Below are 72,089 nucleotides of genomic sequence, written 5' to 3' on the forward strand. Positions count from 1 at the left end.
CAACAGTGGATGGAGAATTGTTGAGTAGATTAAATCATATGTTATATATGCATCTTATACATCTAGGTGTTCTCAAATTGATTTATTTACTAATATAAGGAATAAGTTGCTTTTCTTTTCTAATGAAACAAAATAGTACATAGATATTTGGAAATGTGCTATAAAAAAATTCTTTTTTTTCTTCTCAATCAAATAATAAATCGAAAAAGCTACGCTCAAATTATAAAAGTTATAGTCCAATACTTGAGACTTTTTTTCATAACTATTTTGGTTCCGGTTGATTATAATTTCATTTTTAACTTTTAGTTTTTATTTTATTTATTTTATTTTTGAAAACTAGCTAGCTTTATGTTTCTATGTTTTTTATTTTCTTTTTTTTATCTTTAGTTATTTAAAAACAAAAGCAATAGAATCTTGTTTGATAGTGACATTGTTTTTAGTTTTTTTTTGTTCTTTTTTAAATTTATTGTTTTCTCTAAAATTCACTATTATAGTTCTCATATTTATTTTTAATAAACACTCACATTCGTAGTTCAATTTTAAAAACAACAGCAAGTCTTTTATATTTTTTTTTTCCAAAATTTAGCTTTGATTTTTTTTTTTTTTTAAGAGTTAGTTGAAAACAGACAACAAAAGAGAAACCTTATTGGTAATGTATAAATTAATTGTATAGATTTTTTAGTTCAAAGTTTGTAGAATTAAAAAAATGACAATAGAATTTTAGTTGAAAAATATTCACCGTATACCCACACATACTTTATATGAAGTATTTATACCATTGATGTATCACTAAAAATGTATTATTGTGGAAAAATTGTTTTGTTTTTGTTGGATTATTCAATCTTCACTAGGCCTAAATACTCAAGATCAACACTCGAATGATGAAGAAAAGGTTAAGAAATATTCTTTCAAATCTTCGATTCTGGATACTCGATGGTTGACGTCTTCCTACTCGAAGCTCGATACGAATTTCCTTCTTTGTCTGACGAGTTTCTATTCAATCCTCGATGGAACTCGATGAGAATTGAATTGATACTCGATCCTAGTCGATGAGTCTTGATCTTTATTCGGTGCAACTCAAAGGTGAAAACAAACAACTCGATAGCGAAGATCGATGCACAATTCAACTCGATACTCTGTATTCGATACGATCTAAAATGAGATTGTATGGTGCGCGATTTGCAGAAAGATGACAGTCGAATGAACAAGAAAATAAAAATAAGAAAAAGAAACACAAATGTTTACGTGGTTCGACAAGATTGCCTATGTCCACGGGAAGATTCAAGTTCTTTCACTATAGAAGATTGTGTACAACTTTTTGTTTATTTATAGAAAATTAGGAAAATGATGAACTCGAACTCTCTGATTTTGTTTTTCTGATTAGAAGTATTTATAATGCATACCAACTAACCGTTACAACACAAAGTTAGTTATAAACAAATAATAAGTTGAAGTATTTGAGTCACAACGTCTTCAGTTTTGTTTTCATATATCATGACTATATATATATAGTCTTTCATATACCAGTTAATTGATATGTTTAATTTAGAGAAAATAAAAATTATATCAATAATATTTTTGAAATACCAAATATGAAGTATATCATTAGAATGATATTTAAAGTATACCACTGATATTGCAATTTTTTTAAAAAAAGATACGAGTTGGGTCAATAGGTGCACCGAATTATCCTAACTAAGTTGGCACAATCTTAGCCCTCTCATCATATTCTATTCCTTTCATTAATATTCAATACGCATTGGAAAATATAAAGTGCTAGAGAAAAGCCCAAAAATTACATGAAAGCACCTATGTTTAGAGCAATAGTTGTAGGACTTTAGCTTTTAAAAAAGTTTGAACGGTGTGACCAGCAGCTGGTATGCATACAGATATCATTTCATAATTTTGTTATTGCAATTGTATATTGTACCAACTAAAAATGAATTTAAAGTAAATCAATAGTGTATATAGTATATTGTATTTAATATTGCTTTTTGAACGAGTTATCAGAAAAATATCACCATAAAAAACAATACTAAGTATTAACCTTGATGAACGACAACTAAGGAAGGAGGAACGAGCTGAAGCACAAGATGCAAGAGGCCCAATATTTTTTAATATTTCGATTTTACTCTCATTGTTGTATCAATATATAATACATCCTAATTTAGGAAATATAAACTATATCAATTTTACAATTGATAAGTAAATATCGATATACCAAATTTATTTGCCAACATGTTGTCATACATATATTACTTGTAGATTTAAATTTAAACTTTTATTCATATTTATCATCCACCATACATATATCAATGAATTTTGAGAGAGTATATCAGTTCTCTATGTAGTATGCAAATATCTGATTTTATAAAAATTTTCCCGTTTTCTCTTCTATGAAAAACATATGCACAGTTTCGATATTCTTTGATTCTAATATTAAAGTTTTTTACATCTTTCATTGGTGGTAAATGCTACATAAATTGTGCTAGAAGAGGTTGGATCAATGTAGATATGGATACTATTGCCTTGGAATTGTGTGGAGCACGTCTCCTTTTCTTTGCTCTATCTTCTTGGAATCAATAAGGTACGATTTTCTACGCACATACATGTAGTACTAAAAGAATGTGATATATTTGACCCTAGTTTCTTTCTTTCCATGGTTCTTTTTCATTGTAGATGAGTTGTTTTATATGTTTTTTCCCCTCTCAATTGAGAAGGTCACTTTTGTATTTATCTTAAAAGTTGGACAATGGGCACAAGTTACTCTGTCCTTGGATAGATAATGTCTGTGATGAAGCATTATTTGATTTTCCTTCTAACCCTCTTTCAATTTTTAGTTACTAAATTTAGAGAGTGTTACTCTATGTTACAACATCATTCAGCTCTCCCTATTATTTCTTCTTTATTTCTCAAATATGGATAAAAAGTTTCTAACCTCAAGCAATTTCTTGAAGAACTTACTATGAAGAAATTTGATAATGAATCTCTTAACAAATATGAAGTCAAGTACCTAGTAGTTGATGGACATGACTCAGATACTGTTGAAGCATATTATCAAGGCAGTCAATAGGATTCCCATCCAAACGAGCTAGTTGGCTTTAGAGCCTGCAATTTTTTAAATTTTAGAACTAGAAAGATGACTTTTATTCATAATTATTTGGAGGGGGAGGGGGGGTTGGAAATGCAAGATTTGAAAAGGAAAATCAGAGGTACAAAATGGGTATATTAGATGTTGAATTAGGTTATTAAAATGTGTTTTTGAGCTCGTGTTATTATACTTTAGGAGATCAGGTGAGTTTTAAAATATTATTTTGAGTGAGTAGAGATTTGCATTAGATGAGTGTTAAGATATTATTTGTAGGTTTACATTTTCCTTATAACTTTCTTTTGACGAAAATTAAAGACATCATTAACATCTTTGATCACTATTTTCATTATTTTGATTGATCAAATTACTTTATTGTCATCATCTTTAATTTTTTGCTTGTCTTCTTCACTTGTTTCAAAGCAGTGAAGTTAGATCATTTGTCTTTGTAAATAAAGGGTCACAGGCGATGAAATACATGATGGAGAAGGAAGATCTTTCTTGATTCTAGATGCAGTTATTTTTATTTATTATTATTATTATTTTTTTATGGCTTTAGTATGATGTTTTTTATAACTTATAAGGTCGACTGCTCAAACGCTGAAGGATTTCTTTTTGCTATCCTAGAATATTTAGTACTTTGGTTGTGCATCTTAGAGACATGCAACTTTTGCTTTTCATCTAATTGGGATGGGTAGGAAAACGTTCTTCATTATTGATCGAGAAAATAGACAATGTTATGCTCTTAAATCTAATTAATGGACATCTAATTAGGATGTGTAGGAAAACGTTCTTCATTATTGATCGAGAAAATGAACAATGTCATGCTCTTAAATCTAATTAATGGACAAAGTCGTTCTTCAACACCTAATTCGCTCCCACTGTTTGACTCTATTTGACTTACAATCCATCATGCATTCGATCCAACTCGACGATGTCATGCTCTTAAATCTAATTAATGAAATGATACCATGGTGTCATAATCTCACTCACTTGTGTATTTTGTATTTTGTGGACTTATATAGTTGTAAAATATATTTGGAATATTTTTTGTATTATAGGATAATTTTTTTATTTTGTAATGTGTAAGTGGATTATGAATTTTCAATTATGAAAAGTGGTCATATTATTTTATGCATTATGAAGTATTTTGTGTGTGTATCTACCTAAAAACAAGTACATGTAAGGTAAACGAATTATGAAATTTTAATATGTAAGTTGGTTGTAGTATGATTTATTATATATTAAATATATCATTAAGAAAAAGTTATTATATGGTAAAGATAACATTACGAAAAGGTTATCATATGATAAAGATAACATTAAAAACAAGCTATTATACATTAAAGATAACCTTAATAACTAATACTATAAAATGTTTTCATAGCAATGCATGTATGCTATAATATCATACTTTATTATAACATTCATTATGGCTATTCATTATAGCCATACAAAATAATGGGCCTATTTTGGTTTTTGCAGGAAAGACCCAATTTGGATAATGACCTAAAGAATGAGAAATTTTGTTTAGTTTGTGTTGTAAAATGAAGCCACGTAGCACTGATCACACTTACACGTCTTAAGATGTAAAGAAGATACAGATTTCCATCACTTAAGATTAGTTTCAATTCAGGTAAAGCTCATTCTCTCTTTCTCTCTCAGTATTCTTCTTTTTGTCTATTCGAAAGTGAAAGAAAAATAGTCAAGATTTCATTGAAGATTTCTTCGTATGAAGATGAAAATGAAGAAATAATAGAAGAAGAAGAAGATTTATAGTGGTTTGGCAACAAGGCCTACATCCACTGTGAAGGAGGGAGCAAATTTTATTCAAGGGATGAAGAATTGAAGACAATACAGCAAGCTAAGTGTTCTTTTCACTAAATCATTCTCTTAACTCATTAATTAAAATATGGAGCTTTATATATTTGATAATGAAGAGTTAGTTACAAAATTTATTATAGATGGATTCTTATAGATTGTTTTCACATCTTAATTTTGACTTATGTCTTAAAAAAAAAAAAACTATAAAAAGTCCTAGACTTTTAATAACATTGACTGTCAGGACTTTTAGAAAAAATTATCCAAAGTCTATTATAACATTTTTCGTTAGTTGGTGGATCGAAAAATTTTAAACGTGACTATACGGCATTTCTAATGTTGATTAACAAAAGACATATATGTTAGGAAGTAAATTTTTTTAAACTTACCACTAAACTATCTAAAAGTTGATCCTAACTTGGTTTAGTAACCATAGTTCTTTTTCGTTGTAGGGAGACTAGTTCATTTACACCACATTCATTTTAAATAATTTCAATAATATCGTGGTGTATAATAATAGTATTTCAACACTCTCATTCAAAATTCATTTTAATTATGACATTGGATATATCAAATAGATATCATTACTTATTAAATATGCATTTCAAGTACATCTCAAAAGTACTATTAGTAATATATCAATACATTATTCAAGATGTAATTTCAAATATGTATTAATAGTTTTTCAACAATCAATCAAAATTCAATTTTTTTTAAGTATGACATTGTTGGTGTTTTTTGTACATCAATACTTATTCAAAATATATTTCAAGTATATTATTAGTCTATCAGTCATGTTTCAACACTCATTCGATGATACAATTTCAAATATATCATAATCATCAATAACATATAATCATCCATCATGTTCGATCAATTAAAGCATCAGTAGTTCAATAGATGAAATCAATTTCTTAGATTTTCTCATCCTGGAATTGCTCGTTAATTTACTTTGTTTTTCTCTTACTGACGTTGCTTGATAATTTAATTTATTTAGTTTTACTTTCACTTCAATTTCTTTTTTTTCTTTAAACAAATTACATTATTTCTTCAAAGAAAATCCCAATAAATGATAGTACATTGAAAAGATAACACGTTGGTGGTTAAAGAATTTTACCAACTAAAAGATATCAAGACAAGTCTCACCGGCGCCTAAACTCCATCGCTAGCTTCTCCTTCCACTCCATCTCCATCTCCTCTCGTTGTATCAAATTCCACTACCAGTACTCTCACTTCAATTTCTTATACTTTCTAAAAAAAATAAGGGAGATCGTACCAATAAAACCCTAATCTAACATAAAATCTAACCTTGTATAGCCTCGTATGATTACAATAAGAAAATCATTAAAATCTAACCTTTTCACAAACACCCCTAGATAAATACAAGATAGTACTAAATAAGATTCAAAAGAAAAAATTTCTCTCAATTTACAAAAAGAGAGAGAAGAGAAGAGAGCTCTAGTTATAAAAACAAAGGAATTAACCCAAAGGGGTTTACCAAAACTTGATAAGAAGAACCTGAAAATTAGCAAACCATTGAAATTCCTTTGGTCGAATTTTCACCAACATTCTTCCAAGTCTATAATTCCAAGAACAACCAAACTGGCCATCGTATGATTCCCCTTCAAGCCTTCATCAATGTCTTGAGGCAACCCGTACTCAGAATCTTTTCAATGACATTCACTATTATGGATCATATTGCACAAAACGCCTTGCAATTTTACGACAGTTAGTATATATCTTCCCTTTAGTACTCTTGTATGAATCTTGTTTCTTGAAACCCATAATAATAATAATCCTTTTTTGAATATGCTTTCAAATTTTCCTTTTAGAGATCGGTGATCGGATAACATACAATTACCAATTCCCATTCTTGTCAAATTCGAACGAGGGGGATAATATAGGCCAAATTAATTACACAACATTTGTCTCCATTCATTCGCCAGTGTTTTGACAAATGTTGAGTAAAGTATATCACCTAAGCAATCACTAGTCTTTAAGTTCTCTAACAACTTTTTGTCTTGTCACAGTTCGTATTATTGTAATTAATTGAAAAGTGAAGTTCGTTAGTCATTATAATGTTGAGGGAATTGTTCTTATCAAAGAGGTATTGTCTTTTGATTATTATTGTTGTTATATGTTCCAGAAGTTTACTGTTGTAGAAAATGTAAAATAAGTATAAAGTTTTGAGAGTGAAATTAGGGTTTAAATATAAAAGATTAAGCTCTCATTGATAACGATTTTATTTTTGGTATATTTGAAAATTAAGCCTATAAACCCTGATTTCACTTATTGATTTACATGTTTTGTAGCCTACATTTTAAAACTGTCTTCAAAATTCAAACTATGATTTTATAATCAAGGCCTAGTTTAATAATCATTTAGATTTTAAAAATTAAGCTAGTAAAGCATTACTTCCACTCATAAGCATCTGTGTGTTGTATTATCTATCTTCTACTTAATATTTTGAAAAACTAACCCATAGTAATTCAAGTGTTCCTTTAATAAAGATGAAAATAGGATGGAACAAACATAAATTTCTAAAACACAAAAGTAAAACAAAATTGTTATCAAACGATGTCCTAAAAATTATTATTTTTTTAAAAAAATTGTATTTATTTGTTGAATTGTTAAGGTCTCGTTTGGTAAGCATTTTAGTTTTAATTTTTTGGTTTTTTTTAAATTAAGCCTATAGACACTACTTCTACCTCCAAATTTTTTCTCTTGTTATCTAGTTTTCACCAATAGCTCAAAAAACCAAACCAAATTTTTGAAAACTAAAAATGACTTTTAAACACTTGGTTTTTAAAATAATAATTTGGTTATGAATTCAACGATGGTAGTTCCGAAAAATACAAATCATTATAAGTCAACAAAGAATAATACTGATGCTTTTTCTTAGATTTTTTTTTCCTATCAATAGATAAATCTTAGTTGTGACTTGAATTCCATGACTCGGCCACTTGCCAAACTATATATATATATATACACGATGTAATTTTTATTGTATTTGGGGAATGCTATTTTGAAGTATTTTTATTTATAATAAAATGATGGATAAAGTATCATTTTAGTTTATGTATTTTGAGTTTTATTTCTTTTGCTCAATTACTTTAATTGTTTAATTTAGTACATATACTTTCAATAAATCTTTTATTTAGGTATCATTTTTGTTTTTGATTTTTCAAAATTAAGCCGATTTTTCTTCCCATTTATTACAATGATTTCATCTTTTTTAAATACAATACTTAAATTCTTATCCAAATTCCAAGAATACAAACGAGTTTTTAGAAGCTACTTTTCTTAGTTTTCAAATGTTAGCTTGGTTTTTTAAACAATTGGGAAAAAGAATATATCAAAGAAAGAAATTTGGAGGTGGAAGTAGTGTTTATAAGCTTAATTTTTGAAAACAAAAAATCAAATGCCAAATGGTTACCACTGGAGCCATAGTCTTTCAAAAGTTGATTTTTATTGGAATGAGTTCAATAATAATAATTAATTTTCATACAAGAAAAGGCACTATGTAAATGTACTTTAAAAAATTTGTAAAAGGGAATGCTCATATAGGCTGAACTTTTTGAGGAAAAGGTCACAAAAAGCAAACTATGCATAGAGTTATAGAATAGATTTAAGTTTATTAAATGTACTGGGATTAAAATTTGACAATATATAGAAAGTCCGCAGACATAAATAGAACAAAATTCAAAGTGTGAGATCAATATGACACTTGAGAACTTTTTAGGTTGTGTTGAGGGTGAAAGTGTCAATTAGACACTTTAAAGGAACTTTTTAGGTTGTGTTGAGAGAGTCAAAGTGTTACTTTTTAGGAACTTCTATAACTTCTTTGTGTTAAAGTAACACTTACAAGCATTTAGTAACTTTATAGATTTCAAAGTGAGAGTTTTGAGATTTTTAATATGTTCCGAGAGTCAAATTGTTACGTAAGCATGATTATAGGACCTTATAAAGTATCCTTAAGTTTGTGGGAAAAAAGTTTATCTAACTTTTTGCCTTAACTCCTACAGGATTAAAATTTATTCATTTGATTGAACGATGAATAATCATTGGATTAAGCTTAGAGATGATTCTCAAGAGAGTTAATTGTGCACTTTGAAGGAGCTTTGTAGATTTAAAGGGCATCTAGAAGGAACTAGGACACGTTCGTAGCTTGGAGGGAGGAGATGTATATGTTCTAATTCTTTTCTAGATTATCTTGAGACCTGATTGTGCACTTTAAAGAAACATTGTTCTTTGCTTATATGCTTTTAGGACTATCGAATGACAGGTTTACTCTCGAGGGAGGGGTTTACTTCGACAGTTTCTAATTTGTTGCTATTTTGTAGGTTTAAATGGTGTTTTGGTGGAACTAGAACACGTTCATAGTTTTGGGGGGGGTGTTACTTTGTAAGTTTAAAAGGCATTTGTTTAAGTTTGGCGTTTATATATTTGTTTAAGTGGATTTACAACATGCTCATAGCATGCGGGAGGGGTTCACGTCTTAATTATAAATATTTTTATCACTTTTTAGACAATAAAATGGTTATTTGTCGTGTCCATGTTTTAATTATGAACATTGACGACATATTTGTAACTTGAGAGGGGGATCATTCATCATAACCATTTAAAAATTTTGTTTAAGTTTTTGTCTGATTGTTAAGATCTTTATGTGCATTTTTCTTTGTTGATTTTAAGAAATATAATAATACTTTTTTTTCCTATTTAATGTTGTGCGCATAAATTCTTAAATATCATTTTTTTGGAGATTGCTAGAAGAATTTTAGATGATTACTTAATTTGGTTTAGTGTCTCACTTATATGGGCTTAGGGTAATTTGGCTTAGGGAAGATTGAACTTTTTCTGTATTAGGAGATTTGTAAGAAGCTAGAAATGCTCAAATTTATTGTGTACACTCTTTTTTGTTCTTAGAATTTTATAGCCTATGAATATTAGTCTTATTTTCAACATATAAGCTTATTTTTGTTATATTTGTCCCCAATTGATATGTTTGAAGATTAATTTTTTTTTTTGTGCATAATTAGGCATCGAGAAAATAAAATTTGGTTATTTAACTGTTACAAATTATATATAAAATTATAAACAACTTTTGCCGACGAAAATAAATGTTGGCAAAAATCTGTGTATTGAACCAAAAAAATTTGTTCTTTAGAAATATGCCTTTACCAACGCAAAGTGTATTTCGTCAGGAAAACACATATGCCGACGCAATATATTGTGTTGGAAAAAGATGTGTTGTCATAATCTCTGCCAATGTTTTAGGACTTTGCCCGACGTTTTTTTGAGTGGGGAAAGGTGAAAAGTTTAGTTGTATGACACATTCGTAGCACCCTCATCATACATCAGATCCAAAAGTGATGCATATCAAAAGAAAGAGTTATTTACAGGATGAGCAACAGGGAGGTTCATATATAAAAGAAATCAATCAAAGAGACTAGAGAAAAGTCTTCCAGTTAAGTGCAATCAAATAAGCATCATAATAACTATTAAAAAGACGTGATTTTTTAAACTAGAGGCCTGCCAATGTAATGATATATTAAAAAGAGATGATAATGTCAGTGATAACCAATGATAACTATAAGTGATAATCTTAAAGTTTATTCCATTTGATGAAAGTCTACTAGTGATAGCCACTCACAAAAGTTATTGGTGATAGTTGATAAACATTGGTAGAAGTTATCGGTTATAGCCATATATTAGTAATATGACTTAGGTACAACATTAAATGAAATAATGTTAATGATATTATGATATGCACAACAAGAATTCAAGGCTTTAATGTCTGTTTTTAGTGTTATTAAAGCCCTTTAATGTCAGTTGTCTTTGAAAAGGGTGTACAATGTCAGTTCAAAACCGACATTAAAGACAACCGACATTAAAGAACTTTAATAACACTATCTTTAACGTCAGTTGTCAACCGACATTAAAGCCCTTTAATATCGATTTTAAAGCCCAAAATTATTGTCCATTTTTTCAATTATTATCTTTTTTTGTAAATACCATATCTGTTTTTTTTCAATTATTGTCCGTGTATTCAATATAATTATTTTCAATCCATTTTTAATGTCGGTCAAAAAGTTAAAAGCGACCTGTCTCTTAAACCAAGGTAATCAACCTGTCCATGTACAAAATAAATTCTTAATTGCTTTCACAAATTCATAATAATAAGTCACAAAAGAGGAATTGAATGATAATTTAACTCTAAAACCAAGGTAATCAACAAATTATCAAAACTCAAAGGGTTACATAGCAAAGTTAAAATTTGGTTAGATCCAAAAACCTTTTATTGGTGTATCAAAAAAGAGTGAGAACTTACTTTTAAACTATAAAATACAAACTAAAATTTTTAAATACACCCCCCCCCCCCCCCCCCACTAAAAAAAAAATAACAAAAACAAAAACAAAACAAAAGTGCACACACACTTGTTGCCATTATATAGTGTTTTCCAAATAGTCTTTCAATTGCTCCTTCGTTATGTTCTCTCCACCATCCACCATAGATTTGATCCAAATTGAAAGCATGACTTCCTACTTGCACAGAAAACTAGGCAAACATATAATAAGAATTCAATAACCCCACACAAAAAATTTATGAAATTCAAGCTAGGGATCTATGCAAAGACAACATGGGAATTTATGATTTCGTGTCTTCATGGGAATTTGCAAGGAAGGCCAAGATATCATGTTCTAATATAAACAACCACACAGAAGCTCAAATCACATAATAAAAATCCAAAATATGCCAAAACATAAACATAAGCATACAAAAGAGGAAAGAAGGAAATTAGCAGCTCCAACTAAAAGTTTTATATTATCCATATAACTAAAAGGTAAAAAGCCCCCTAAAACATCATCAAAACATCAAGCAACTAAAAAGCACACCAAACGGATACAAGACTTCAATCAAATGAAACCACAAAAAACATCTCAACTAAAAGATGCTATAGAGGGTCAATCCTAGATTATCCAAACAAGATTCCAAGGAAGAATTAGATTCAAATTGACGAAGAAGCACAATAAAGGGTTAAACAAGAGATAACAAAAGATTCGACAATGATAATGAAGAATTAACCTAACCCACAATGCATGACTAACCCACAAACTATCATAGTCCAACCAGATTTATTTAGACAAATAATGCATAAATATAAACTACCAAAGGATGCCTAAGATGTTCTACTATCATAAACTACTCAATTGAAGTCATAAACAACTAAGCTATGACTACCATAACTGCAGGATAGTCATATCTTCCAACACTAAATCTAATCCAAAGTTTAGAACAAACAGACTTTTAAGATAAACATCTTATAAATATTACCTTGTACTTTTTAGTAATGTTGTTATGAAGTCCCTTTTATGTTAGATGCACCTTCTCCACTTGTCAACCTTCTTAAAACATGTCCAATGAAATCTTCTATCCTCCTTCCAAATCCTTAAGAATCAAAATTTAGCCTTACACATCAAACTTGAACCTAACAAAGTGAAAAACTTCACTCAAAGTCATTTCATTATTGCTCAAGTGAGTTAGCTCCCAAATTCTAATTCGACTAGTTTCTAAACGAACCTTACTCTAAAATAGTTTTGTATTCACTCGCAAAGGCTAAGAAGAGACTATTTTGAAAAGGAAAAAAAAAGAGTCGCCTTGTCAAGAAAGAAGAAAGAAAAAAAAAAGATAAGAAAACAAGTAACCTATCTTCTATATGGTTCAATCACCACAATATTGCTCCTTTCTCTTGTATATCATGTTCAAGTGAAAAAAAGTGTAACAATAATTAGTAACCTATCTATTATCCAGATAATTTTGATCATAAATGGAATTGATCCTCATAGATTTAGCTAGTTTATCCAGTTGCAGTTTAACGCTCAAAGCATAAGAATATTATATTTGTGAAACCCGGATTTCTATTTTCCTTACTTAAGCAAGTGATAAAATGAATTAACTAAGTAAAAGTTAAATCCTATGTTAAAGGGAAGGAATTTCTAAGTGTTAATTAGATTTTTCTTGAATAATTTAGGTTGAGCTTTAATTGGTAAAATTGTAATGAAATTTGTATAATAAGTAGGTTGATGAAAAAGCTAGTATGAAATGGTGAAGAAGGAGTGTTGATTTAAAAACGAAAATATGGAAATTGAGTTTGGGTAATTTGGGAAAAATTGGCTAAGTATGGAATTCATGTGAAATGCGTTATGGCTGAAGAAAAGATTGAGGAACTGAGAAAAATATGGAAACTTATTTTGGGAAAATCTGGAAAAAACGTGTAGAAGTTGCACGGAGAACATTGTTATTCACAGTAGCTAACAACAAGGTTAGCGAGATTGGAGAGAAAATGGGAGAGAGTGAGATTGGAGAGAATGAGATTTTGGAGAGAAAATAGGAGAGAGCGAGATTGAAGAGAAAATGGGAAAGAACGAGATGGAGAGAGCAAGACCAGCGAGAAAGCGGGAGAGAGCGAGATTGAAGAGAGCGACACCAGCGAGAGTGGAGAGAGCGAGAGTAGCCTGTGCCTGCAGCAACGCCTCATCCAGTGCTGCTTTCGAACGCCTCACCTACGCGATCGAAGGGCCTCGCCTATGCATTGAATGGTCGGGCAAGCATTTATGCGATGAATTTGGCTGCGTTCTTGTGGATTATGCATTGAAAACCCTAAATTGAACACATACGAAGGGTGAGGTCATAAGGGTAATGTCAGCCAAACCATGTGTCTTCTTAAGAGAAATTCTTAAGGGCTAAGGAATTGTGGTGGATGCATATGAAGAAGACACTTTGGGCCAAGATGATGCAAGCTTGCGTTGATAAGGGGAGAGGTAAACATTTGGCCATACAGCCAAGTAGGTGGTGTCAACACCGGGGGAAGTTTGGACGCCTATAAATGGAGCCTTTGGAACTTCATTTTCAAATCACAAAATCAGAAATTTCGTAAAAGAGAGGGAGAGCAGTGAGGGTTGAGAAGAATGCATCAATTTTAGACGAGGAGATCTCCCAATCTACTTGTGCGTTTGGAGTGATTCTAAAGCCATCTGAAAGTTCTAGAAGTCTAGTTTCCAGAGTAGGGCTTCCAGGGGAAAAAAATGTAAAGGAACCGGGCTGGAGATTGAGAAGAAGACAGAAGGGTCAGACTGTCGGATCAGTCTGGACCAGTCTTGAAGATTTTGTGATTCCAGCCAAACCACGAGGATTTCTGAGCTGAAAGTTTTGGGTAAGCTTCCTGAGACATTTTAGAATACGTTTGTAGAAGTAAGTATTTTCAAATAAGGTTTGAAACTATGAGTAATCTAAGTTCTAAGTTGAATCAGGATTCTAGGGGGTGAAAAGGAGCCCGAGGAGCTACTAGAGTGAAAAGCTCCTAAGAAATCAAGGTGAGTGGCTAAAATGTTTTGACTAAAACATTTTACTTAAACTGTTTGATTACAACGTGTTACAAAAAGCATGTTTTAAAGAAAGAATATTCTCATGCCTACTAGTTTTATGAAGTGATTTCCAAGCAAGTTTTGAATTATGTTTTGAACGCATGCATGTGTGATAAATTGTTGAAAAACTATTTATATGTGTTGATTTTATCCAGCATGCGTTACCATTTTTAAAGCCATGTTTTATATTTATATACTTTAAATGCTTTAAAGAGAAAAATCGTTTATGACTAGTTTTACTAAAATGCGATACCGATGGACATTTGAGAAGGTATCCGCCCAACTAGATACTGAAGGACATTTGAGAAGGTATCTATTAGTACTGAAGGACGTTTGAGAAGGAATCCTAGTAGCTCGATACTGAAGGACATTGAGAAGGTATTTGAGCAGAAGTACCTAATGTGTGAGGGTACTTAGTATGACCACAAGTAGATAGAGTCAGAGATTGAGCAAAAGGGTTCTCTCTGGACTAGCAGTTGGTGTTGGGATTGTTTTATCCACAGTAGTGTACGTTGGATTGAGAAATGATTTTACTATTTTATGATTAAAACAGCTTATATGTTTTACGCTTGAAAAATATTTATGCTGCAGTACAAGTACTGTAAAAGTTTATGTTTCGATTCAAACTCTTTACTAAAATTATGCATGAGAATTTACTATGTTTTCTCGGTCACTCACTGGGCGAAAGCTCACCCCGTTTTCAAATGTTTTGTCCACCCCCCCCCCCTCCACAGGTAGTAGTCAAATCCTCTGAAGATAGCTCAGTATCTGCTCTGCCACTAAAGAACTAAAAGACTTGTAACCGTTTGCTAGGTGGTTACTGTTAATATTATACACATGTTACTATTGTTCATATAGGGACTAGTGTTTGTAGGTTTTGGGGGCTAGTAAATCTAGTGTTATAATGACTCTAAACATATTATGTTCTAAGTTAATAAATTATGGGCCTAAAGACGTCCCATTGCATATAATTTATATTTGGTATCAGAGTTATTCCACAAGAGTTTTTAGGCAGTAAGTGTCAGCCCAAGGGTTGATAACTGCTACAGTCACACCCTTCTCTAGGCTAAGAGGGTAGTCTGGGGCGGGGTGTGACAATATTTTTCACAAAGGGACTTGAGTAAACAACAAAGTACTTTATTGAGTTGGTTTTAGTAACTCACTTCTTTCCCAAGCCCAGAAGAATAGAAATTGTAAGCATAACAAAGTACCTTCTTGATCTGAGACGTATGCATCCCATCTGATGCAGCACAACGACTCTCTCATGGTTGTGTTCCATGCTTAATTATGACATCCCATTCTTCCTCAAGTATATTGAAAAGTGTTAAAACAGTAACTATTTAGAGTGAAACTGACATTTTATCTTACTTTTATCTCTCAACAAAATTGTAAGCATCCTATATATAAAACATCTAAAAGAGAGAGATAAAAAAAGAGAGAAATCAATGAGTTAGATGAATTTATCTATAATATTTTTTCCTTTCTACTTCTCAAGAAATCCCAACTCTTCTCGTGGACGTAGGCACCTCTTGCCAAACCACGTCTAGTTCTCTTCCTTCTTTGTACAAAATAATTTCATTTTTCCTTAGCATTCAAACATAAGATAGAATCACCAACAAACAAATCAATTATGATCTCAACATCTTCTTTTCATTTAATAGGAAATTACACACAATATTAATAATACTTTAAAATGTAATGAGGGTGATAAAACATCAATCTGAAAGAGGCCAAAAGAACTACTGAAAAGATGGAAGCCTAAAAAATAGTTTTAAAAAAACGAGTGGTTTTTGTATTTATGGTTTCTATGGAGCTACATTAATTCCTCCCATTAAAAGAAAAAAGTATCCCATGTAAAAATTTTATGGAAAGAGAACTCCCAAGAGATGATTGTAACTGTAGTCTGGAAAAAAAAAACACTAGTAAAGAATCGTAACAAAAAAAAATGTTGTGAGGTATGCTAGATTAGGCCCAGGAACATGAGTCAAAATAATATTCATAATATGAAACGAGCAACAGAAGCAAGATTAGAATAATAGAGCCTTCTTCAACCTCAGCCGTTAAATTGGGATAACCTGTTTGACGTCATGACGTGTTAAAAACCTATTTATGAAATCAATAAAAAAAAAAAAAGAAAACATAAAGAGTAGGAAGCAAATAAACGACCTTTAAGCCTAATCCATATGCGCATCATCAAAGGTTGAAGATTCGAACCTTCATTTGAACTATACTCAGGTTGACAAATTGCAATGTCGAAAAAATGGTACAACTTATACATTCTAAAAACTATATTAAAAAATGACTCACGAATCATACCAAATTCATCCAACAGAACACCAGAAAAGTTAAACACAAAGACGTCCAAATCCCACCAACCACAAAAACACACCAACAGTCATAAAAACATTGTACTCCAACCACAATAATCACCATATAATTAGCCAAATTCTTCAAAGGAAAAAAACGGTCTCAACTTAGTTGAGGGTATTAATTTCTCCCCTATGTTGAGACTCATTTCACCAAATACAGAGCAAGAAAAGGAAAATTGAAACTATATTCCATAGTCCATACAAGCATACAATAACACAACATCAAAATTCTCGCTACACACAACGAAAAGGCACAACCCAACTCAATATTTTCACTCCAAATAGGCCACAGAAACCAATCAAAGACACCCAACAAAGATCCAAACAGAATCCATTTCAGTAAATTCCCCAAAAACCTCCCAGCAACAAAGATTGAAAACATCAAAGAACCCCCAACTCAAAACGAAAGAAGAGAAAGAAAAAGAGGGTACAACTGTAACAGAGACATTGAATGGAAGAATGAACTACAGAAAAGGTAAGGGAAAAGGGAACCCTAGAAAATGAGTTGCAGAAATTCACCTTTAGGAAGAGGAAAGAGAAAAGTGGATCACCCAATTTTCTCGAACTGAACAAACAAAGAGATGAAAAATAAGAAGAAGATAGACCGGATGGATTAGCGAGTCTCTGGAGCGAAGTAAAGCGATCAAACGACACAGGTTAATCGAGTGGATGTTTCTGGAAAAGCGTCGTCGCTACCTCCAAAACCTGTTAGTTGGATTGTGGGTTTCGCATGGAAGGATGAAAGGAGTCGCGTTTTAGAAGGGTTTCGCTGGGTTGTGAGTGAGTGGAACTCTTGGAATAAAAGGAAAAAGAAAATGGAGGGGGGAAGAAAATGGTCGGTTTAGGTATACCTACAATGTCGGTTTAAAACGGACATTAAAGATCCACTTTTTTTTAAAAAAAAAAAAAAAAAAAAAAAACTGACATTATACATTCAGTTTCACTTTTTCCAACCGAGATTAAAGCCCAAAATTCTTGTAGTGATAATTTATGTAGATATCAGTGATAGTCACCTATGGACCTTTCATTGATAGACTTCTATCACTTTTAGTTTTAAATGTTAATATTTGAAAGTTGATAGTTTCCTTTCGAAGTTGATATCTACTTATAAAAGACTATCATTTGATAGTCACTGATAGCCTTTGAAGTTAATGTTTCAAGGTTAATTTCAATTGATGAAGTGTATCAATTATAGCTACTAATAACAAATAGAAAATTGAAAGCTAATATTTCAAGTGTTAATATTGCAAGGTTGAATTAATATTTTTCAAATTTAAAGTATCACTGATAGCAGCTATTAGTGATAGCAACTAATAATAGCTATTAGTGGCTATCATTGATACCTGCTATTAGTGATAGATTTCAATTTGAGCAAATTGGTAGAAGAAACGTGCGAAATGGTGGGTTGCGCATGAGTTTTTAGTCTTTTATCAATATGACTATCATCGATAGTTTCTATCAGTCATATTTGAACCTAATTTTGTGTCATATCCTTAATATGTTTATTCTTGTGCTACATCTTTTATTATTTTGAGTCTGATTGTTATTTATGCAACCAACCTTTTCTTTTATGATGACCGGAAAGATCTCGGTCTTTATTTGATTCTTTCCAAAATTTACGAATACGACAACTAATTTTGGCATCCTAGTTCAAACACACTAAAGGGGTGTTTAGTATGTGATAGAAGTAGAGAGTTGAGTTAAGTTGGTAATTATTATCTGGAGAGTTAAATTGTCTGTATTTGTTGTGCAGAGTTAAGTTGAGTTGGTAATTATTATCTGGGTTTGTTGTGCAGAGTTGAGTTGAGTTAGAAAATATATTGATTTTTAAGGTTAGTTTTGAGGGGATAAAAAGGGGAATTTTGAGGGGGTAAAAAAGGGTTTTAATAACACATAGGTTTTCTTTATGGATTTAACAAATATGGTAATAAATACCCATCCAACTCAACTCAACTCAACTCATACCCATTTATCAAACACCCCCTAATAAATTTTGTATATTACACAGTATTCGAAAGTGACTACAGTAATTACAAATACTTCTTTGTCTTATTACATATATGTACTTCATGATTTTTTACCCAAATGTAGTGGCGGTATGAAATTCAAAATTTGATCAGTTATAAAAAGCATTTGTTTGCTTTATGAAGAACAGTAAGTTGGATTCATTTTCATTTTCACACATGACTTCCACCATCTTCTTTGTCAGCCTTGGGAACTTTTCTCCTCTTGCAGATGCAGTCGCGATTTTCATTAATCGCCTCGGACCGTTCCCGTCACTACGTCGCTGCACTGCATATTTTGGTCCCATTTTTCGTCAACTATTCTATCCATGAAGATATGAGCAGTTCAAGGATTTAATCTCCCATCTTTCCGTAGTTTTTTGCGACGAGCAACTGAAAATGATTATCCTTCAATGACCATTCATATGAAAAAAAAAATCAGAAGTTACAATCACCTGTTCCTTGTATTTCAAAATTTAAGTTACTATTATTACAACCAGGGTATTGATTAAACCAAGTAGGAGTGTATATGTTTGAATAAATTGATTAAACTTGTCTACTTTTTCACAGTTTGTGCTGCTATAACCTATTCACAAGTTCTCCTTTGCATCCAAAGAGATTATTGTTTCTAAACAGATAAAAGGTTTATTTGCTTACATCACTAATATTCATTTCTTTTTTCCCAAATGAAGCGTCTATTTGGATTAACGTTCCAACCTGTTTGATGACGTTTCTGTTTCTTGTTTTTTCTTTTTTTATAAAACTTAGAAATTAACAGAGTATGTTTGAAAACAAAAAAAATTACAATTCTTCCTCTATTTGTTCTTGATTTCGTTAATTTCATGCATAATTATATGCTACTCTAATATGTTTCTCATATATGACCGCAACGAAGTATTCATTCGGTAGAAAAAATTGCATATGAGTTATTAATTATTAAGAGTTTAGCTACAACTTTCATAGAGAAATTATAAAAGATAGTCTTTCCTCAAGTTTTCACTTTTCAAAACTTATACAGCTTTTTGAAAACTCGAAACTAATTTTTTCGGTACAATTTTAGAATTATTCGAATTGACAGATGTTGTACATAGCGTCTCGCATGATTTCAGAATCCATAATTAGCTTGAATGATTGTTTAATTTTAGCAGCATAAGAGTTGACTTAAAAATATTTACTTTATAGCAAAAAATTTCAAAAGTATAAATCATTTTTGAAACTTTTTGCTATAAAGTATAGATATTATTGGGTTTTTTCTATTTATAAGAATTTCTCTTTGGTATAGTTTAAACTAGATTATAATGTTTGGTAAATAAATACAAAACTAGATATAATAGCTAAAATAGAGTTATAAATATCTTTTTTTGTTTAATTTTAAATTTTAAGTAACCGTCTTTCCGGGTAGCAGCTTCACACGACACCTAGGAAGCTGAGCAGTTATCAGAAAGTAAACCCTCCTCCTCTGCCTCTGAGTCTCAAACTCGGACACGGTAGCTCGCTTTAATGACTTCTCTTCCAGTGCCCTAGCCAAGCTGAAACTCGAACGGACTCAATCGGAGCGGGAGCAAGAGCACCTGTGCTATCGCCGAACATTCTTAGAATGATTTATTTTATTTGTTACAGATTAATTTTTGAATATTAAGGAAAATAGATTTATTTTTTAAAAAATCAATATAGTATACTTTTCTTAATTTGATGCATTCCGCTCATGAAAATTAGCAAAGATTTGATTAGGTGTGAAATAGATAGATGCATAAAATAATCTTATTTTTAAAGTACAAAATTGAAATTAAATATTCATTAAATCTCTTTCCGATTTTAGGAAAATCGGAAAGCTAATAGAATATTGCTATTAAAATTGGTGTACAATTAACATGTTTTTAATCAAATCTGTTTTAAAAAATGTCAAAAATGTTAAGATTTTTTATATCAATTCTATCTCTCACAGTAATCCCAAACGCAGGCTAAGTGGGGTAAAATACTTGACGGATTGATTTGATTTAAGCCTAGGATTGAAATTAAAATTGGATGGGACTATCTAGCTTGAATTGGAAACCTTGGTAAGATTTTGTTTCAATCTTAACGTGTTTTATCTTTCATCTACTTTTCTTATTTAGTCTACTCCCCTTATTTTATTTATTTATTTATTACAACTATTATTCTAACTTTGAGAAACTTTAATCTTTCATTTAATTACCATAATTAATCTTCCATATGATGCATTGTCATGCTATAAATTATACCATAAGATTGTTCCATTATATATTAGTTCATCTATGTTTCAATATTATTTGAATTAGATCATTTAAGACATAATAACGAAAAAAAAAACACTTTTATTTTATATTTGAGATAAAGAATAGGAGAAAATATGGATGGAAAAACAGGCTTGTTGAATTGAGTAATTGCAAGGGTATTGGTTGAGTTTCCTATATATTGGGTTAAAAAAGAAAATTAATATAAGATATAGAATTTTATATTATAGAAAGCTAAAAAGAATATGAATGCTTTATTAACAAAATTTCATAAAAAAATAAAAAACCACCATAAAAAAATATTTAAGCAATACAATGCAATTTTGGAAAAATGTCATGGATGAGCCAATGTGCCATGAACTTGTAAGTCTTTTGTGTCAAATGGACTCCATCCCAACTAATATGTTCATTAGGATTTGGGCAAACTTGTACTCCAGGTAGACCACACATTTGCATGAGGTTAAAGTTGTAATCTCCTCCAACCCCACAACATGATTTTTGCAAAGAACCTTCATCAAATCCTATTCATATATAACAGTAGGTAGAAGCATTAAAAATTTGAGAAGTGTTTTAATCTTTTGTAAGTTAAGAAGATGATATAAGAGTAAGGAGAAAAAATTACCTAGAACAAAAGCATGACGAATAATCCATAAAAATGCATGGTAATAGTCACCATATACGATAATAGTATGTGGATTCTCTTTTTTTAGTACTTCAATAGTTTGCTTGATTTGATCATTATGATAGCTTGCCAAACTATTCAAATCCTTTAAACAATGGAATTCATCGTAAGCAGATGTGTCATTAGTTTGGAATCCAGTGAGATAGATGGGGAAGCATCCAATTGGGAAGTTTCCAGGAACAATAACTCGAGTAGCACCATAGCTTATAACTTTCTACAAATATTACAAACAAAAGAAATGTAAGTAAATAAACTTCTCATTCATATGAGTAACAAAAAAAAGATATGATCTATTGTAGACAAAAATTTACCTCAAGAGCAGTTTTTATGGTTTGAACAACATTTGGCACCATGTCTTTTGCCTCTTGAATAGTTTTGCCTTGGAATAGTGCGTAGTTATAGTCATTACCACCAATCTCACCCACCAAGAACAATGCACTCCTTAATTTCTCATTGCAATCTACACAACATATAAACATGAAATTGTCAATATCAAAATGTAAAATGTAGAAAATACTAAAACAAAGTGAGTATATGTAGAAAACTAAAGTAGAAGGGCAATTAATTACCTCTTTGATTGTGACAAAGAGAGTTGAAATGAGAGAACATCCAATCAAGTTGATGATTGAGAGAAGAGTTAGTAACTAGAGATAAAATTTTCTTCGTAGAAAGATAATCAGAAGGCAAAGCTGTAGAACCGGCCACCGCAAAGTTGACTCCATGACTCATCAAGGCATCTTTATTCAAATAAGGACTCACCAAAGGAAGTCCAGCATCTAAAGCTACATATAAATTTGACCATTAGATATTGTTATTTTTAGATATGAATTATCTTGGAGCTATAAAACGGATTAGTGAAAGAAAAATTAGAATATATAAGGTTAAAAATAATGGTTACCAAAGAAATCAAGCATAAGTAGACCGTTGGAGCATCGACCGGTGGGAATGTTGAAGAATGATTGGCCATAAGGAAGATGAGAAAATGGAGTGTTAGGATTTTCACGAATGAGATTTCCAGTGTCGGAGATTGAGTCACCGAGTTGATGTATAGCGTCGAACATGCAAGCTTTCAGTGGATGAGCTTTGGATGAACCAAAAACAAAAAGAAGAAGAAAGAAAAGAGAGAGAAATTTTGGTTAAAGCTGCCATTAGTGAAAGCTTTGTGTGTGACAAATTAGGGAAGTGGTGAAGGGTGAAACAATGAATGATTATTTATAGGTTCAGTTTTTTCTTCCCAATGCTTTTGGGGTTTTGATTCAAATTTGTTTCCTAATCCTTCGAGGATGTGGTGGAATTTCCAAGTTTCCAAATATTTATTATTAAAAAGTTAAAAAGTGTATTTTTTAAAAAAAAAATAAAATTTAAAGCTTATTCATAGATATTATTCTAAATTATAAAATATTAAATGATTAATGCTTGAGTTTATCTATCTGAGTTTATAACTTTAGTTGTTAACAATATTTTTTAGACGATTTTTTTTTTTTTATCATTTTTCGATCCGGTTTTATTTGAATAGATAAAATCTTTATTCCAATATAATTAAATCTAAAATTTTACTTTGGATCATTGATAAATTAATAGATCTACTCGATTTAGTCAAATTATATTTGTGTAGACATATTTGCAAAAGAAAATAAAATAAACTTTTGTAGATATAAATAGATTTGAATTTTCTTTTTATGTATTATCATTGAACATAGGAGATAGATAAAATAAAATACAAAACTCAATATCTTTTCGGATATATACCAAAAGAATAACAAATTTAAAAAAGAGAAGCATTTACATTAAATGAAAATTAAATATGAAACTAAAATTATCTTTTTAAGATAAGATAATGATGAAACTAATATTTATATTATTTCAAAATTAATAAATTAGTTGAAATAAAATTATTGTTTTTCCAAACCCTAAAAGAATCTGAAAATTCAAAACTTTAATTTTTGGAAACGGATTTAGAAAAAAAAAATTGAACTTATAAATAACTTTGTGGCCATTATTTTCTTATAATTTTATAATTCATATCTATTTTAAAATTTTGTGGCATCTCTATTATTTTTTTAATCAATTTTTTAATAATTTGCAATGGTATTTTTCTATTTTCAAACAAAAATATTGTTTCTTCAATAAAGATTAAAAACCCTAAAATATTACCATTTTCCTTGCAATAAATTTGAAAACTAAATGCATTAAATGACTCAATTTGTAGAGGGACTTATTATTAAAAAATATATATTTTTGAAGATTTAGAAAATGTGAAAATCAACTATATAGCATTCATTATACTTTCATGTGTAGAAATAACAAACCGCGAAATTCTCTTGAAATATAGCAAATTGCGTGATACACATGTGGATTGGTTTTTCGTTAATCATAAAATACCTTCACAAGTCTTTTTAATTCCAATGTAATTAATTCTGCATCTTTCTTAATTACATTGTAATTAGTTTATCAAATTTATAATGAGAAGATTTTCTTTGAGATTTTCACCGGAAACTAAGTGCCTCTTTCCGTGCGGAAAATCTGATATAAATTTAGTGATTTAATTTAAAAATAATTGAAATTTGTATCTCAACAATCTTCTATCTTCAACAAATATTTTAAATTTTTCTAAATCATTTATGACTTCTTATATTTATATTATACTTTCTCTTAATCCTAACTAAATCATCTATTTTTAAATTTTTTTTAATAATTATCTTAATTTGAATTTTCAAATATCATATTATATTAATTTTCCTAATTGACTTTTTATATTTATATTAGATTTTCGGTTAATCATAACTAAATCATACATTTTTGGATTGTTTTTATGATTATCTTTATTATAATTAATCATCTCATTTTTATTAATTAGTAGAATAGCAAAACAAAAACTTCATCAAATTTATAGTAAATGCACTCTCACTCATTCCACTTTCTTTAACCCTAAAATGCCCTAATCTGATTTTCAGTTCACTATATTTAATTTTGCCCTTTGCAGATTTTTTTAGCATGAATATTGATTTTCTCCTAAATTATCTCCCTACACTTTTTGAATTTTAAAAATTGAATGTAATTTTTTAAAACATATCAAATATTTTATCTATTTTTCAATTTTCAACTTTTTTTGCTGATTCTATTTTTTGTTCTCAATAGACAACAAGTCTAGTTTGGAGGCTTGACTTAATCGATCAAATCCACCGGTTCATAGATCAAAGGCTCGGCTTAATAGACTATCGACAAGAGTTCAAGTTGCAAAGTCTTTTCTACAAGAGTTCAAGTTGCAAAGTCTCTTCTACGTGAAAAGGTAGGCCAAGCATATGGAGGGTGTTGGTATTAACAAGTTTGCCTTAGAGATCTTAAACCCACCTTGACAGATTCGATCAAGGAAGGATGTACAATTTGTACATTGAAAATAAGGATGTACAATCATTGAATATTGTTTGTTTCTCTTCTGTTTATGAGATCTCCATAATTGACATCAATACCACATCATAATTGATTAGTAATTTCACTTGATGATTCTTAATTGAGATTTTCATACTCCAATCTAAATCGATTTCTTTTTTATGAATGCAATTATTTAGATTAAGTCTTTTTCAGTCCAGCCCTCATTTTCTAAAATGATATACATAATTTTTGGTAAGTTCAAGAGCAATTTTAATGGTTTGGTTAATTGATTTTCAATGGCAGTGTATTTATTTAAGGTATTTATTGGATGTAGTTTGGAGACTAATTAGAGTGCATTTTAAAGTATTTATTTGATGTAATTTGGAGACTAATTAGAGTATATTTATAGATCACGTATCATTCCCATTCGAAGTATCGCAAAAAACTTTCACAATACTATAAAAGCCTCATCCAAATTATAGTGTAACTAATTTTTTCCTTTTATTACAAATCTTTACTTTCTCCTAAAATATCTCCCATATTTTAAATAATAAAATCATATAGTTTTTTTTTTTTCAAATATCATTTTCTTTATTTGTTTTAATTTTTTAAATCTTTTTTCAATTTGATTTATGTTTTCGCGTTTTGATTTTTTGATTACTTTGAAAAATTTATACAATCAAATATGCGAGATGTATATAATAGATCTACTTGATTTAATCAAATTATATTTGTGTAGATATATTTGATAAAAAAAATAAACTAAACTTTTATAGATGTAAATAAATTTGGATTTTCTTTTTTATATATTATCATTTAACATAGGAGATGGATAAAATAAAATACAAAACTCAATATCCTTTTGGATAAATAAAAAAGGAATAACAAATTTAAAAAAGAAAAGCATTTACATTAAATGAAAATTAAATATGAAACTAAAATTATATTTTTAAGATAAGATAATGACCAACATAATTTTTATATTTTTTTCAAAGTTAATAAATTAGTTTAAATAAAATTATTGTTTTTCCAAAACCTAATGGGATGTTTGTTTCAAGGGTTGGATAAATTAGTTTAAATATCTCCCCTGTTTTAAGTCGTAGGTTTTTTTTCAAATATCATTTTCTTTATTTTTCATTTTTTAAATCTTTTTTCAACTTAATTTATGTCTTTGCATTTTGATTTTTTTATTACTTTGAAAAATTTATACAATCAAATATGCGAGATATATACATATAAAATAGATCTACTTGATTTAGTCAAATTATATTTGTGTAGACATATTTGTCAAAAAAATAATAATAATAATAAACTTTTGTAGATGTAAATAGATTTGAATTTTCTTTTTATATATTATCATTTAACATAGGAGATGGATAAAATAAAATACAAAACTCAATATATTTTTGGATATATAAAAAAGAAAAGCATTTATATTAAATGAAAATTAAATATGAAACTAAAATTATCTTTTTAAGATAAGATAATGACCAACCTAATTTTTATATTATTTCAAAGATAATAAATTAGTTTAAATGAAAATTTTTGTTTGCTTCAAGGGTTGAGATTAGATGGGTTATACATCTTAAGCCCAACCTTTGTTTGGACATGGATTCAGGAAGTCTGGCTTCCTACGTCCTTTTCCCATGGGTATTCAAATCCATGGGTTATCATCCCCTCATTTTTTTTAATTTAATCTAGGGAATACGTCGACCAACCTCTGGATACCACCTTCGGTGACCACGAGGCCAACTCTGATCGCCTCCCTTTGACGATCGCAACCAGCCAACTCCAGTTACCACCCTCTGACTACCACCGCCGGCCAACTACGATAAACGCCGCCGGCAAACTTCAACACCACCTCCGCATACCAACTCCGGCCGCCACCTCCGGCGACCGCCACCGACGAACTTCAGTTGCCACCTTCTGCAACCGTCATTGGCCATCTCCGGCCGCCACCTCGGCGAACACAATCTGCCAACTCTCCACCTTGGTGACCGTCATCAGCCAACCTTGGCGGTATGAAATTCAAAATTTGATCCGTTATAAAAAGCATTTGTTTGCTTTATGAAGAACAGTAAGTTGGATTCATTTTCATTTTCACACATGACTTCCACCATCTTCTTTGTCAACTTGTTTGATAATTATTTGTTTCACGTTTTTTATATTTTTCCCTTACATTTTTCCTTATTTTATACTTTGAATATAATTTAATTATGTGTAAAATAAAAAAAAAAAAGAAAAGTTATATGTATCCAACCATAGGGATTAATGTATGATATTTTATCAAATCATATAGACTAAATTCTAAACTTTCAAAATTATAGGAACTAAATTTTAACTTTTGACACAAAGATCCACCGCCAAGAGATGTTGAGGAGATAAACCACCAGGCCTCCATGGAACTATTAAATAGAGACATAGAAGCTACTGAAGGCCATAAGCATAAGGCAACTTATGCTGATATTATCCACGCGTGAAAATTCTTCGATGGCTTCAGAATTAGTGATACCACTTCGTCTTCAGCCAGTGTTCCTTCTGAAAGTTGCCAGCAAAATGTCCATGAAACAGAACAAGAGGAGGGTCTGAAATGGAAAAATATCATCGTGCTCAGGCGCAGATATTTCCATGAAGATTGGTCTTGCATAATGGAGGCTCTTAGAGACTCAAATGAGGCGATCAATGCTTTCGATCCCTTTCATGCAGATAAAGCGCTTTTATCTATTAGAGAGAAGGATCAAGCAGGACTTCTCTGTATGAATAAAGGGTGCGTCGCAGTTGAACGGGATCTGTTGGGCCTTCGAAGCTGAAGATAAACGAAATTTGGGCTTACTAAATAAAACTGAGGCCCAAGTAAAAGTAGAAAACCATTTGATCCTTGAGAAAAACCAGCTGAAAACAAAACAATGTGCTAAAAGCACGATCCATGTGAAAAAAGATCCCAACCCTATACGTTGACGTTTAGAATTTATTCATTGCACTTACTGAAATGAAAAGCTTGAATGACTATACTGAAGAATTTCTTTCTATTGTAGATGACTTTGAGAGAGAAAAGAAAAATGGAGAGATGCTGCTGAATTCTCTTGAGAGAGACGATGGAGATGGAGATCAAGACAAACAAGAAGAGGAAGCAGAGGAAGAGAAAGACAAGGACACAAATATTTTACATTGTCGGCCCAAAATTAGCCTACATCCACGAAGAGGAGCTGATATTAGTCTTGGAGATGATCTTGAAGATCTACAGATGAGTCACTTTGCTAGTTCTACTTATCTTTTGATTTGTATAGTACATATAAAATCTAGCTACAAGTGTATTTATAGTTTTATTTGTGTACAACGGTCCCAACAAACTTTGTAGAAGTTCATTCAATCATTTTTTTTTTAACAATCTTCACCTTGAAATTAACTTCAAGGAGTTTCTTCCAGCTACCCTTTTTGCTAACCCTTTTCTTCTTCAACCTTTGTCTCTCAACTCAAACTCTATAATATCGAGGCATTTCTGAAGTTTGAGCTGGGTGACAGTCTTGGATAACATGTTGGAGGCATAATCTGAGGTATGAACTTTAAGTACCTCTATCCGTTTATTTTATATTTGTTCTCATATAAAATGAAATTTCACATCAATGCACTAAATGAAATTCGGGCTTTAATGTCAGTTGGCAACCGACATTAATGATAGTGTTATTAAAGCCTTTTAATGTCGGTTTTAAACCGACATTAAAGGGATTTTATGTCGGTTGGAATCCGACATTAAAGATAGTGTTATTAAACCCCATTAATGTCGGTTTTAAACGGACATTAAAGGGCTTCAATAACACCATAACACAACCTTCAATGTCGATTACAACCAACCGACATTGAAGGTCTTTAATGTCGATTGTAACCAACATTAAAGGTCTTTAGTGATTAAAGCTTGTTGGTTGCAACCGACATTAAAGCCTTTTTTTTTTTTAATTCTTAACCAATATTGAATTCCAAATCTGTCCATTTTATCAATTATTGTCCGTTTTTTAAAGTTCCCTTGCCAAATCCATTTTTCAGTAAAAAAGTATAACATGATATATCATCATCGAATGTTATGGCTATGACATATTATTCGTATATGGATTGTAAATCTATTACATTTAATCCGCAAATTCTGCTATAGAATTATAATTTAAAAGGCGTACAATAATTCAGGCCTTGAAAACACAAATTACAAGTAATACAAAGATTATGATTTTACAAACATTACGAGTTTACTGTCCCTCTCCATTTGGTAAGTATTGATCCCTTCATAATTCTTCTTGAACAGACCCCCAACTTCAACAATGTCTGGTTATAGGCATCTTTATAAGACTACCACCTTGAGCACCACAAAAGGTTGAAAGAGGGCATAAAATGACAAACAACTCTTCTACTGAAACAAGGAACTTAACTATACATTTTAAAATTGGAGCACATTATTTTATATGAAATTATGAAGCTAAACAAAATCATAATGGCACGTGCAAGCACACCATTTAGTTCGTCAGATGATTCAGCAGTATCTCTGCCTAGTTGATCAAGTAGAAATAACCACGGCTAAAAATAACAGATTAGTTTATCCCACAGAAATCCCAAGAGTCTTCTGATTAAAAAGGCAAGACAATCAGATGAAGTAGAAAAGGTTCCAAATATAACATGGTCACACGAAACATCTAAATAATAATTCCTCGTTCTATATAGTGATCAATAATTAAACTCACTTCAAAAAAGAAATGGCACAGCAAAAACCCACAACTGAATTTATACTTTTGCCATTCAAGAGGAAGCGCCACTACGGATAGCTTGACCTTTCTTAGGTTTGCAAGTCGCCAGCTGAGTTTCGGGCTGTGGTATCATGAATTATGGAAAAATAAGAAATACATTAAAAGCAATCCATTCTTAACTGAACAAGTGTAATTAGGCAGTCTGATATATTACCTCCTTCTTAACAGGCTCTTCTTTCTCGGACAAAATTAGCTCAATGTGGCCAGGAGAAGACATGTAAAATCAGCTCAATGTGGCAAGGAGAAGACATGTAAGCTGCCAACCAGTCAGAAAAGAATATAGAATTGAAGGTCAGGCAATAGGTTCAATTTCCTATTTTTTTCAACTTTCTAATGATGATTGCTCCTGGGGCTGTTTATTGGCCTTTCAGGAGTAGGGCTCCTGTCAATTACAAATGTAGAAGTTTGTGAAGCAACTGCTGGTATATAAACTCAGAACAATACAACTGATGTTAAAGGAACAAACAGTAAGAAAGAAACAGAGATAAAAGGAAATAAGAATGAAGTCGAATCCTGGAGAAGTTAGAGCCATCTGAAATGGGATGTTGATTAGCAGATCTCTCAACTCCCAGAACTCCTGAAGGCAAATTATTATCAATGTCCAGTAACACACGGAAAGAATATTACAGAGGAAAGCAGAAGGCTGAAGCCCAACTAAACACGACACAAACCATTTAGCCTTGCACTTTGAACGCTTTCCTAGTCGGCCACTTTTCTCTCTTTTTCGGCCTTTTCTTTTCCGTCCACGGTGAGGCTTTGCTGTCTTCTTGAATCTCCTCTTCCTGTACTTAGTAGAAACCAAATTCGTTCAGATCTGGCGAATTGATTATCTGCGAACCTTGTCCAGATCTGGTGTATCAAACCAAACTGCAACAACAGAGGGCAAGATGTATTAAACAGAGAAATTAGAAAAAAAAAAAAAAAGGAAAAAAAAAACAGAAAGAAAAAACAAAAATCTGCAAACCTTGTCCAGATCTAGTGATCGTTCGACGACGGAACAAACGACGAACGGCGACTGAAGGAATGACAAACGACGACGGCGGCAGATATGGCAATCGTCGGCAGCAAATCTGGAGACACGCGAACGACGACGAAATGAACAATAGATCTGACGGAGACACGCGAACGACGACGAAATGAGCAGCAGATCCGGTGGAATGACCAACAAATCCACTTTGGAAGATAGAGTGAGAAACGAAATGAGCAGTAGACATGGGTTTGGAAGAGAGGAGTGAGAAAGAATAGGGTATGAAGAGGAAAGTGTGAGAATGAGAGGAAAAATAAAATAGAGGGAGAGTGAAGAGGGAAATGAAAAAAATTGGAGGAAAATAGAAAGTTGGAGGAAAAAGTGAAGTGGGTCTTTAATTTCGGTTTGAAACCGACATTAAAGATACCCTACAATGTCGGTTTTAAACCGACATTAAAGATCTGCTTTTTAAAAAAAAAAACAAAAAACAAAACCGACATCATACATCCGATTTCACTTTTTTCAACCGACATTAAAGCCCAAAATTCTTGTAGTGATGTGTTTTGTTCGATTATGATATTGTGAGTGCTTAGATAGATGTATAGTACTCTGATTATCACATAATATTTTTACTGTATCTTGCTTAATACCAAAATCACGTAGAAGTCCTTTTAGCCATAACCCCTCCTTTACTGCCTCTGAAAGGGCAATAAATTTAGCTTCAGTAGTGGAAAGGGCTACTACTAACTGTAATGTAGCCTTCCAACTTAGTACACACCGTCTAACATAGGAAGATATAACCTAATAAGGATTGCCTTTTATCTAATTCTCCAGTGTAGTCAGAGTCAACATACCCCATTCTGGTCCATTGCCTGAAGCTTGTTGATACAGTAGTTTGGCACTTAAAGTGCCCTTAAGATACTTCATAATCCACTTTGTTGCCTCCCAATGCCTCTTAACCAAATTAGCCATGTACCTACTTATTAGACTTGTAGCATAAGCAATATCTAGTCTTGTAGAAATCATTAGGTACATTAGAGTTCCCACAACGTGAGAATAGGGAATAGTTGACATTATCTTCAAATGTTCAATGTCTGACTCTTTTGGTGAGTTTTCTGCTGAAAGTTTGAAACAATGTGTGATAGAAGTACTGACTGCTTTAGCTTCTATCATGTGATATTTCTTGATTAATTTTTCACAATATTGTGTCTGATCAATGCTAAGTTTTTATGATTTTCTATCTCTGCTAATATCAATGCCAAAAAATTTGTTTGCATTACCCATATCTTTCATTTCAAGTTCTGATTTCAGTAGGTCTTTAACTTGATTTAAGTCTTTCATAATTGTTCCTGATAGCAACATAACATCTACATAGAGGAGTAGATAGATAGGATGTGTATAGGTGTTAGTGTTTATATAAACACAATTATCATAAGAACTCTTAGTAAATCCATTCTTCTGTATAAAATCATTGAATCTTTTGTTCCAATACCTAGGAGATTGTTTAAGGCCATAAATAGATCTTTTAAGTAAACAGTAATGATCTTTTCTCTCTCTTACTTCATAGCCTTTTGGTTGACTCATATAAATGAATTCATCTAAGAAGCCATGTAGAAAGGTTGTTTTGACATCAAGTTGCTCTAGCTCTAGGTCTTGTTGAGCCACAATGGACAATATAAGTTTGATAGATGTTTGTTTGACCACAAGGGAAAAATCTCATTGTAGTCAACACCTTGTCTTTGAGTGAATCCCTTTGCAACCAGCCTAGCTTTATATCTAGGTCATTAACCATTAGGGACACCTTACTTGTACTTATAAACCCATTTGGATGCAATTGGTTTGCACCCTTTAGGTAAGAGAACCAACTCCCAAGTGTCATTCTTTATAAGAGATTCAACCTCTTCATTCATTGCCTCTATCCATATTTTAGCTTTAGTGCTTACTGCCTCTCCAAAGGTAAAGCGTTCAAGTTCATTGTTGAGGCCTAAAGCATTTAAAGCTAAATTGATATAATCATCATATCTTGAGGGGGGCATTATAGTTCTTCTTTACCTATCCTTGCTAGGCTATAACCCCTTAGGTCTGGTTCCTCTTGCTCTAGATCAGAAACAACATTTTCTACATCTTCTTCATGATGAGGTAGTTGATCAATTTGTGATTCTGAGCTTGAGGGATCAGTGGTAGGATTTAGGAGCTGCTCCACCTCAATTGTATCAAACTTTCCTTGAGGTGCTGAAACATTTGAATTAGGATTTTGCATAAACATTTCAGTCTCCCTAAAGATGACATCTCTGCTTGTTATACACCTTTTTTCTGTAAGATGCCACAATCTAAAGCCTTTCACACCTTCAGCAAAACCTAAAAACATATATTTCACTGATCGGGTAACTAACTTCCCCTTGTTCTTGTTTACAAAACCTGTGCAACCAAACACCCTTAGGTTGTTTAGATTAGAAGAATGTTTAGTCCACCTTGCTTATGAGGGCATGAGGCATGAGGCATGAGGGTGTCTATTGAGAGTATAGACAGTATAATATGTTGCCTCAGCCCAAAACTTCTCAAGAAGGATGACATTTGATAAGAGACTCCTCACTCTCTCCATGATTGTTCAGTTTAATTTCTCTGCCACCTCATTTTGCTGGGGTGTGTACCTTACAGTCTTGTGTCTAATAATCCCCTGTTGCCTACAAAAGACATTAAACTCTTCTGCACAGAACTCAAGCCCATTATCAGTCCTAAGACACTTTATTTGGCTATTAGTTTGTTTTTTAACCATAGTCTTCCATTCTTTGAACTTTTCAAACACCAAATCCTTAGTTTTAAGGAAAAATATCCAGTATTTCCTAGAGTAATCATCAACAAAGGTTAAGAAATACCTGACTCCACTCAGGGATTGGAAAGGTGAAGGGCCCCAAAGGTCCGAATGCACATAATCAAGGATGGCCTTGGTTGTATGTTGAGCCTTAACAAAACTCTTCCTTGTAGCTTTACCTATCGCACAATGCTCACAGAAGGATAGGGTTTGATGAATTTCTTTAGGTAGAATTCCTTGATTGGCAAGAGCTTGTAGACCTTTGGCACTAATGTGAGAAAATCTTTTGTGCCAAAGATATCCTTCAGTAGGCTCTTTAGAAGTCACAACTAAGGCTGAATGCACTTTCTAAACTCCTTGAACAACATAGATCTCATTTATTTTAATCCCTCTGAAAATAGGCTTACTATTCTTCAATACTTCACAGTAGCCTTCCTTTGCTCTGTTTAGCAACCAATTGAATTAAGAATGCCTAGTGAAATCAAGTTCTTCTTCAACTTAGGTACATGTCTAAAATTTCTTAGTAATTTGACTGACCCATCTTCAAGCTTGAGTGAAACAAAACCAATACCAATCATTGGACATGAGTTATTATTACCCATGTATACTGAGCCTCCATCCAGATCTTTATATGTGCTGAATCAGTCCTTGTGAGGTGTCATATGAAAAGAACACCCTGAGTCTAGAACCCAATCTAGGTTCTTATCTTCTGCCTTTTGATTTGATGTAGCTCAGGCATCTGGATAGAAAATAGAGTCCTTTCTGACTAAGGCTTCTCTTGACTGACTTGGCTGGTTTTTCTGTTGAGGCTGTGATTGTGATTGTTTGTTCGTCTGTTTATTTCTCCATTTCAAGGTTCTACAATCCTTGATTAGATGGCCCAACTTTTTACAATATTTGTATCTAACCTTGGATTTTTCTTTACCTTCTTCTATAGAATTATGATTGCCTTTTTATTTGTTGCTTTGTTTAGACTTCCCCTTAATAAATAAACCCTCAGCACTGGGTTTCTCTTCTTTCCTGGTTAGAAGCTCCATTTCTCTAATTTTTAGGGCTGAAATTATTATATCGATTGATAAAGAGTCTCTACCATACTTTAATGTTGTCTCAACATCTTTGTAAGAATCTGCAAGTGAGTTAAGAAGCACAAAGGCTTCATTGACAACCCCAATCTCTTCACCTTGAGTCTTAAATTCTATTGTGATTCTCTTGAAGTCGTCAAGATTTTCAGTTAATGATTTTGAAGAGCTCATATTGAAGGTGAAAAACCTTTCTCTCAAGAAGTGTTTGTTCGAAAAGTTCTTTGTCTCATACAACTCATTCAATTTAGTCCACATCTTGAAGGTTGTTTCTTGGTCAATTACTTGTCTTAGTACACTGTCTAACAGGTTTGGTACAAGAGTACCGTGAGCAATTAGCTTCATATTCTCCATTTCTTCTTCAGTTGCTGTGATAGGTAGTTTAGTTGGGTCTTCAAGAACCTTGTGTACTCTTTGTTGCCCTAAAATCGCTTTAATTTTGGCTTTCCACAAGCCAAAATCTCCTTTTCCATCAAATTGTTCAATATCATATCTTGCTACTTCCCTTTTTTGACTTCTTTTGACATCAAAAGCTCCAAGATTTACTTTCTTTTAGATCTTGACCAATCTTGAAGTTTTCTTGCAGGTTCTGATACTACTTTCTTGGGCCTTGGAAGCTGAAGATAAACGAGATTTGCGCTTACTAAATGAATCTGAGGCCCGAGTAAAAGTAGAAAACCATTTGATCCTTGAGAAAAACCAGCTGAAAACAAAACAATGTGAAAAAAGATCCCAGCCCTACATGTTGACGATCAGAATTTATTCATTGCACTTACTGAAATGAAAAGCTTGAATGATTATACTAGAGAATTTCTTTCAATTGCAGATGACTTCGAGAGAGAAAAGAAAAATGGAGAGATGCTGTCAAATTCTCTTAAGAAAGACGATGGAGATGGAGATCAAGACAAACAAAAAGATGAAGTAGAGAAAGAGAAAAGCAAGGGCACAAAGATCTTTTGATTTACAGATGAGTCACTTAACTAGTTCTACTTTTCTTTTGATTTGTACGGTAGATATAAAATCTAACTACAAGTGTATTTCTAGTTTTTTTTGTGTACAACGGTTACAACAAACTTTATAGATGTTGATTTCATCATTTCCATAAATTTCAATGAACGGGATCCACATGCTGAATCCTTCTTTTTCCAAGACTCGGCTGCCAGAACTCCCATACACGCAACTATTAATTGCAGTCGTCAACAGTTGAATCACTTTCTTGTTGAGAAGCTAAGAAAAGGAAAAATGATTAGTTATGCAACAGAAGGTGACATGGAGACTAAAAGACAAAGGGGCACTCAAAAGAAAAATTCAAGAAGAGATCCCAAAAGCCAGAAAAAGGTCACTACTTTCCCTTCTCCTAAAAATAATACAGCTGTATTTTATTCCTGAATTGATAAAAAAACAGGGGAATTTTTAGATAAAAAGCCATCCTTAGATCTCATATTTCAAAAATGTTTTTAAATATGATTATTTTCAAGAAAAGATTTTAATATCATTTTTATTTTCGATTTTTACATATATTTCTCTATTTTAAAACTTTCTTAATGACGTAGAGAGAATATTCATTTGATATGATTTTTTTTTTCATATTTTCAAATGGAGAAAGAAAATGCATTTATTTGTTCAATTTTTTCTTTATTTAATTTGATTGAAGAGATAAAATACATTTAATGAATTTTTTTCTATTTCATTTGTTTCACGTTTTTTTTTTCTACGAATTCATGATTATTTAAAATATACCTCAAAACATTTTGTTAGGAATTTAAAAATATTCTAACCAATATATGAAATATACCACAATATATAAATTAAATGTTTGACATAAATCACCCCATAATGCATTTAGTATGGAGAGAGAAAATGCATCTATTATGATTTCTTTCCCTTTTTCAATTGTAGAGATAAAATACATTTGATATACTTTTTCCATTTTCATTTGGAGAGAGAAAATGATATTTAATATGATCTTATTTTCCATTTCGTTTTTCATGTTGATTTTTGTTATTATGTTAAATATTTCATTGTTTGTTCACTTGAACATGTAATATATTTCGTTGTTTATTGGTACATATCAATTTATTACGGTTTTTTACGGATTAGTGATTATTTTAAATATACCTTAGAACATTTTGATGGATTCATGATTATTTTAAATATACCTTATAATATTTTGTTAGGTATTTGAAAATATTCTAACCAATATATGAAATATACTATAATTTATAAATTAGAGATTGACTCAATGATTTACATAAATCATAGTATAAACCTATATATGAAATATACTACAGTATATAAATCAATTTCATTTACAACACAATATATATATATCATAATACAATAAGTCTAAATAAAAAAAAAACACTCATTTATATCAAATAAATGTATACATATACCACAATATATATCAAATTTTCTTACAAAAGATAAAAACAAAAAGTACACATATGTCATAGTATATATAAAAAGTAGGAAAAAATAAAGTATGTCGTCATATGAGGTTTATAATACATAACCCTCCATCTTCATCTCTTCTTCTTTTTCAGCCATGGCTGCCATGGATCTCCCTTCCCTCTGTCGTCGACTAGATTTGCTCGCCCTACCGTGCCGTCAAGTAAATCTACTCAACCTATGACTGTGATTCGCCTTACACCATTCGTGCCATCGATTTATCCCAAGTCGTTCATGTCACCTCGTGTCGAGCCATCAATTCGCCCCACATCGTCATCTACCACCTTCAACTCACATCATCGAATGGAGAAAAGAGAGGAAGGGGGAAGGAGAAAAAAGAGGGAAGAGGAAGAAATGAGTGTGAATTATGGGGGAAAGAATATATGAAATATATTATTAGGGGAGAGAGAACATATGCATGGAAGAGAGATAATATGCATGGGAAAGAGAGTATATATGTGGGAGAGAGAATATGCATGAAGGAGAGAGAATATGCATGGGGAAAGAGAAATACATATATTAATTTAATTAATTATATCATATATAATTAATTTCCTCAATTAATTCGAATATTTCAAATTAATCCAAAATTAATTCTCAATTAAATCCCTGTTGAGCTACAAATGGGACTTTATGGACCTGTAGTTTGAAGCTCCAATGGTGTGAATTACTCAACTTCTATTAACTATTGGTCACTCCATTAAAGACCGACAGTGTGAATTTCTCAACTTCCATTAACTATCAATCACTCTATTAAAGACCGACAGTTGCTCTCTTTCGCACTACAAATATATTTTAGTATCCATTGGATATAACCAATCAATAGTGCGATGACCCTTCACAAATTGCTCGTAAGGATAGTTGGGCCAAATTACCGTTTTACTCCTATAGTTATATCTAACTCCTTAAGAACCACTGATTTCTCTAGTGAACAATAAGCAATAGTGCAACTATGACCAAGTCCCTCTCGAGCCAAAAGAGGGTGTGGCCACATTATTCAAGCCCTAGAATCATCCCTTAAGGGAGCAATTTATCTACTTACGTCGACATCAGGGAAAGAGTGAATTGCGTCTTGTAGCTATGTTCCTAGCTCCCCAATCAGACGAATCTCCAAAATGGTAGGTTTATTGAGTTGGCAATCTAGCCACTCCCACTCATGCAAATCAAAAAACTGCCTTCATGAGCAACAGTTCATAACTCACTTAGGATTCAAGTCATGTCACCTATAGATATCTTGGTGAAATGTAAGTCTCTATTATTAACAGCGTTATATAATGAAACTAACCATTTCGTGGTCCTGTCTTATACAAACTCTTTGTATAGGATACTCTCCCTCACATGTCTCTACATGAATGATTAGGATTAGATATTTGTAGCACGTTACAACATTTATAGCATCTATAAAGTAGGTTGTATATCTGTAGTTTTACCAGGATAAGGTACTCAGCCTTATCTATCTACTACAGACCGTTTATGTTATTATTTAAACAAGATTCCCGTATGTCTCTACATACTTTTTTAAATTACATAAAATAACCTAGGATTTTAGTTTATTGGATTGAGTATATGCTCATAAAATGACAATTATTTTATTAATAACAATTTGTTTGTATAATGTTTACCAACTATGAGAATACAAGGGATTTAGGACACCAATCCCAATAGAATGATCATACGTCGTCGGGATGCAGCTTCTTTTTTATGAAGTATAGGCACACGTTTGCTTCAGGCGTCAGATTATGTGGCAAGAATGTCTCCATTCCCTTAGTGGAAGTAATCCATTTCACTTCAGGCTCGACTATCAACCTCAGCACTTTCTTTTTTTCTTCACCAGTTGGTTCCTCAATTATTATAGTCCCCTCTACATAAGAAGTGCCTTCTAGCTTATAAATGGCATTGATTTTCTTAATGCCAAAGCCAAACATTGACTTTTTTAAAGGTCCTTCTTTATCCCTAACTAGGCTTAGTGCATTGGAAGCTAACGTCTTGGGACTGCTTCCAGCCATCACCTTGTTGGGCTGGTTCACTACTCCTTCTTCATCCAAAGATTCAAGCAGTTTCAAATTCATCAGAATTTCCCCATAAACCTTGCGCTCGTCTCTTCTTGTTGCCTCACTAGTGCCCTCCATATTGCTGGTTCATGAAGTTGGTTATTACCTCTTTACGTTTGGGAAGGCGATCGAGAAAATTCCTGCTCTTTATGGGGTTGATCAATGGTCACAGGTGTAAGAAGGGTGGGGTTGAACAGTGGAATTGCTCCAACCGTTTTTGGTGGTGCATAGATAAGTGTGGTCACGACAGAGAGTTTGATAGGATTGAAATGTATTGACGACACTACTACTTCGTATGAAGACGATGAAGCTATCACCGGGCTGGCTGAAGTAGGGCTGAGTTAGTGGGCCATTTTAAAGATTTAGGGAAGAAAGGAAAGATGTTTGAAGGTTTGAAAGGCTGAGGGTCACCGGAAGTTTTGCCGGAAGTCAAAGGGTTTAGGATTTTCTTTGAAAGCGTGAGAGGATGAAAAATGAGAGAAAATGTGTTTAAATAAATGTGGGAAGGCGCATTTTTTTAGGTTGATGTCACCCTAATAATGAATCATTTAATTAAAGCGTGATGTGACATAATGTCAAATGGCACACGTCATGGATATCCTTTCACCTACAACTAACTGTCAGATTTAGACGTTTTAGGTACCTTTCATGTGATGAGCATATAAGATGTATTGAACTATACATCCCATACGCATCAGAATGCTCATTTGTTTTTCCAACCTTAATTCTAAACGATTCCCAAAATAATCCCAAACAAGGAAAGCAACTATATTCCACAAAAACTTAAAGCAGAAATAATTAAATAAATAAAAAGTAAAATTCAAGCTAATAAAATAAAATACAAAAGGATGCGATACGTCCTTGAAAAGATGTCACCTTGCTTTAGTGTCTTGAATGCTCTCAAACAATCTTAGTCGAATTCAAAAGGTATTAACTTCCAACAGTATGTTCAAAGGATATGCAATTTTTAAGAAGTCTTTGACATACCAGCAATAGAACCTGGCATGTCATATAAAGATTCTTAGTGTCTTGATGGTGGTAGACGGTGGCAGTTTTTTCGTGACTTCTATTTTTTCTTTATCAAGCTCTAACCCCACTTTGGACACCATGTGCCCAAGCATAATCCCTTCTATTACCATAAAATGGATTTTTTCTCAATTCAGAACTAGATTGGTGTCTTTACATCTTCTTAATATTGTTTGAAGATTGGCCAAGCATACTTCATAGGTTTCCCCTCAAACTGATAAATCATCCATAAAAATTTTTACTGATTCTTCGAGATAATGAGAGAAGATGGCCATCATGCACCACTAAAAGGTGCTGGTGGTGTTATATAGTACAAAGGGCATGCTTTGGAAGATGAATGTCGCATATGGGTAGGTAAAGAATGTTTTTTCTTGATCGTCAGGCAGAATCATGACTTGGTTGTACCTTGCATAGCGTCCAGAAAGTAGAATACGTCATTCTTTGCTAATCTATCTAGCATCCGATCAATAAAAGATAGAGGGAAGTGGTCCTTTTTTGTCGTTGCGTTAAGCATTCTATAGTCCATACAAATCCTCCATCTTATGATGATGCATGTAGGGATAAGTTCATTGTTCTGATTAGGGACTACAATGATATTGTCTTGTTTGGGAACACATTGTACGGGGCTTACCCATTTACTGTCTGCAATGGGAAAATAACCACTACATCTAACCACTTAATGATTTCTTTTTTTACAACTTCCTTCATCGCATAATTGAGCCTGCAGTGATGGTTAATAGAGTCGTTCTTTCCATCTTCGAGTCGAATTTTATGCATGCAATAGAAGGGACCGTTTCCTCTAATATCTACTAGGGTCCATCCTATTCCCTTAATATACTTCTTCAAAATCTTTATGATTGCATCTTCGTTTTCTTCAGAGAGTTTTGTTGAGATGATGACAAGTAGAGTGTCATGTTTATCGAGAAACGCATACTTTAAATGAGTAGGGAGTGCTTTTAATTCCAATACAGGCTATTGCTCAAGCGATGGCTCGATCTTGCTTTCTTGATTCTAATTTCAGAGGTTCAAAATTCCTCTGAATTTCTTTTGTCGCATGACACGATTTAAGCTGCTAAGCATTCATCTCATCTTTCTCTTCCTCCATCACCTTATTGATTTCGAATTCAAGCATATAAGGCCAACTTTCTTCCATTCAATTGCATGACATGTGTTGGATTCATCAGGATATTCCATCGCTTTGAGAATATTAAACTTCATCTTCTGGTCGTTCACCTGTATGATGATCTCTTCTTTGTCCATATCGAATTGCATCCTTCCCGTGGATAGAAAAGGTCTTTCCAAAATGATGGGTACATTCTTGTCAGCTTGGTAGTCTAATATGAAGTCGGTAGGTAGAATAAATTTATCCATCTTAACCAACACATCTTCCAATTTCCCTTTCGGATGAACTAATGAATGGTTAGCCAATTGTAGAGTGACCATTATGGGTGCAAGCTTTCCTATACCCAATCGATTGTACACTGATAATGACATATGATTGATACTGGGTCTGAAGTCGCATAAGGGTTGCCCTTTGTGGACTCCTCCGATTGAACAAGGAATAGTAAAACTTCTTTGATCTTTCATCTTAGGTAGAACATTCTCTTGTATAATGGCACTACACTCCTTCGTCAGTGCTATAGTTTCATGGTTGCCCATCTTTCTTTTCTTTGAGAGAATATCTTTAAATTTTTTTGCATAAGATGGCATTTGATCCAATGCATCAATTAGTGGAATGTTGATATATAGTTGTTTCAACACTCCAAGGAAACGTTGAAATTTCCCTCTGAATAATTGGCGACTTGTATCCAAGACATGAAGCTAAGCATCGTCAATAGGGGAACAAAGGATTTTTTGATCCTTGAGTTGAAGAAGGACAAGAAGGAAGTAAAGGGCATCGAGAAAATTGTGAAAGGGCCACGAAGGAATCAATGGTCGTTAATATGACCCTGCTGACGTTGTCCTCGAAAAGGAAAAAGATGGAAAAGAAAGATGAAGGAAGCGAAAGACGTTGCCTAACTCTGAAGGAGCGAAAAGAAAAAGTCTACGCGTTCCCCGACTCCGACGTTGTGGATATGCTTAAGAAACTATTGGAGAACAACCTTATCCAGTTACTAGAATGTAAACGACCGGAACAAACTGGCAAAGTGGATGATCCCAACTACTGCAAGTATGACAGGGTCATTAGTCACTTGGTTGAAAAATGTTTTGTATTGAAGGAGCTGATCCTCAAGTTGGCTCGTAAGAGAAAGATAGAGTTGGATCTAGATGAGGTGGTCCAAACAAATCATGTTGCGGTGATGGTAACTCCAAGCACACTGGCATCAATCCTCAAAACAGCTTGTTTCGGGAGGTCCAAGCCACGAATCCTCGTACCAAAGGTTGTGCGAAGGTTGTGCGGTTTCAGCGGGAGGTCCAAGCCACGAATCCTCAAAATAGAGGAGAACGCGTTGGTGATGATGGTAACGAAGGCTAGATGCTTGTGACACGCCGTAAGAAGAAAGGGTCAAACTCTACCCAAAAAGAGTCATGCTCCTATCGAAGTTATAGGAGAGGGAGAAAGACACAAAAAAGGAAGGGTAAAAAGAAGGCCCGGAAGCCCAAGGCTATTGATGTGAGAGATGAGGATGTTCCTTGTCCCAAGCGACAGGTGACATTGGTGGATTTCCTTCCAAAGAACTTCTGCGATTGAGGTTTAGGAGAAATGCCAAAAGCTGATACATGTCATGCTGTCAGCACCACAGAAGATGAAGATATCTTACGAAGCCTATTGAAATCACCAGTAGACAAGCGTACAGTCCAAAAGAGAATGGGACATCCCCCAGTGTTGGAGAGACACCCGTGGTGAGGGACAAAAAATCCTCAAAGCCTCTGATTCTACGCTATGTCCCTTTGTCGAGACGGAAGAAAGGTGAGTCACCTTTTATGGAATGCTCTAAAGGTTTGCAGGTCAGCGATATATAAATTCTAAAGGAGAGTTTCGTCACACCTCTCACGCCAATAACGAAGTTAAATCTACTCAAGAAGCAAACTAAAGACGGATTCGATCCTAAGGCTTACAAGTTATTGGCGAAGGTGGGTTATGACTGCACAACTCACACTGAGTTCAAGAGCTTGAAGATTTGCGAGCAACCCAGACTCTCGTCGACCCAAAAGAAGCTTTTGCAAGAGGGACACGTGAATCGCATAACCAGAGTCTGGGTATGAATTGTCAGAGCCAGTTCGTATAACCAGAAAGGCGAAGGGAAAAGTGGCCAACAACGATCATATCACTGCAGAAGAAGTCGATGATGCAGGGGAAAGGGAGGGCAAAGTTAAAAGACCCTCAGCCTTCGACCGAATTAGGCCGTCTGCCGCACACGCTTTAGTCTTCGAGAGATTGAACATGATAGAAGCAGAAAAGGGAAGTCTACATATGATTCCTAGAGTTACTCGACACTCAGTCCTTTGAAGGTTGACTCTTCCAAATGAAAGAAAAGAGGAAATCATCTGTCAGCCACCAGTGGTGGCGTGACCTTCAACCTTCGGCTAAAGTTTACAATAATTCTCTCGGCAAAAGTGTTTGAGAATTACTTAGTAGAACTAGGAATATCATATAACCTAGGGCAAGTGGGAGAAATATCGGGTATAGAGATATCAAATGATAAAAGATGGGTATGAGATGCTCTAGTTTATTGTATTTCTCTATAAAACACAGAAACTCAATCTTATATATTGGAAGTATAAGTTACTACTGGAGTTTTAGTCCAAATGGAAATTTGTTGGGTTTTATGTCCTAAAACTCATGGTATGTAAACAATGGAGCTTATTCTGAAAATTCAACAAAGGTGTTATTGAATAGATTTATTGCTTGAATAGAAATCCAATAAACCTAAAAGTCCTTTGACTATTGGATGAGGACTTGAACTTTATGTGGAGACATAAAGGTCGATCAGGTTCGAGTAAATAGTCAAAATGATCTATAGTACATGGATAAGGTTGGGTAGCTTACTTTGGTAACACTATTCGATACGACCTGCTCTGTAGTTGTTACAAAGAGTTGTAAAGTGCTACAAACGAAGTCATCCTAATTCGTTCATGTTGGACATGAGGAGTGGGGGTGTCTTTGTGCAAAAGAGTTCGTACAAGATTGGACCACGAAATGAGTCACTCTTACTTTATAACGTTGTTTACTGTTTATGATTGAATATTTTAAAGCGATGGCCTAGGTAACTTAACCTTAATCCTGAGCTAACTATGAACTCCTATTTATTTGGGACTGCCCTTAGATTTGCATAGGTGAGGGTTGGCTCAACAGCGCCGGCTCAATATGATTGCCATTTCAGGGGTAAGACTGGATAGATAGCTGGGGACATAGGGTGAAAGAGGGAATTCACTCCTACCCGCTTTAGAGACAGTAGAGAGGTTGTTCCTTTAAGTGCTGATTCTTGGGCTTGAACAAGAGATGTCATCCTATCATTTGGTATGAGAGGGACTCGATTTTGTGATTGGATCACAAAACAATTGTTCATTAGGGGATCAGTGGGGACTTAAGAAACAAGAGATAATTTCGGGGGTAAAACAGAAATTTGACCCAACCATTATTGTGAACAACCTGTGAAGGGTTAACTTATTAATCATGGTTGTATCGAGTGAACATAATATATCTATAGTGAGGGGAATTCAACTATGGACTTTAGTGGAGTGACCCATCAGTTAACAAATGGGGGTTAGATCGGTCTAATGAGTTTAGTCGATTAATCTCGGATCGTTGGAGCCCATGATCTGTAGGTTCATGAGGTCCCCCTACTAGCTCATAAATGGATTAGCTCTAGAGTAGTGTGATAAGTTAATTTGAAACGTTCAAATTAGAATCAAACAGAATTAGAGAAAATATATTTAAATATTATTTAAATACATGAAGATGAATTTGTGTAAAAATTAATTTAATATTGGATATTAAATTAATTAGAATTATAAATTGTTTAAATATTTATTTATTAATTTTATTAGATAATTAATATATGAAATTAATTTGTAAAATTAATAAATTTTGATTTTAGAAATAAAATATGATTTTAAAATCAAAATGGTTTTTTGGAAATTGAAAAATCACACAAATTTGAAAATGGGTTTTTCAAGTCATCTTTAACTTGCTCACAAGGAACCCATCACCTCTTCTTTGGTTTACTCCAAGCTTGAGATGCATCCCATGCAGCACATCTCTTTGTATGATAGTCTGCAATATATTGAAGAGATTGGAGTGAAGAAAACTAGGATGAACCGACTGAATTTTTGCTGAAAAATTCAGATGAAGAAGGTGTTCTTCAATGGGTTGGTTCAGTGAGCTTTCTCCATATTCCCTTTGATTCTAATTTGAACATTTCAAATTAACTTATCACGCTACTCTAGAGCTAATCCATTTATGAGCTAGTAGGGGGACCTCATGGACCTACAGATCATGGAATTCAATGATCCGAGATTAATCGACTAAACTCATTAGACCGATCTAACCCCCATTCATTAACTAATGGGTCACTCCACCAAAGCCCTGGTCATGTTCTTCAATGGGGCAACCCGAAGAAGGGGTGCGGGTGCAGACATTGTCCTCATTTCGCCAAAAAAGCACATGCTACCTTATAGCGTCTCGCTTGCGAAATTATGCTCGAACAACGTCACCGAATACCAAGCCTTGATAATTGGCCTCCAAACGGCTTTGGAGATTAGGGTATTTTACATAGATATTTTCGGTGACTCAAAGTTGATAATCAATCAACTCTTATGCCAGTACGATGTGAAGCATGACGACTTGAAGCCTTACTTCATTTATGCTCGACAGTTGATGGGAAAATTTGAAAACGTGATATTGAAGCATGTCCCGAGGACGAAAAATAAGAAGGTGGACACTTTCGCAAACTTGGCTACTACCTTGTCGGTTTTGAATGACGTATTTCTTAGTATATTGCTTTGTCGAAAGTAGGTTGTGCCTCTGCTCGAGACTGCATATGACGAAATGAATGTGATATCAGTTACTTAATTGACAAGGAGGACTGACGGCGGCCTATTGTAGATTATCTTGGGCATGGAAGGCTTATCGAAAACCCTCGCCATAAAATCGAGATTGAAAGGAGGCTGATTATATCCTTTACTATGAAGGGGTTTTGTATCACCGATTCCTTGAAGGACTCTTTCTACGATGCCTTGGAAAAGAGGAGCCGATTAAGACTTTGGAAGAAGCGCATTTAGGCGTATATGGCGCGCATCAATCCAGGCCAAAGTCATCAGCAGAGCATTCTTATATCCCTGCAACCACTGATTACTTAGATGGGCTGAGGCTATCGCTTTAAGGGAGGCTAAGAAAGAGAATGTGGTGGACTTTATCCGCAATCATATCATCTATCGGTATGGTATCCCCCAGCGAATCGTGACAAACAATGGGAGACAGTTCTCCAATAGCTTGATGGATAGATTGTGTGAGAAATTCAAATTCAAGCAGTACAAGTCATCCATGTATAATGCCGCCGCGAATGGGTTGGCAGAGGCATTCAACAAGACGTTGTGCAACTTGCTAAAGAAAATTCTCCAAGTCGAAAAGAGATTGGCAAGAAGAGATTGGTGAAACGTCGTGGGCTTATCGCACCACTCATCCTACCCCTATAGGAGTCACTCCATACTCTTTTGTTTACAGGGTAGAGGTTGTCCTTCCCTTGGAAAGAGAAATTCCATCGCTAAGAATGGCGGTATAAGAAGGGTTGACTACAGAAGGCAATGCTAAGCTGCATCTCCAAGAATTGGAAGCATTGGACGAGAAACGACTAGAAGCTAAACAAGTGTTGGAGTGTTACCAAGCACAAATGTATAAAGCTTTTGATAAGCACGTAAAGCCTCAGTCTTTTCAAGTTGGGGATCTAGTTCTCACTGTAAGAAGACCTATTATCATGACAAGACATACGAGAAATAAGTTCATGCCTAAATGAGATGGGCCCTACATTGTCAAGGAAGTCTATACAAATGGAGCATACAAGATTGTTGGTCAGGACGAACTAAGAATCGACCTAATCAATGGCAAGTTTCTCAAGAAGTTTTACGCTTACAAAATGAGAAAAAAAAACAATTGAACTACGTTATGACTTGATCCCTGTCATTATAAAAGGTACATAGGCAGCTTAAAGCAATTTAAGTTCAGTCCCGTGAAAAGAAAAAATGAGTTTAAGCGCATAAAGAAAATGGGAACTTAAAAGAAACTACAAGCACTGGAAGTTGTGAAATGATAAAAAGAAAAAAAAAAAAAAAAGAGAAATGTCTTCAATATAAGAAAGTTTCAACATTACAATACGATAAATAAATATAGCAATAAAAGAGGCCTAGAGATTACAAAATTCTTGGATCCCCCAATGACCAACACATGGCTAGCTAAGCAAGGTGTACAAGGTTGGATCATGGTACTCAATTGTAGTCTTTCAGCTCCTGTTGCACAGCCTCTAAAATTTGGTGGAGCAACTTCAAGGCTTTAACATCCTTGTCAGAAATAGCAGGAGTAGTCTCTATGTTGTTTATGGCCCATCTCGTGTTTGAAGCGTCAAGCTTGCGTTGATTCAGAAGATTCTCATTCTCCAAAAGTTGCTTCGATATTTCGTCTCGTTCAGCTTCGATGGCTGCTAGCTTCACTAACAACTCTTCCTCTTCTTGCAAAGCTCGAGAATCACGCTCTAATAGTGCTTTTCTTTTAGCGAGGGCACTACTTTCGTCATATAGTATCTTCTCCAAGTGAAACTTGGCCTCCTTTAGACGTTGGTTCTTATTTGCTTGGGTCGATTGAGAAGAAAATGATGATTGGAATTGATTGTACCTCTCCACGTTTCAATAATAGTCATCTACGAGCTTTCTAAGTGGGGGAAGATTGGTTCCACAAATGTAAGAAATTGCTACAAATATCTTATGAGTTTCCTTTTCTAGACAAAGGACCTTCTCGAAGAGTGTACGTATGATTTTCTTCTATATAGTTTCCCATATAGCCAAGATAACATGGTACGAAACATAAAAAACTACGTTGGCAGCGAAAAATTCAGACACCCCAAAAACAACCGTAGAAATTCATTTGTTCACATGTTTGGGGAGTTCCTAGGCTGCAAAAGGATGAGCCAAAGTCGTCGTTCTTCCAACAAAGGCCCCAGAGTTGTTCGTGTTGGGAATGTCCTAGAACTTGCAGTTCGTGTTAAACATTCTATTTTATCAATAACAATGACTTGTTGATTTTGCATCTTATTATGAAAATCTAATAAACGCATCTTTGGCTATAGTCTGAATGCTGTAACTTTATGTAGTGACATAAACAAGATCAAGTTGACAGTATATAGCCTAAATGGTCTAATAAGTATATGGATGAAATTAGATATCTCATCTTGGTAACACTATTGGATGCAGCCCACTCTGTAGTTGTTACAAGAAGTTGTAAGGTGCTACAAACGATGTGATCCATAAATCATTCATGTTGAGGCATGAGAGTGGGGACATCCTATGCAATGAGTTTGCATATATACTAGACAACGAAAATAACCAATTTTCTTTCAAACGACCGTTTACTATTAAAACTAACTATTTCATTTATTATATAACCTAGGTTAACTCGATCTTAATCCTAAGCTAGCTATGAACTCCAGTTTGCTCGGGATTTTCCTTTGATCTGAAAACGGTGAGAGTAGTCCAATAGCACTACTCAATAAGCTTACCATTTTGGGGATAAGACCAGATGAATAGCTGGGGACATAGCGTTATAAGATAGAATTCACTCCTACCCTATTTAGGGTTAGCAGATAGGTTGTTCTCTTACATACTAACTTCAGGTCTTGAACAATCGGGGCCCCGCCTTCTTATGATAGAGAAAGGATTTGATTCATAAAGATTATGAATCAGAATTGTTCATTAAAGGATCAGTAGAAACTTAAGGAACAAGATGTAGTCACAGGGGTAATACGGTATTTTTGACCTAGCTGTGATTACGAACAATCTGTGAAGGATCAACTTACTGATTATGGCTATTAAGTGGACATAATATATCTACAGTGAGGGGAGTTCAACTATGGGCTATATGGGAGTGTCCCATTAGTTAACGAATGGGGGTTACATCGGACTAATGAGTTTAGCAGATTAATCTCGAATCGTTGGAGCCCATGATTTGTAGGTCCGCGAAGTCCCCCTACTAGCTCGTAAATGGATAAGCTTTAGGGTAGCTTGAGAGATTAATTTGAAACGTTCAAATTAAACAGAACAAGAGAATAAATATTTAAATATGGTTTAAATATATAAAGATGATTATTGTGTAAAAATTAATTTAATATTTGATATTAAATTAATTAATTTTTTAAGTTAATTTATGAAAATAATTTAAGAAAATTAAATTTTGTATTAAAATGATTTAATATCATTTTTGCTTTTGTTTTAAAAAGAACATGAAAAATCGTTTTTGCATGTTGCACAAAAATAGAAAATGGGTATTTTCCATTAACATCATCTTTATGCTCACACAAAATGCATTATCTTCTTGACCTTGATTCTCCAAGCATGAGCTGCAAGCCATGCACTCGATCACTTTGAATTTTCATCTATTATATAAAGTAGAATGGAGTTATTGAAGAAGGGAATATAATGATCAAAATTTCGAAAGAATTTTCTCTGAAGAAGAAGTTGTCTTCTTCAACTGTGTTGCTGTGAGTTTCTCTAGTTTCTTCACTTTTTCAAGTTGTTCTTGAGTCCCAAAACTCTACCTAAAGCTCCAAGAGCATAGTAGGGAAGGCTTTAAGGTGGTTCACGTTGATAACAAGAGTAGACAACAGTTGAACAGGCGTTATCTTGAAGAGTTCATCAGAGGTATGTTCAGAAAACCGATTTTTTGAGAAGAGCATGTTTTAGTTTTTGCTAAAACTAGTGAATTAGAAAGCTTTTGGATCTTTGATACTTCCGCTACATGTTGTTATAGTCATTCAGTTTGTACACGCAAAAGTGGGCTTATGTCTGTTTGGGCTCTCTAGGGTTTTTTAAGCTTCCCCAAGTTGCAAGACTCTCTCCGCTGAAGGAGTGTTGGGGAAAATAGCTTCCCTAACTTGAGAAGCCAAAGCTTTGATGCACCCTCTACCTGTTCCCTTCTCGACATGGTGAATATGTTTAGGTGTAGCAAGTTTTTAAGGCAGCATCTCTAAAGTTCCGGTACCTTCAGCGTCTGTATCGATAGCAAAGGGGCTCATTAAGAATTCTTCACTTTACGGCCTTACCAGCTCTTGGAGTAAGGCACTCAGAGGCGACTAAAAAAAACAACACAACATGGATTATATAAAAAAAAATAATTAAAAAAACAAAAAAAAAAAGAGAAAAACATTGTTCCAATAAGTTAAGAGCATCGGGGACTCCAAGATTTTTTTGATCCCTTGCTAAAGAATCATGGTCTGACGCCTTTGGCTTCTTGGAGGGCCTCATCCAATGACGATCACTAGTGCTGCTATGATTCTCCTCTTTCGTTGAATATGGAGCATTCTTTCGTGGGACTGAATTTGTCTCTTTAACCAAATGAAGTTGTTTGCCTCCCTCGGTGGTCCCTTTGCTTTTGGGCAGTTTGGGTTGTACCGGAGGAGGAATGGCGCTGGATACCAAATGATGCCTGTTTTCCTCAAACTAGCTTCCATGTTTCTCCCCCCATCAAGCCTTGAAACGTGGGCTGGTGTGATTATGCAGGTTTAGCGTGCGGGCATGCAAGAATACTTTGAAGGAGGTCCTGCTCCTCGTACAAATCCTCTAGTGATACAGTGCTGATAACTGGTAGAAATAAAAATTCTTACAGCTCAAATAAGTAAAACAATGAAAGAATGTGATGGTAAAATAGGCAATATCATGTCCGAAAGCGCTAAACTGAAATTAGTGAATTAGAAAGCTTATGAATCCCATATACTTTTGCTGCATGTTGTTATACTCTTTCAATTGGTATCAGAGCATCTTTTAAGCTTTCAATTCTGTCTAATTTTGGCAAGGTGGGTGTTTTTTCATGAGATATATGAAACTGTTATACTGCTATGGTTTTCTCTGTTTTGGCATTTTAATTCTCTTTAATTTCTCAATTAAATTTGTAATTGGCTTTTGTTTGATGAGCATTTATGTGTTAGCAAGAGTCTGTAATTTATTTGAAGTTATTAGATTTAAAATTAAGATGTAATTGAAGAAAGAAGCGAAGGAGATTGAGCTGCTGTTTTAGATTTTTCAGCTTTTGCTTCAATCTGTTGCTGAGGTCTAGTTGCTAAACGATCGTTTAGCTCCTGACGCTACATGATGAGAAGAAAAGCTATATGATCATTTAGTAATATGCGCTCGTCATTGTGATGTTGAATGCTAAACGATCGTGTACCTACGGGAGCTAAGTGATGCATTCATTTACTATACAATAGCATTACGTGATCGTTTAGCTTTTGTCGTGGGAACTAGACGATTTGTTGATTTTGCTAAATGATGGCGCTATACGATCGTTCAGCAATGATGCATGCTAAACAATGCGATGAAATGGTACGCGATAGCACTGAGCATTCGTTTGGTCACGGAGCTAAGCGATCGTGTAGATAAATGCTACACGATGCGATGATATCCTATACGATGGAGCTATGCGATCGTTTAGCTGTAGGCGAATACTAAACAACGACTTAAATGCGCTGGGCGATGGTGTTATGCGATCGTTTAGTACTATGCGATGGAGCTAAACGATTGCACTACGATGGAACTAAACGATCGTCTAGTCCTATGCGATAGAGCTAAACGATTGTTGAGGTTTTAGGAAACACTGTACAATCGTGGACTTCTTCACAACTCCAGGCGATGACACTAGATGATTACATCCAGGCATTATATGATCGGCCTTAGCAGCATATTGAGGTTGGATTGAGAGCAACCGATTCGACCAGTTTACTCAAGAATCAATCCGGTTCAGCCTTAAATGGTTGTGGTTGGTCGGTTCAGGCTTTGTTGGTCTGGTTCAGACTCATCGAGCTCGGTTCAAGTTGTTTTGGATTCGGTTTGAAGCGGTTCGAGTGGTTCAAAGATGATTTTAAAGCTATTTGTAATAGTTAGCTATCTGTTTGCTTGTTTATGCCAAAACTAAAACTATAACAGTTAATATTTAATTGTTTATGCATGAGATGTATGTGATAATTAAATAAATTCATGTATATGCATACAATATGCCATGTAGATTTAAAACCCCACCGTAGGAAGCATGTCACATCCATTGACAGAATGTTATAATTGTTATAATATATAGTATGCATGTTAGGGTTATGTTTAATATAATAGTTATATTAAATACCTTTGTTGAATGTTGTGGATGTTTAAGCATGTCTAAATTTTGTAAGTTGTTATAAAATTGGTTAGACATTTAAAATCCATAACAAAGAACGGTTGTATGCTCACTTAGGTTAACAACTAATTTTAATCGTTAAAATAGATTTTTACCTTATAAAATATAGTTATAAACTCATATCGGTTCATAAACCTGTCTAAGGCTAGGGGTACTTAAGTTGATGGTTTACGGAACACCTTCTACCTGGGGATTATGACCGAACAATTGAGAGTTGTTAACTAATTTTATGAGCTTGCGTGAGTGATGTGAGGTAATAAAATAGTTAAATCCAATTATAAGAGTTATATTTGGAAAAACTGCTTAGATTTAGGTTGTATGAAATTAGTCGCCATGCCTAAGTAAATTAACCAAACATTTAGAACACTTCAGTGGGAGATTAACAATATATTTGATATATTGTTATTAGCTCTCACGTTCTCAAGAGTTCACACCGTGATATCCATGCTTGGCTTCTTGTCGATTTTACCTCGATTGCTCCATACGGAAAGTGTTTGCATGGTTCAATAACAAGGTGAATAAGGGAAGTGGTTCATAGTAAGTTGGTGAAGGAAATGTGTCAACATTGTCCTATTGTCTCCTCCATTACTTTGAACCATGAGATTCCTATGTTGTGCTTGTTGTCGTTTTTATGCGGCACTAGCTAGTCGTTAACCGGGGCGATCCCTACGGAGGGTTGTAACATAGGATTCAGAACAACACAAGCTTTGGTAAAATGAATTGGGTCTTATAGTTTCATCTTGGATATTGTCTTCTCTCTTGAAGGCATATTCATACCATCCTATAAGATCTGAAAATGGCGGGTCACACTTACAAGAATTACTAAGTGTTAGTAACGATCTTGACCGAAAACAATAAACAAAAGAACTATTGGGATATGAGTTATTCTAGATAATAGTATTTGGTCAAGAACTGTCTTGCTTCTATGAATAAATCAACAAGAGTTGCTGATCAAGCTGGTCTATCAATAATGGTTGTTGTCCCGTCACGTCCATCCTAAGAGTTGGGGATGCCTCATCGTAGTGGGAGGGTTATTCATCAACCTGAATGCTACATGGGTTTAACAAAAACTCAAAACATCATACAAAATGATGGTGTAGAGGATCCATTAACCTTTAAGAAGGTAATGGAAGATGTTGACAGGGAACAATGGATAAAAGCCATGGACGATGAAATTGAGTCAATGTACTTCAACTCAGTTTGGGAGCTTGTAGATCAACCACAAGGTGTTACACTTATAGGTTGTAAGTGGATCTACAACAGAAAACGAGACCAAACTGGCAAGGTACAGACCTATAAAGCCAGGCTTGTGACAAAAGATTTTATCCAAAGAGAAGGAGTTGATTATAAAGAAACTTTTTCTCCTGTTGCTATGTTTAAACCAATAAAAATACGTCTAGCTATTGCCACATATTATGACTATGAAATATGGCAAATGGATGTCAAGACAGCTTTTTTGAATGGCTATCTTGATGAAAGTATTTTTATGTCTCAACCGGAGGGGTTGTCGAAACAGGACAGGAACAGAAAGTCTGTAAGCTTAATCGATCCATTTATGGATTGAAACAAGCATCCAGATCCTGGAATATAAGATTTTACACTGCGATCAAATCTTATGGCTTTGAACAGAACGTTGATGAACCTTGTGTATACTAGAAGATAATCAACAAAACTGTAGCATTCTTGGTTCTGTATGTTGATGATATCTTGCTCATAGGAATGAGATAAGCTTTCTTGCTGATGTAAAGAGATGGTTTGCATCACAGTTCCAAATGGAAGATTTGGGTGATGCGCAGTATGTTCTAGGAATATAGATCTTTCGAGACCGAAAGAATAGAACATTATCATTGTCTAAAGCATCTTATATTGACAAGATGTTGTCAAGGTATAATATGCAAAATTCCAAGAAAGTTTTATTACCTTTCAGGCATGGAATTCATTTGTCGAAGGAACAAGGTCCTAAGACACCTCAAGAGGTTGAGGAGATGAACAGAATTCCATATGCTTCTACAGTTGGGAGTTTGATGTACGCTATGTTGTGTACACGTCCCGACATATGTTTTATAGTTGGAATCGTCAGCAAGTTCCAATCCAATCCTGGACACGGTCATTAGACCGTTGTAAAAAATATCCTCAAGTATCTTAGTTGAACGAGGGAAAATATGCTTGTGTATGGACCTAACGATTTGATCCTTACGGGATACACTGATTCTGATTTTCAGACTGACGTAGATTCTAGGAAGTCTACTTCAGGGTCAGTTTTCACTCTTAATGAAGGAGCTATAGTTTGGAAAAACATCAAGCAAAGTTGTATCGCTGACTCCACCATGGAAGCGGAATACGTGGCTGCATACGAAGCTGCTAAGGAAGTAGTACAGCTATGCAAATTCTTAGCTGATTTGAAAGTTGTTCCGAATATGCACCTACCTATCACACTGTATTGTGACAACAGTGGTGTTGTTGTTAACTCAAAGGAACCCAGGAGTCACAAGCGTGAAAAACACATTGAACGAAAGTACCATCTCATCCGGGAGATTGTACATAGAGAAGATGTGCTCATCATTAAGATAGCCTTTAAAGACAACTTTGCTGATCTATTCACCAAGGCCCTCTCGACTAAAGTTTCGAGGGCCACCTAGTGGGACTAGGACTTCGAGTAGTGTAATCTAGGGCAAGTGGGAGAATGTCTATGGTATTGTAGATGCCCTAGTTTATTGTATTTTTCCCATTATATATCACAACATTATATTGTATATATTTGTTCTCACTGGAGTTTTAGTCCAAGTGGGAGATTGTTGGTAATGTCCTAGAACTCGGAGTTCGTGTTAAACATTCTACTTTATCAATAACAATGACTTGTTGATTTTGCATCTTATTATGAAAATCCAATAAACGCATCATTGGATATAGTCTGAATGCTGTAACTTTATCTAGTGACATAAACAAGATCAAGTAGACAGTATATAGCCTGAATGGTCTAATAAGTATATGGATGAAATTGGATATCTTATCCTGGTAACACTATTGGATGCGGCCGACTTTGTAGTTGTTACAAGAAGTTGTAAGGTGCTACAAACGATGTGATCCAAAAATCGTTCATGTTGAGACATGAGAGGGAGCATTCTATGCAATGAGTTTGCATATAGACTGGACCACGAAAATAGTTAATTTTCTTTCTAACGACCGTTTACTATTAAAACTGACTATTTCATTTAAAACTGACTATTCTAAAGACTAAATGAATAGTTGGAGACACAGCCTTACAAGATGAAATTCACTCCTACCCTATTTAGGGTTAGTAGATAGGTTGTTCTTTTAAGTATCGACTCCAGGTCTTGAATAATCAAGGCCCCCCTTCTCATGATAGAGAAAGGATTTGATTCATAGAGATTATGAATCAGAATTGTTCATTAGAGGATCAGTTGGAACTTAAAGAACCAGATGTAGTCACAAGGGTAATACGGTATTTTTGACCTAGTTGTGATTACGAACAACCTGTGAAGGATCGACTTATTGATTATGGTTATTAAGTGGACATAATATATCTACAATGAGGGGAGTTCAACTATGGGCTATAGTGGAGTGTCCCATTAGTTAACGAATGGGGGTTAGATCGGAATAATGAGTTTAGTCGATTAATCTCGAATCGTTGGAGCCCATGATCTGTAGGTCCGCGAGGTCCCCCTACTAACTCGTAAATGGATAAGCTATAGGGTAGGTTGAGAGATTAATTTGAAACGTTCAAATTAAACGGAACAAGAGAAGAAATATTTAAATATGGTTTAAATATATAAAGATGATTATTGTGCAAAAATTAATTTAATATTTGATATTAAATTAATTAATTTTTTAAGTTAATTTATGAAATTAATTTAAGAAAATTAAATTTTGTATTAAAATTATTTAATATCATTTTTGCTTTTGTTTTAAAAAGAAAATGAAGAATCCTTTTCGAATGTTGCACAAAAATGGAAAATGGGTATTTTCCACTACCATCATCTTTATGCTCACACAAAAAGCATTATCTTCTTGATCTTGATTCTCCAAGCATGAGCTGCAAGCCATGCACTCCATAACTTTGCATGTTCATCTATTATATAAAGTAGAATGGAGTTATTGGAGAAGGGAATATAATGATCATAATTCCGAAAGAATTTTCTCTGAAGAAGTTATCTTCTTCAGCGGTGCTGCTGTGAGTTTATATGGTTTCTTCACTTCTTCAAGCTGTTCTTGAGTCCCATATCTCTACCTAAATATCCAAGAGCATAGTAGGAAGGATTTGAGGTGGTTCACATTGATAACAAGAGTAGACAGCAGCTGAACAAACGTTATCTTGAACAGTTCATCAGAGGTATGTTCAGAAAATCAATTTTTTGAGAAGAGCATGTTTTAGTTTTTGCTAAAATTAGTGAATTAGAAAGCTTATAGATCCTTGATACTTCCGATGCATATTGTTATAGTCCTTCAATTTGTACACGCAAAAGTGCGCTTGTGTCTGTTTAGGCTTTCTAGGGTTTTTGAAGCTTCCCCAAGTTGCAAGACTCTCTCTCTGCTAAAGGAGTGTTGGGGAAAATAGCTTTCCTGACTTGAAAAGCCAAAGCTTTGATGCACCCTCTACCTGTTCCTTTCTCGACGTGGTGAATATGTTTAGGAGTAGCAAGTTTTTCAGGCAGCATCTCTAAAGTTCTGGTACCCTTAGCGACTGTATCGTAACGAAGGGGCTCATTAAAAATTCTTCACTTTATGGCCTTACCAGCTTTTGGAGTGAGGCACTCAAAGGTGACTAAAAAGACCACATAGCATGGGTTATATAAAAAAAATAATTAAAAAAAAAAAAAAAGAGAAAAAAATTGTACCAGTAAGTTAGGAGAATCGGAGACTCCAAGATTTTTTTGATCCCTTGCTAAAGAATCATGGTATGACGCCTTTGGCTTCTTGGAGGTCCTCATCTAATGACGATCACTAGTGCTTCTATGACTCTTCTCTTTCGTTGAATGTGGAGCATTCTTTCGTGGGACTGAGGTTGACTCTTCAGCCAAACGAAGTTGTTTGCTTCCCTCGGTGGTCCCTTTGCTTTTGGGCAGTTTGGGTTATGCCGGAGGAGGAATGGCACTGGATACCAAATGATGCATGTTCTTCTCAAACTAGCTTCCATGTTTCTCCCCCCCATCAGGCCTTAAAACGCGGGGTGGTGTGATTATGCAGGTTTAACGTGCGGGCATGCAAGAATGCTTTGGAGTTATTAACTTGTATTTCTACCAAGCCTTGATAGAAATACAAGTTATTATAGCTCAAATAAGTAAAACAATGAGAGAATGCGATGCTAAAATAGGCAATATCATGTCCGAAAGCACTAAACTAAAATAAATTGCGACCGTGAGCACTCATCGCATAAAAGCAGTTAATTTACCTATTTTGTGTAGGCACAATGCGATGGCGCATATGAAATTGCGATCCAAAGGCACAATGCGTCAATGCTCTTAAAGTTGCGATCATAAGCCATGTGATCGTGAGAAGTTTTCTTGAAAAGGTGATCACATAAAGACCTCGCATCAAGGCGACAACATAAAAAATCATGATGGGACGTAAAGCTGAAAACAGTCGATTCTAAATTTAGTTGACAAACCGTTAAAAACCACACTGTAGCAAGTACATTGAACTTTCAGTGACTTTTAAACAGTGCAACAGATTAGGGAAATTAATGCCGCCCATCATTGCAATTATTTGTAAGAAAAGTTGTTTTACCTTGAAATCTATAAATATCAAAGGCCACCAGAGATAAAAGAGTTAGTCAATTCACGCACGTACATATACATATAGATAGAGGACGGAGAGAGCAAGGAGACGAGGCGAAGCCAAGAGAAGTCGCTCCCAAACAGATCAAAAGAATGCCAGAAAGCAATACAAAGGAGAGAGGGTCAACCCTTGCGAGAGCAAGAATCCACAACTAGAACAGAGTTGAAGTGATAAAGAGCAGTGTAAAAGGCCACGAGAAGCAAGACATTGCTCACCAGGCTTGTTATCTCTCAAATCCATTTGTTATTTTGTATGCAGTACTTTATTTGCAGAAAATGGAATCTTCATTTCGATATATTTTCAATCTCTCCATACCATGCATGAGTAGCTAAACTTCTGAATAGGGTGAGAAGTACTTAGCTAGCATGAATTAATATTTACATTTTATACAATCATCTTGTTTTGTGTATGGATCATTCACCTTTGAACGTACTTGAGAGAGTATTCTAAAGATAGAATCTAGGCTTGAAAGAGTTGGATTAGATCGCATAAGCAAGATTAGAAACATAGACATAAGTTCTATCTGCTATTTACACATCGCATGTGCCCTAGAAATAGGATTGGTGGTATGCAGTCACCTTGTCTTATGTGTGCGTCATTCATCATTTGGACATACTTAAGAGAGTAGTCTAAAGATAGAATCTAGGCTTAAGAGAGTCAGATTAGATCACAAAAGCAAGAATAGAAACATAGAAATAAGTTCTATCGACATTTTCGCATATGCATCCTAGAAATAGGAATTAGGGCATTCTACATTGAGAGATATAGTACTGATATTTGTGTGTAGCATGATCGCTTAACTTGTGCACAATCTTAAGAAATGTTAGCTAAACCCCTTCTCAACCCCTTCATCGCATACTTATTGTAACTCTATGCTTTCGTCACTCCGCGTTCAACTCTGTCGCATAGGAAAAATCTAAAACATAACACTATCCACTCCATTTGTTTCACCACCGCAATAGAATCAAAGAGTCTATCACATATCTACTTAGTAGTCCCTATGTTCAACCCTGGACTTACCAGAAAACCTAAGACGGCTAATACTTGGGCTTTGTTAGGAAAACTTGCACAATCACCACATAACACACATCATCGCAATCTCACACCATCACATCATAATTTTATGCAACAAGTTGTTGGCGTTGTTGGCATGGACTACGGTATAGATTGCGCTCACATCAAACCTCTTTGATCTTTGCAGCTTTCGACCTCTGTGTATTGCCATTCCTTCGGTAAAGGAAGAAGCAAGCGTCGCATGAGCGAAGGACACCCTTCTGAGCCCAACTATGACCTTAATATCAAAAGAACATTTCGCATAAGACAGAAAAACAGACGTAGACAACAAGGAAGAACTCACAGAATGGCTGAACAACCGGAAGAAAGAGCTGCAAATGTAAACAATATAATGACAAATCCTATCCTACTGACAAATGATCGCAACAGACCCATCCGAGAGTATTCGTCACCAAACTTGTATGATTTCTCCCCAGGAATCATGAGACTAGCATTGGATGGATCAAGGTTCGAGATGAAGCTGGTAATGTTACAAATGATACAAACAACATGACAGTTCGGAGGACGGCGTGGTGAAGATCCACACGCCCATCTACGAAGCTTCATTGAAATTTGTAACACTTCTGTGTCCCATAATATTTCCACTGAAGAAGTTTGACTCACGCTATTTCCATTTTCTATATGCAATAAAGCAAGAAAATGGGCATACTCCCTCAAACCAGGAGAGATAACTTCATGGGAACAATTTGTGGAGAATTTTATGAAAAAGTATTTCCCTCCTATAGAGAATGCCAGAAGGAGGAAGATAATCACAAATTTTAAACAATAAAAAGATGAATCGTTCAGTGACTGCCCTCACAATGGATTGTCGGATTGCCTCCAAATGGAGATTTTCTATCATAGACTAAATCCTACATCGCAGACAGCTGCCAATGCGGCAGCAGCAGGAAGTCTACTGGATAAAACTTATGACGAGGCAAAGAATATTCTTGATCGGATCTCGAAAAACCATGAAGATTAGCAAGAAAGCGATCAATGAGTAAAACCCAAAGAAGGTAACGCAAATAATGGTTCCATCGCATATTTGCAAAATCAGATGAATGCAATGATAAATTTATTATAGGACATCGCAATAAACAATCACGAAGCGCAAAGAGGGCAAGTCAGTGATAGAACAGACAAGCACCAATTGTGCTACATGTGGAGAATTGCATTCGGTTGAAGAGTGTCCACACAATCCGCAGTCAATCTACTTTTTCAAGAACAACTCTTTTTCAAACAAGTACAACCCTGGGTGGTTTGCTATCAACCTATTGCGCAAAAAGAAGGACCACCAGGATTTTTTCAAAGAACTAACGTTCAATAGCAACAACAAACCAGCAACTTTCAAACACCGCCATCATCCTTTCTGTAGAACCTGTTAAAACAGTACATCGAAAAGAATGAGAAGGTCCTCTAGGACCAGACGACTTCCATCCGCAACATGGAAATCCAAATAGGATAGATTGCGGGAGAGCTGAAGAAAAGACCGTAAGGGATACTAATGAGCTGAACTGAGCTCCCACGCAACCCGGGGAACACAGGGAAAGAACACTGCCAAGCACTACCCTGAGAATTTGAAAGGTGACTATGGAAGTTAGGAAGAAGCCTACCAAGACCGATTCAAATCCGATGGAATCAAAGAAACCATTGACGCAAACTGAGTCAGAAGAGCTTGAGATTATGGAACCTGAAGTTGCAACCATCTCTAAGCCTCCAAACCATGGAACAGTGAAAGTATAGCTACCTCCATTCCCTCAAAGACTGAAATAGAAGCAAAACAATGAAGGTCAGTATTATCTCTTCCTGGAAATATTGAAACAACTACACATAAATATCCCATTTACAGAAGTAATAGAGAAGATGCCGAGATGTGCCAAGTTTTTGAAGGATATGGTGTCGAAGAAGAGAAGCACATGAAAATTCGCCACGGTGGCATTAACACAAAAATCAAACACTATAATCCCATTGAAGATGTGCGACCGAGGCAGCTTTACGATACCTTGCTCAATAGGAGGGATCTACATCGGTCAAGCATTATGTGATCTTGGGGCAAGCATAAATTTAATGTCTCTTTCAATCTTCAAACAATTGAATGTAGGAAAGCTAACACCCATGACGGTAACTCTCTAACTTGCAGATAGGTCATTGGTACACCCTGAAGGAAAATTGAAGGATGTCTTGGTCACAATCGATAAATTCATTCTACCTGTAGAATTCATCATTCTAGACTATGAAGCGGATAAAGATGTGAGAACCATATTGAGACGACCATTCTTGTCTACTGGTCATGCTCAAATAGATGTGCACAAGGGAGAAATCACAATGAGCATCAATGGAAAAAAGCTCAAGTTTAATATTATCAAGGCAATGAAGTTTCCAGAATATAAAGGCCTATCAGATTCTGACGATGAACACACTTGCGATGGAGATTTGGAGTCCAAAGAAGAAAATGAAGAAAGAAAGGAAGTGACAACATCCTTAAAAAACTGCCATGTAATAACAGAGACAATGAACAATGAAGAAAAGTTGAATTTGAATGAAGAGAGAAAAACACAAGAACCCTCCTAAAAGCAACCACCTACACTGAAGCTGAAAACTCTACTAAATCACTTGAAGCACGTTTTCCTTGGCCAAAATGAAACCTTGCCAGTAATAATATCCTCTGCATTATCGGAAGAAAAAGAAAATGTGCTGCTCAGTATTCTGAAGAAATATATTAAAACCATCGGATGGACGCTCAGAGATATCAGAGGTATTAGCCCGACGTACTACATGCACAGAATTCGACTCGATGAAAACCAGAAAGGCTCTATAGAACCTCAATGCAGATTGAACTCTACGATGAAAGAGGTTGTTAAAAAAGAAATCATTAAATGGTTAGACGCCGACATTATATACCCAATCGCCGATAGCACATAGGTTAGCCCCGTGCAATACGTTCCCAAGAAGGGTGGGATGATAATAGTCCCCAATGCAAACAACGAGTTAATCCTCATGATGACTGTCACTGGATGGTGGATTTGTATGGACTACCGGAAGCTCAATGCGATGACAAAGCAGGATCATTTTCCTTTACCTTTCATTGATCAAATGTTCGAGCGACTAGTAGGGTGTTTTCTTAATGAGTATGCAGGCTATAACAAGATTATGATCGCACCAGAAGATCAAGAAAAGACCACATTCACTTGCCCATATGAAACGTTCTCTTTTCGTTGCATGCCTTTTGGACTATGCAATACGCCGACCACGTTTCAAAGGTGTCTGATGGCAATCTTCTCCGAGTACCTAGAAGACTTAGTTGAAATCTTTATGGACGATTTCTCAGTCTATGGGCAAACGTATGAAGTCTATCTGAATTACTTGGAGAGAATATTGAAAAGATGCAAAGAGACTAATCTGGTGCTGAATTGGGAAAAGTGCCATTTCAAGGTTAAAGAAGGAATTATACTCGGTCACAAGGTTTCAAAGGATGGGCTAGAGGTGGATAAAGAAAAAGTTGAGGCCATAGAAAATCTTCCACCTCTTGTAAATGTGAAAGCTTTAAGGAGTTTCTTAGGACATGCAGGGTTCTAAAGACGATTTGTGAAGGACTTCTCCAAAATATCTTGGCCGTTGAATGCGTTGCTAGAAGCTGACACACCTTTTGACTTTGACTCACCATGCCTCATCGCATTCAAAGTACTGAAGGACACATTGACTCAAGTGCCTATTTTGATCGCACTTGATTGGACAAAGCCATTCGAGCTGATGTGTGATGCCAGCGAATATGCGATGGGTGCAGTTTTAGCATAGAAGGAAAAAACAATGACACCTCATTGCATATGCGAGCAAAGCATTGAACTCCACGCAGGCGAACTACACCACCACAGAGAAGGAGCTTCTAGCGGTAATCTTTGCAATTGAAAAATTCAGACCTTACTTGTTGGGATCCAAAGTTACAGTCCACACCGACCAGTCGATAATAAGATATTTAATGACCAAAAAAGATGCAAAGTTGAGGCTAATCTGATGGGTTCTCCTACTCCAAGAATTTAATATGGAGATAATCGACTGTAAAGGAATAGAGAACCAGGTCGCTGTCCATTTATCCAGATTAGAAAATCCTAAAGTGGATCGCATTCAGACGTAGGTGAACGCATCCTTCCTAGACGAACAGTTTCTTAAAATTGAAGAACTACCCTGGTATGCAGATATTGTCAACTTCTTAGTCTGCAAACAATTTTCGGAAAATTACACATCCCACTAAAAGAAGCGGCTCATTCATGTAAATCCTACAACCTTTTCAATGTCATGACTCGCCCTATGGAGGACATTTCGGGGGACAATGCACATTAGCAAAAGTTTTGCAAAGCGGGTATTACTGGCCAACTTTGTTTAAGGACGCACGAAACTATTCTATGAAATGTGATAAGTGCCAAGGCACTAGTAACATTTTAGAGAGAAATGCATGCCGATGAACATCATATTGGAATTACAACTTTTCGACGTTTGGGGCATAGATTTCATGGGACCAATTCCATCGTCAAATGATCGTAAATACATTCTGTTGGCCGCTGACTATGTTTCCAAGTGGATTGAAGCAGTTTCATGCATCGCAAATGATGCGACAACAGCCTCCAAATACTTACAGAAAAACATCTTCACTCGTTTTGGCACCCCATGTGCCATAATAAGTGACGAAGGAACCCACTTTGTCAATCATATCATTAACAAACTACCGATCAAATACAATGTTCATCATAGGATCGCCACTGCATATCACCCCTAGAAAAACGGACAAATCAAGGTTTCTAACAGAGAAATCAAGTTGATTTTAGAAAAGGTGGTGAATCCTTCACGGAAGGACTAGGCCATGAAGCTTGACGATGCCTTGTGGGCATATAGAACTACCTATAAAACACCCATAGGCATGTCACCGTATGTGTTGATGTTTTGGAAGGCTTGTCATTTACCATTGGAATTAGAGCATAAGGCGTTGTGGGCAGTGAAGAAGCTTAACTTTGATCTGAATGCTACAGGGGAGGAGAGAAAACTTCAGTTACTCAAGCTGGAAGAATGGAGACCACAAGTGTATGAAAATGCCAAAATCTACAAAGAACGTACAAAGCGTTGGCATGATAAGCGACTGTGTAAAAAGAATCTTCAAACAGGTTAGAAGATCTTACTATTCAATTCTAGGCTACGACTCTTTCCGGGAATATTGAAATCATGCTAGTCCGGACCATTCATAATTAAAGAAGTATTCCTGCATGGAGCGGTAGAATTAACAAACGAAGACGGGACCGACGCATTTAAGGTAAATGGACAAAAAGTCAAGATGTATCATGGAGGAGATTTTCAATGCGAGAAAACCTCTATGGACCTGAGGAAGCCAGAATGAAGAAGAAACATGTAGTCCCTACGTTGATAAGCGACACACATTCATCAAGGACGAAATATATCCTTTTTTGAGTATCCTTCTTTTTGTTTTTCTTTCATGAAACTATCTTACTTTTTACATGATCACTACTCTTTAGAATTTCCAACTCTTTCTTTCATACTTTTTATCCTCTTGATATTTATCATTGATCGTAGTAAATGATTGTGATGGAGCAATGCGATAACCTCAAACACGCGATTGGTTCAAACAACCCATCGCAATCAAGGAATCAACCCACCACAAGAAAGGATGCGATAAAAAAAATGATGCGGACGACAAAGCAAATCTAGGGGTTGTGTCTTTTCTTGCCTCATCTTATTTCAATTTAGCACTTCCCGCATTTCAATTTAATATTGCTAAATTGTACTATCGCATCCTCTTTAGTTTGACTCAATCTGGAATTTTTTATTACTTTATTTAGTCATCGCATTCACCCTGTGCCAATTATGACTTCAATGATGAAATTCATGCCTTTATTTCTTACCGCATGTACTAGAGTCAAATTAATTTTAGGACATGAAACATTTCTGAAATTTAGCGGTCTACCAGCTTTCCTTCAAAACTATTTTGATGAAATTTCCTAAGCCCATCGCATGAGTTATTTTGACTCTCAGCAATGAGGACATTGCTGTGTGTAAATTTGGGGGTACTAATAATGTTATTTTTAGCCTTGTTACTTTTAGAAATTCAATTTCAATAAAAAAAAAAATTTATATAACGTTGATTTCGGATCCTACTCGTAGTAGGATGTCCGCATGAAACTCGTGGGGGCAAGCCAAAACGAAGATGGGAATCGTGATCAACGCATAAACTAAGTGATTGTAACTCCACTGCCAAATAAAGAGATGGGCATAATTTTTTACTGAGAAAGAATGCCTTGCTCGTAGTTGGATGTCTGCATTGTTGGAATTGGTGTCCTAATTCTCCCGGAGTATTGTTGTTTTGTAAAGATACACATTGTTCAATGAATAAATAAATGTTATTTAATTATGGCATTTACTGATATCCAATAAATAAAGCTCCTTGGTTATTTTATGTGAACTTAAGCATGTATATGTGATATACAAGTGGATCATGCCTTAAGTGATAACCTAAATAGGTCTTTAGTATAAGAATTAAGGTGGGATACTTGATCCCGGTGACACTATGGATACGGCCCACTTTGTAGAGGTTTACAAGTGTTGTAAACTACTACAGATGGTAGATCTTGACCATTCACGTGGAGATGTGGAGCGGAGGTGTCATAAACAAAGAGTTTGTCTAAGACCTAAACCACGAGATGACTAGATTCTGTATATAATGTCGTTGATACTAGAGACTTGCATCTCACCTAAACGACCTAGGTGACACGACCTCAATCCTGAGTGGTTTGGAAACTCATGCCTTTGAGGGCGGTCCTTTGATTAGTGTGGGTGAGAGTGGCCAAATTGCCAACTCAATATGACTACCTTTTTGGGGACTTATCTGATCTGGGAGCTGGGAACTCAATCCACAAGATGGAATTCACTCGTTTCCTAAAGTAGGGATAAGTAGAGAGATTGCTCCCTAAGGGTTGATTCTGGGGCTTGAACATAGTGGCCACAACTTCTCTTTGGAAGAGAAGACTCAGTCATAGTAAGACTATGACTTATGTTCATTAGAGGGATCAGTGGTAGTTAAGGAGATAGATGTAACTACAAGGGCATAATGGTTATTGGCCCAGCTATACTTACGAGCGATCTGTGAAGGGTTGTCGCACTGCTGATTGGTTAAGATGGACACATAATATATCTATGGGAAGGAGAGTTCAACTGTCGGTCTTAAGTGGAGTGCCTGCCAGTTAACGGGTGGTGGATCCCGTGACTGAAGAGTTTAGTCAGTTATTCACGTACCGTTGGAGCTTTGAGCTACATGTCCATGAGATCCCCTTGGTAGCTCAATGGATTCAGTTGAGGATCAGTTCTTGGTGTTGATTTGAAATGTTCAAATTGACAAGAGGTATTTAGATTATATATGATATAATAGGTATGATGTATGAGATACATCTAGTGGAGGATTGATGTAAATGAAATTTACATTATGTACCATGGAATAGAAAAAGAACTATGGTTTATATGTTTCATGAGATGAAATATTAAAACTACAGGTTATAAATATAGTAGGATAAGTTGGTTATCATTTATGTTTATAATAATATTAATTATTGAATAATTAATTCTTTTTCTTTTAAATAACCAAAGTAGTGAGTGGTTATTGGATCATGGTAACCGTGAGTTTAAAAGGAAAGTGGTTTCCTATTTTCAAAAAAGAAAAAAAAAAAAAAGACAAGTTTTTACAAAAGTTTGAAAAGGTTTTGAGTTTTCTCTTCACACAAAAGAAACTCACGTAGTCGTTAAGTAAATTTAGATTTACTAAACGACAGCTGGGCGAGCTAAACGATCGTGCAGTGTTTACTAAACGATCGCATAGCTTTGCTAAATGGTTGCTGGCCCAAGGTAAACGGTCGTGTAGTGCTTGTAGGCGACAGACTGAGCTAAACAATAGACTAAATGATCACATTGCTTTTACTAGATGATGGCATAGCTTTCTCTAAACGATTGGGCATCGACCTATACGATAGGTCTCCTCCATCTCCCACTTGCCCAGTCGTGTATGTGATCGTTGTTTCTATCTTCGTCAGCCTCATACCAAGTCCGAACAGAGCCCACCCTCTAGATTCTCACACTAAGAATACCAAGGTAGCCTTGTTAGTGGTGTCAGACTCAACTCGACACCGTCGAAGTTTTTTGGAGGTCAATCATGGTGTTGTGGAGGCTGTTCGTGTTTTGAAAAAGTTCGTGACCGAGGAGATCGTTGAGGACGAACGCGAAGTGTTCGTGCTGTGTTCGTTGCGGTGTTGCGGTCGTGTAGATCAAGCGTTCGTGATTGCTGATTGTTCGAGCTATTGCGCAACGAAGCGTGGAAATGCTTCTGCCATTGTTTGTATAGTTTTCCCTTTGTGCTTTTGGGACTTTCATGCTGTAATTTCGGTATGATTTGCATAACCATTTATGTTTGAAGTCGACTGTAAATGTTATGTTAATTCATGATAATAATTTGGAATAGTCTTGTTCCGCTTCTCATGGAAATCTCGCTTCCGATTTCCTTCACGCATGACACCTATGGGGGCAAGCCAAAACGAAGGCTGGGCACTCGGATCAGCACAAGATCACAAAACGAATATCTGAATCGCGCAAGGGTGAAAATCACTTGAACACCCTGGTTTGAGAAAGTTTGAAATAAATCATGCGATGTCCTGGAAACGAGTAAAGTTTTTTTAAGGTTAAATTTGCGGTCCCTAAAGATTAGAAATATTTTAGGAAGTGATCAGAATAGAAATTAAGAAGGCATTGGTTCATGAAATTTGAATAAGGCACCTTGAGAAGTCTAGTAGGGTAAAGGCAGTTGAAATTTTAAAGAAAATCTTTAGTTTATGCTTGAGGACAAGCATTGTTTTAAATTTGGGGGTGTGATAACTGGTAGAAATACAAGTTATTACAACTCAAAAAAGTAAAACAATGAGAGAATGTGATGGTAAAATACAAAATACCATGTCCGAAAGGAATTGCGATCGCGAGCGTGCATCGCATAAAAGCAGTTAATTTACCTATTTTGTGCAGGTAAAAAGCAATGGTGCATATGAAATTGCGATCCAAAGGCACAATGCATCAACGCGCTTGTAGTTGCGAACGAAAGTCATGCGATCGTGAAAAGTTTTCTTGAAAAGGTGATCGCATAAAGACCTTGCATCAAGGCGAAAACAAAATAAATCTTAATGGGACGTAAAGCTGATAATGGTTGATTCCAAATTTAGTTGACAAGGCATTAAAAGCCACACTGTAGCAAGTACATTGAACTTTCGGTGACTTTTAAACGGCGCAACAGAGTAGGAAAATTAATGTCACCCATCATTGCAATCATTTGTAAGAAACGCTGCTTCACCTTGAAATCTATAAATACCGAAGGCCACTAGAGAGAAAGGAGTTAATCGATTCACGCACATACATATACATATACATAGAGGATGGAGAGAGCAAAGAGACAAGGCGAAGCCGAAAGAAGCCGCTCCCGGACAGATCGAGAGATTTTCGGAAAGCAATACAAAAGAGAGAGGGCCAACCCTTGCGAGAGCAAGAATCCACAACTAGAACAGAGTTGAAGTGATAAAAAGCAGTGTAAAAGGACACAGGAAGCAAGACATTGCTCATCGGACTTGTTATCTATCAAATCCATTTGTTATTTTGTATGCAGTACTTTATTTGCAGAAAATGGAATCTTCATTTCGATTTATGTTCAATCTCTCCACACCATGCATAAGTAGCTAAACTTTTGAATGGGGTGAGAAGTACTTAGCTAGCATGACTTAAGATTTACATTTTATGCGATCATCTTGTCTTATGTATGCATCATTACCTTTGGACGTACTTGAGAGAGTAGTCTAAAGATAGAATCTAGGCTTGAAATAGTCATATTAGATCGTATAAGCAAGAGTAGAAACTTAGACATAAGTTCTATCTGCTATTTACACATCATTTGGACATACTTGAGAGAGTAGAAATAGGATTGGTGGTATGCAATCACCTTGTCTTATGTGTGCGTCATTCATCATTTGGACATACTTGAGAGAGTAGTCTAAAGATAGTATCTAGGCTTGAGAGAGTCGGGTTAGATCGCAAAAGCAAGAATAGAAACTTAGAAATAATTTCTATCGACATTTTTGCATATGCATCGCATGCGTCCTAGAAATAGGAATTAGAGCATTCTGCATTGAGAGATGTAGTACTGATATTTGTGTGTAGCATGATCGCATAACTTGTGCACAATCTTAAGAAATGTGAGCTAAACCCCTTCTCAAACACTTCATCTCATACCTTTTGTAACTCTACGCTTTCATCACTCCGCGTTCAACTCCGTCGCATAGGAAAAATCTAAAACAAAACACTATCCATTCTATTTGTTTCACCACTGCATAGAATTAAAAAAGTTTGTCGCATATCTACTTAGTAGTCTCTGTGTTCGACCTTGGACTTACCAGGAAACCTAAGAAGGCTTATACTTGGCTTTTGTTGGGAAAACTTGCATGGTCACCACATAACACACATCATCGCAATCTCACATCATCACATCATAATTTTACACATCAAGTACATTCCGGAGGGTGGCAATAGGAGGGATTCCCCAATGTCGTTAGAAAGGTCTTTGTAGAAGCCAAATTGTTTGTCGAAACGGTAAGGGCTATACGATTCAATAATTGAGATGCTTCCACATTGTGATGATACGTAACAGGAACACATACTTGAAAATTTGAAGACCCACTAAACGAGAGACACTCATTATCAATTACTTGCTCGTGTTTATTCCTGCCCTAAATATTCACATGCCACTGAATGCTTGCCCCCTTGTGGATCAAATCTCGAGCTTCATATTCCCCAAAGTAGATCGCCCCACCTTCACAAGAAAATTTGGACATCTTAGGACCCCGAATTTCTAGGGTAGTGAGTGTTAAAATAATTGGCAGCCCAACCATGGACATAGTGCATAGGGAAGCAGAAATTCTTGCGCCTGTTTGGGTTTGAAGCTTCGGTTATCACTTCTAATCCATGATATATGTTTGCTAGGATGGGAATGGCAAAGATATTCCTATCAGCCATTAAATTGGCAATTTTGAAGACATCGGGATGAAGATAGGCCCTTTTCTGGGGAAACACAAAAAAACATAGCCAACAAGACAAAAAAGCTACTAGGTACGTTTTGTCTCACAGATTATCTTCCACCCCGAGTTCCTAAAAAAATGCTCTCTGTAGCTGACCATGCTCGAAATGTGATCACTACACCACTTGGATTATGAGTAGATTGGGGATGAGAGGCTCTCTTTTGCTTTCTGTTTGGAGGCCTGTCGTGCTTTCGAGTACCAAGGAACCAAAACGAAATCCATGCACTGATGGTCACCAGAGAATCACTTTTGGTGCGTGTCCCACGGTCATTTTTGGAATACTTCGTACGATCCTTTCTTAACAAACTATCAAGTAGTACGCACGAAAAAAATGCTTGCAGGTCTTTGACAGATATCTTTCGTGAGCCAGTTAATTCCTTGAAGCTTGAGATAACTTCCTCGTAGAACCTTCCTTTAATAGGAAGACCCTCGAAGGACCATAAATCCTACAAAGATATTAACAATTCACCCATCATGGTGTGAAAGGTGTTGGTGGATGGGCATCAGTCTTCGCAAAATGCTTACGCAACATCGCTATTGCCGTCATACGTGTACAAAGAGGCCATCACTGCAATGGATAAATGAGTGTCATAAAGGCGTCATTATTTTCGACCAACGACAAACTCTAGCCACTTCCAGTAGTAATCAGTAAAGGTAAACCCTCTAGGGACCTTTGTTACCGCATTCCAACGAACTTCATTTTCAATCAAACGACACCCGAGATTTAACACTCTATCATAGTTAAGAGCCTCGCTGTGGATGGTAGACTTTTAAGTCCACACTTTCTTATCTGAAGTCAAAGACAACTCCACCGATAGTTCAGTAGCTATCGCATCGTCATTCAAATTAGGCCAAATATTCGCAAAGGGACCATCAATTACTCCTCCACAGAAAGGCTAAGTCCATCCTCATTAGGTTACTCTCTATTTGAAAAGAACACGAGATACCGCTTTCTAGAAAAAACGCGCTCGATAAAGTAGACCATGATGCTGCATAAAAAATTTAGGGTTTGTGCCCTAAAGTCTCGTGTCCTATAGTTTGTAAACAACTTTGTGCAAACACTTGTGATGTATGGTATATATGATATTTACTTCACTTCTTGACTTTGCACTTTTAGATGTTTTTATTTTACTACAAACCAATAAACTCAATATCCTTGGTTGTCTTTATGTAACTTAAGCATATATGTAGTGACATACAAGTGGATCATGTCTTAAGTGACAACCAAAATGGTATGTAGTATATGGATATAGGAGAGAAACTTTATCTTGGTAACCCTACGGACGCGGCCCGCTTTGTGGAATAGTTACAAGTGTTGTGGCTTGTCACAGATGGTCTGATCCTGATCATTCGTGTAGGGGACATGCGAGCGGGGGCGTTGATACGGGCAGAAATGCACGTTATCAAAGTACTAAGTTCTTAAACAATGTTGGCTTGCATTGATAAAACATGTTAAATTGCGTCAAAAAAGCATAAAATTCATAATATTACAGTCGCATGCGTTCATTGCATAGAAACAGTTGATTTTTGT

The 72,089-nt window shown here is 34.8% G+C and overlaps 1 protein-coding gene, 3 long non-coding RNA genes and 1 pseudogene across 5 annotated transcripts; 2 read left to right on the top strand and 3 right to left on the bottom strand.

Moving 5' to 3' along the window:
• Window positions 1-21,262: 21,262 nt before the first annotated feature.
• Window positions 21,263-22,790, bottom strand: LOC120067576 (GDSL esterase/lipase At5g03980-like; annotated as a pseudogene).
• A 5,200-nt stretch (window positions 22,791-27,990) lies between these two features.
• LOC120067235 (uncharacterized) lies at window positions 27,991-37,672 on the top strand. Of its 2 annotated transcripts, XR_016525575.1 has the most exons (5): window positions 28,009-28,567; window positions 29,972-30,094; window positions 35,248-35,380; window positions 35,488-35,999; window positions 37,208-37,672. It is a non-coding gene; the product is annotated as an uncharacterized LOC120067235 (long non-coding RNA). The 2 variants fall into 2 exon arrangements; XR_016525574.1 differs by lacking the exon at window positions 35,248-35,380 and having other exon boundaries at window positions 27,991-28,567.
• On the bottom strand, window positions 29,595-30,659 carry LOC120067236 (uncharacterized). Its single transcript, XR_016525576.1, has 3 exons — window positions 30,475-30,659; window positions 29,958-30,380; window positions 29,595-29,864 (listed from the first exon to the last, which is right to left on the bottom strand). It is a non-coding gene; the product is annotated as an uncharacterized LOC120067236 (long non-coding RNA).
• Window positions 30,412-31,089, top strand: LOC150032132 (uncharacterized). The gene is made up of 2 exons (XR_016525578.1): window positions 30,412-30,551; window positions 30,651-31,089. It is a non-coding gene; the product is annotated as an uncharacterized LOC150032132 (long non-coding RNA).
• Window positions 37,673-41,293: 3,621 nt separating the features above from the next.
• LOC120067577 (uncharacterized) lies at window positions 41,294-41,848 on the bottom strand. The gene has a single exon (XM_039019122.1). It carries the CDS (start codon window positions 41,846-41,848, stop codon window positions 41,294-41,296), a length of 555 nt encoding a protein of 184 aa, XP_038875050.1.
• Between the last annotated feature and the right edge of the window lie 30,241 nt (window positions 41,849-72,089).

Source organism: Benincasa hispida, chromosome 12 (assembly GCF_027475165.1).
Source record: "Benincasa hispida cultivar pf3 chromosome 12, pf3_genome.v1.1, whole genome shotgun sequence".
Taxonomy (NCBI): domain Eukaryota; kingdom Viridiplantae; phylum Streptophyta; class Magnoliopsida; order Cucurbitales; family Cucurbitaceae; genus Benincasa; species Benincasa hispida.

What these genes read in the sequence shown, in the direction of transcription:
- LOC120067577 (XM_039019122.1), bottom strand. Translation starts at nt 41,848, where the DNA reads ATGGGCAACCATGAAACTATAGCACTGACGAAGGAGTGTAGTGCCATT.